At 40.3% G+C, this 72089-nt stretch overlaps 2 protein-coding genes across 7 annotated transcripts; both read right to left on the bottom strand.

Moving 5' to 3' along the window:
• Window positions 1-15191: 15191 nt before the first annotated feature.
• On the bottom strand, window positions 15192-22500 carry ISCA1 (iron-sulfur cluster assembly 1). Its single transcript, XM_009561632.2, has 4 exons — window positions 22345-22500; window positions 20142-20195; window positions 18318-18423; window positions 15192-15621 (listed from the first exon to the last, which is right to left on the bottom strand). The coding sequence occupies exons 1-4, from the start codon at window positions 22447-22449 to the stop codon at window positions 15473-15475; spliced, it is 414 nt and encodes a 137-aa protein (XP_009559927.2). The 5' UTR covers window positions 22450-22500; the 3' UTR covers window positions 15192-15472.
• A 3396-nt stretch (window positions 22501-25896) lies between these two features.
• TUT7 (terminal uridylyl transferase 7) lies at window positions 25897-58028 on the bottom strand. Of its 6 annotated transcripts, XM_054054104.1 has the most exons (29): window positions 57919-58028; window positions 55909-56435; window positions 52652-52827; window positions 51973-52089; window positions 50974-51151; window positions 50460-50548; window positions 49364-49415; window positions 47580-47649; window positions 46582-46708; window positions 45228-45347; window positions 44119-44244; window positions 43209-43389; window positions 41729-42858; window positions 41467-41617; window positions 40698-40784; window positions 39751-39851; window positions 39178-39235; window positions 38424-38527; window positions 37366-37455; window positions 37165-37278; window positions 36979-37056; window positions 36187-36364; window positions 35433-35480; window positions 35224-35315; window positions 34632-34747; window positions 30894-31219; window positions 28267-28343; window positions 28033-28096; window positions 25898-26901 (listed from the first exon to the last, which is right to left on the bottom strand). In XM_054054104.1, exons 2-29 carry the CDS (start codon window positions 56402-56404, stop codon window positions 26837-26839), a joined length of 4611 nt encoding a protein of 1536 aa, XP_053910079.1. In that variant the 5' UTR covers window positions 56405-56435; window positions 57919-58028; the 3' UTR covers window positions 25898-26836. The 6 variants fall into 6 exon arrangements, with proteins under 6 accessions (XP_053910077.1, XP_053910078.1, XP_053910079.1 ...); XM_054054102.1 differs by having other exon boundaries at window positions 25897-28096; XM_054054103.1 differs by having other exon boundaries at window positions 25897-28096; window positions 52652-52824.
• Window positions 58029-72089: the final 14061 nt, after the last annotated feature.

Below are 72089 nucleotides of genomic sequence, written 5' to 3'. Positions count from 1 at the left end.
CATCCAGGCAGAGTGCAGTGAGCCAGCTCCAACACCCTACGTGGAACAAAGCACTTCAGAATTAAGCTTCCAACACCATAACCATCACTAGAAGTTAGATTCTTACATCTTCTCATAAAGGTAACTATGTATGAGGGTAGTAACTCCATTTACCCCTCAAAAGTTGTAGCAAATACTGAAAGCTTGGAAAAATAGACTATATTTCTCCTACATAGCTTCCAGTTACTCCTTGTCAGCAACGTGTTAGATACTTTGTATCAAAGTCTACACTGTAAAAGCTACTACAGCAATAAAAGCACTGATACCAAACACAAGTTGGAGTGCCTTCCTCATTCTCATTTGTTTACCCTTCATGGACTTCTCCAAACACTCTTAAGCAATTTTACTTATTTTAGGTTTTCAGTGATTTTAACCATTGTAAGTAAAGACAGCCTAAGCTGACCTCCTGGGCATTATGCAATCTTCTTTTAATACTAGGACATCTGTCTTTCCTGCGAATTAGAGACAGTGAATGATTGTAATAGTGTTGCAATCAAAACAAAAGCACTAGTTTTCTTTTTGTTTTATAGGTACTTGCTCTAAGATCTATACAAGGTTTAATTTGTGTTAAGTATTCAACTCCAGAAGTATGAATTTGTCTAAATAGAGCTAGGATTCACATTCTGAGTGTTATTCTATGTGCAGAAGGAATCAGAGGTATAGATATAGTCTCTCACAACATGCTTTTATCTAAATTGGGGAAATACTAGTTTGGTGGGTGAACTGTTCAGTGGATGAGGAATTGGTTGGGTTGTCACATCCAATCAGGAACTCAGCATCCAAATGGAGATCAGTGATGAGTGGTGTCCTTCAGGGGTCTGTACTGGGACCAGTGCTGCTTAATATTTTCATCAATGATATTGACAATGAGATCAAGTGCACCCTTACCAAATTTGCAGATGACACCAAGCTGAGCGGTGCAATTGACACCCCTGAAGGATGCAAAGTCATCCAGAGGGACCTGAACAAGCTGGAGAAATGGGCCCATGTGAAATTCATGAGGTTCAACAAGTCCAAGTACAAGGTTTGCCACTTGGGTTGGTGCAATCCCCAGTTTCAATGCAGGCTAGGGGATGGTGTGATTGAGAGCAGCCCTGTGGAGAAGGCCATGGGGATACTGATGGACAAAAGCTGGACATGAGCCCAAAGTGTGCACTTGCAGCCCAGAAAGCCAGATGTATCCTGGACTGCATCAATAGAAGCGTGGCGAGCAGGTTGTCATGTCCCACTTAAAGTGAGCTCTTTGGAGTCACTGGCACAGAATCAGAGTGACACAAATCTCTCAGGAGTAGGGTATAAACAATATTTTCCTAACAAAGGTGCATGCCCTGAAACACTGGTTACAATCAATCAATCAGTCTGTAAGTAACAGAGCACTGACAAGAAACTGCAAAGGTCAGTGCTACTGCAACCTGGAAACACTGATAACACTGTATAACAACCAGGTTAGCAAACCCAAAAAACATAAGAAGAGCCAAAAATGCCTCTACCACCTACTGCAGCCACAGCGGTTACAAGGGAGAGGAAAAAAAAAAAAAAAAAAAGAGAAAGAAGACAGAGAGAGAGAAAGAGACAAAGGAGAGAGATAGTTTATGAGAGAGATTGTTTATGAGAGACATAGAAAAGATGAAAGATAATCACCACCTTCAAGGCTCTACATGTTATAGCACTTGTTTTCTTGGTCCTGCAGGTCCAAGAAGATGGTGGGTATCCACACGGTCACAAGTCTGTGCGTTGTTTTCTGAACTCTCTCCCCACCTCTCACCTGGGTCAGGTGGCAGGTCAGGTAAGAGGTTGAGACATGCCCTCCAGCACCATCTGCTCCTGTAAACATCCACTCGGCTGTGGGGCTCAAGGTCGGGTTTCAAAATCATCTGCTGTGAGATATTTTACCCCACACCATGCTGGGTCCATACACAGGTCAAGAGAGGCGATTCTGCCACTCTACTCAGCTCCTGTGAGATCTCACTTGGAGTACTGCATTCAGCTCTGGAGCACTCGGAGTAGGAACAACATGGAGCTGTTGTAGCGGGTCCAAAGGAGGGCTACAAAAATGATCCAAGAGTTGGAGCACCTCCCGTACGAGGACAGGCTGAGAGAGTTGGGGTTGTTCAGCCTGGAGAAAAGAAGGCTACAGGGACACCTTATAGCTACCTTCCAGTACCTAAAGGGGTCTTGTATAAAACATTGGGACAGACTTCATAGCAAGACATGTTGTGACAGGACAAGGAGTAATAGTTTTAAACTAAGGGAAGGTAGATTTAGACCGGATATAAAGAAGGTAGTTTTTACAATGAGGGTGGTGAAACACTGGAACAGGTTGCGCAGGGAAGTAGTGGAGGCCCAGCCCTGCAAACATTCAAAGTGAGGTTGTACGGGGCTCTGAGCGACCTGATCTAGTTAAATATGTGCCTGCCTCTGTGCCGGGGGAGGGTTGGACTAGGTTGGACTACGTCCCTTCCAACCCAAAGCAATCTATGATTCTATGGTTCTATGATTCTGCTTTATCATTCTGTAAATCATTCTGTGATGGACGGACGCTCTCCAATGTGACATCACTGTCAAGCTATGATACTAGAGTCTCTAGGAAGTAAGGCATGGTCTTGCCTTTGGGCAGCATTAAAACACCTCCTTTTTTTTTTAAAGGACTCATTTCTACAGAAAACTTACATTATCTTTTTTCAGCTAGAACCCTTCTGCAACACTGTTCTTCAGAGACAGTGCTTTCTCCCAACAGTATACAGGTGGGGATTCAAGCTATGTGTCCTTTCAAATGAAAACGCTAAAGAGGAGACAACTATTACCAGAAAGTAGCCAATACACTCACTGAAAAGTTATCTTAGGTCAGAAAAAATCCCCTTCATACTTTATGGTCCTAATCCAAAGTTCACTGAAGCCTGGAGGTTTTCATTAACTTTAATGGCTTTCAGATCATTTAAAACAAACAAACAGATCCCACAAAGTAATCTTTCACCGCCTAGGTGCAGGCCTCTGGTTGGGGATACAATTAAAGCTGGGCGAAGTAGAACCCATCTGAAGGTTTCAATCAGCTCTTTCCCACAAACTTCATGTACCTGAGAAGAATACTTTACAGCTTTAGAGTAAATCTCAAATTCTCATATAGTTCCCACCAAGGTGGATTTCTGAGAGAATTACTAGTGGTGGGTAGCAAAGGCAACTTCAACACTCTTTCCTCGGGCATCTTAATAAACACCATCTGGTGCAGCAGCACTGCACCTATGCTTAATAACTCATCCTTGAAGAAATGACAGTTTGCATCTGCTTTAGTAGTCACATGTGTCTTCAGGGAATAACTTATTTGCATGGTGAAGACAGAAAAAGAACACAGTTGCCAGGCAGCTACCAGCAATGGAGACCTCTGAATAGCTTGAAGAACATGCTTGTGGCTGTTCTGGGCACATGGAAAGGCAATACCACTGGATTAACTGATGAGCAATGAGAACCATTCGCAAAGGCAAGCCAAAGATTTTATAGACACTGGGAGACAGGGTTGTAGGTCTGGCAAAGTGTTCTCCTTTGCAATTAGAACTCAGGGAGTCGTGGCACAACACAGGAGAGTCTGATATTTCAAAGCAGAATGGAAGAGGGGGGAAGAGTACAACTGGGAAATTTACTCCTGAAACATAGCAGACTGAAAGAGGGATTGCTCCCTTGGCATTTGGAAGGCACTGCTTCATGATTGGCAAGTGCAGACTCCGAGAGAAAAGGTGATTGAAAAAACCAAAGGAAAGAGGGTACAATGGAGAATAATATCGCAAGAGATTGATATGCAAAAATAAGGAGAGAGAGAAGTAAAAAGATAAGAGAGGAAGAAGAACAGACTTGAGTTCCTTAGTCTGGGCTGGACATGACCTGGTTAGCTAAGTGGCCTGATTAACCTAGAACAGGCCTATTCTCAGGATCACATCTGCCTAAGGGATTTCTCAGACAGCAGTTAGCTAAACCAAGTTTTCTGGACTTGGAATTACATTAAACAGAGAAAGACATATCACTTGTTATATAAACATCAACTTACCATGTTCCCACAGAGACAAAGAAATACATATGCTTTTTTTTTTTTGTCTGAAAGCTTATGTTTTCATCCAGCTGCTCCACGAAGAACAGTAAAACATTTCTGTGACTCATGTTGGTTTTCTGCATTTGTACTGCATGAGAATGTTACGCTCCAGGCTCAATGTAAAGCTACCGGTACAGTCTGAAGAATAACTTAAAATAATGATAACTTTTCAAGTGCCTACAGCACTTAGATTTTTGTTTGCTTTCTCTGCTGAATTGTAGTCATTCCGATTTAAATTCATGAAGCAGGACAGGGTATGCAGGATAAACAGACGAAATTACTGAACTCTTAAAAGTCAAAGGGAGGACATAGCGTGCCTTCTGAGTTTTTCCCTCTAGTACCATGAAAGGACCATAATTTGTTTATTTCAAAAAATTTTGAATGACCCTTTGCTCCTCACTGTGCCTTTATACAATGTCCATTGCAGTCCCCTCAGATCACTTATGGTATTTCTGACACTGACGAAAAAGTGTGAGTTATGTTAACATGAATGCCATTTTCTCTAAAATAAGGGAGTGCACAGTAACAAGGCAGAACACTGACTTCTACCTGCTGTAATTTAAACTGACTTCCAGGACGCAGTCTTGCAGTGAGGTATTCACACTGATAAATACCTACATTGTTTGTTGTTCTTTTTTTTTTTTTTAAATAGGCCTAGCCCTTCTTCCACTGAGATGAGTAGAGATATTTTTACTGATTACAAAGTCAGGAGGAAAAATAATTCATATGTCATCATCACTGTTTGGCGCTCCTATTGCCTGTCTCAGTCGCTATGCCAAAAAAATGACCAGATGTCAACACTTAACAGCCAGACGCTCTGACAGATGTGGGTTCCTGGCAGATCAGAAAAGAGAGGTTTGTACTGATGCTGCCTGTGTTGCATCTGCTTTTTGAAGTAAAAAACCCCAGATCTTTACTTCAGCTTGTTTCATTCTGTCCCTGTATTACCTGACGACAGATAACCCTGAGGTTATCTATGACGTCCTTGGTCATCGAGGTATAGATTTTGTCATTGTTGGCCTCTGGGGAAGATCTTAGCAGAGACAGTATGAGAAACAATTGAAATGAACTGCCTAAAGGGTTGTCAGCTTCCCGAGGGCCATGAAGAAGTGGATGCTATCTCAGTCTTCAGGTGCAGACTCACCTACCCAGAAGTATTGTAACAGTGGAAAACATAAACCATCCAGCAGTTTGTTTCTTGGAGATTTGAGATTGTATTTGAGAATCCAGAAGCTATTAAAACTGATCTAGTTTTTCCCCAGTTATAGGGGAAGGCTGCTCAGAGCCATTAACTGGTGTTTCTCTTAGACGTGCATGCGCACACGCACACAAACACACAGAGCAGTATGTGAAAATTTCATATGAAGGCCTAAAGGACCTTGAAGTCACGAAGATGGGGAGGAGGGGAAAAATATTTGAAGGGTTGCTTTGGCACAGATTCTCCCTTCTGTTGTCCAAGTGGGATCAAAGATATTTTGGTGTGGTGTCGTCTCCACACAGAATGGTCACAGTGCATGCAAACCATTAGCTCTAGCAGATCCATAAAAAAGCTTGTTAATGCGCCTCAGAGCAGATGTAAAGTTAAAAAAAGCAAGGTGCTATTCATTTAAGAATCCACGGCTTTGCTCAAATGAGGAGAAAATTGATTATATGAATCCAGCTCCCATGGAAATCCAAGCCAATTTTCTCACTCAATTTTATCTCAGGAGCAACTAACAATCTTGTAGGAATTAACTACGTCTGTGCACAAAGGCCAGACATAACACATCATGGATTTGAGAGAGTTCCCAAATGCCTGTAATGATTTCATGTAGTTTTTTTGATATTTCTTGCTGGTTTTTGTGGAAATATAAAAGTTTGATGTAAAAACATGTAGCAGACTTCTTGCCCACTTTTGCTTTGACAAACATCTTTTTCCCTGTCCTAGATATTCATTCATCCATTATTTCAGAGTGTAATACCTAAGTTCTTATATTCAGGACCTGTCTTTGAAATCTCAATTATTTTCATTCTCTTAATTTTTGTTGTGATGTTTCTGCCTAATGCCATTTGTGCTACTCTGAGACATCCATAAATAATGATCAGTTCAGAGTGGTCATTGTTGGAAGTATGTAACGCAGGAATGGAGGAAGCCACCGATGCTGGCTGGAGCCTTTTCCGTTTCCTGGAATGTTGTTAGAACTTACTGCTGACTGTATGTACGGAAGAGAGAGACGTGTGCTTGCTCCGAAAGTGATGGCTACGTCTGCCATTCATTTTTAATACTTGCAAGGGATGACAGCAGTTCTGATACCTGAAAGATTATAAAATTTTTTCACATTAATAGCACAGGACTGTAAATATAAATTCTATGGATGACTATAAAGTTGTTGTTGTTGTTGTTATTATTATTATTATTATTATTATTATTATTTTTTAAAGACTAGATAAGAGTTTTGATAAGAGTCATGGTTTTGTAGCCATTGATCATTATAAAATACCAACAAATCATCCTTGCCACAAATATTTTACAATCTAAACATGGCGCAAAATTAGTCATGGGCTAGGTATGATAATAAAAGCAAGATGATTACATAAAGGTGATGAACCTTGTTCCTAGAACTCCACAATAAAGACAGAATATATTCCCTTTGGATTGATTTATAACATTATGCACATCTTTTATAATTTTTATAACAGATTCTATATGTCAGCTGTTCCATCAAAAAAATCCCTAATTTTCCAAATCAAGCCTTGACTAATAAAATTGTCCAAAACTGGCTTAAAAGTTTATTTTGTCTGGAGGGATGTGAAAGGGTACATATATAAAACAGATCACTGGTAGGGAGAAAGTGAACCTAAGCAAGCTGTAAGGTTGTGCTTATCTTATGTTCCACAGCCAGTGCCAGCCAATCTTAGTAGAAAGCTGCAAAGACAGTGCACCAAACCATGAGAAAGTTGTACTCTTTTTTTGCTGTTCTATACTATTAAGTACTGGATCCAAAAACATGTGCATTTTATTTTACTGAAGATGAGAATGTGAGATTTCTATACAGATGCAAGCAGCATTGCTTAGACTAGAAACTAGTCCAAGCATAATGCCTGTTGTTGGGATTGCAGTAGCTCTTTGGTTTATTAAAAAAAGCTTATGGAAGAAAGCAAGTGAGCTGTTTTCATTAAGGTAAATAACTGTTTAAGGGCACATAATCTAAATGATAATAATCATAATCAAATATCTGCCTTTTACTGATCTTCCAAGTGGCAGTTCCACTATACACACCAAAGAGGACTTTGAATGGATGAAAAGATTGGTAACTAGACCATCAGTCCATGAAAAAAATGAGACTAGAAGAAAGTAGATGACACAGAAAGCTGAGAAGCTGCTTTTACACTGTTACAGTACTTGATTTTAAGCCGGGATAGAATGAGTGTTTCTCCTGCTCTGTATGTTCTGGCAGCATATCTTTCCCATTTTGACCCACTGTGTCTTCATGCATTGTGCTGAAAGAGGGAAGGTAATTTTAATTAGTAATTAAAGGATGTGAAAATGACAGAGAAACAGGATTAAAAGGAGAAAAGATGAACGAGAAAAAGTACAAAGTCCAAGAAGGAGTCGGTCCCTTGTTCCCCAGTGTTTGGTGAGTTAACCATGATGCTTCTGTATTTGGCATCACAGTACTTTGCCCCTCAGAGTTTAAAACTTCCTCAAAGATCACAAGATTTCTCACTTTCCTTGTAAGATGATTGCCAGGGCAGGAGATTTCATCAGCAAGATCATCCTAAAGCACTAAATTTTCCTTACTTAGCACCATTATTTTTTTGCCCCTGGTTTCCTTTTTCCTGCTGTAGACAAATCCCTTGCTTGATTGCCACCTGCATGTCCTGGTAGACCAGCATTTTACTCTCCTTTGCTTACATTTTGCCAAGGCACAATGGTGCTTTCTAAGCTCACTTTGTGGGTTTCCCTAGCAGCCTTCCCACTGTTGCTGCACTCCCCATCACTCCCTTCACCCCGGAATTGATCTTCCACACACCAGGAAGGCAGAAGGAAAGTGGAGAAGGCCTTGAGGGGCTCCTGCTCCAGGAGGTACCAATGGGTTGTTGGCATCCTGGTGACAAACTGGGCCATTGGCAAGCATCCTTGTCGGCGCCACCATGATCCCAGTGAGATGAAGTTTGTTAAGAGGGAGGAAAATGAGGGCTAAACGAAGCACCTGCTGTCCCCTCACCCTGGTGCCTGGGGGAAGCTCCTGCCACAGGGAATGTCCATGGTCACCTGCCCACCCTCAGCAGCCCCACTGCAGGAGCGGGACAGGTCACGAGGAGCACAGGTGGGGTGGGGGCAGAGCCTGAGGTAGCCAACAGGGGCCACAGACACTGTTTGGGGTAAGCCAGAGGGCTCTGAGGAGCCATGGGGCAGTGGCGGCCAGGGTTGGGGAACATGGCTGAGACCTGCAGAGCCTTGGCTGCCCCACACAGCCTTTTCTCTGTTTGGATCCCCAGAAGATGTGAAGGAGGAGGCTTGGTCCTTCCCTCACAGCCAATAGGAAATGGAAATGCCCAGCTTTGGGACTGCAGTCCCTCGCTCTGGTTTAGCAGGCATAGTGGAGGGGAGGAATGGTGCCAGTCACAGGGTAACTCTCGGAGCCTCTGGGCCGTGAAAATGAGCAATTTCTTCCCTTGAGAGTGGTGAGGCACAGGCACAGGTTGCCCAGGGAAGCTGTGGCTGCCCCATCCCTGGAGGTGTTCAAGGCCAGGCTGCATGGGGCCTTGGGCAACCTGATCCAGTGGGAGGTGTCCCTGCCCATGGCAGGGGGGTTGGAACTCGATGATCTTTAAGGTCCCTTCCAACCCAAACTATTCTGATTCTATGATTCTATGATCAGTAAATTGCAGCTCAGGTTGGCATGAAGACAGATACAATACTTCAGGTATTGAACAGAAAGTTTATGTTTATGTGGCTAAATATTTTACCAAATATTTTACCCTAGGTGAAAAAAAATCCAGATTTTCTGCCTTTTTTCACTTTCCTCTCATCTCCTGCATGGAAGTCCACTTTCTTGAGTTAAAAGTACCACAGTCTGTGGCAGACTTGCTTTAAACAGTGTCTGACTACAAAGGAAGCTTCTTCAGCTGGCAGAGACAGAGGTACCAAGCAGAGCAGATACAACGACACAGCCTTTGCAGGGCACCAAAGCATCCTCAATGTAAAATTCAGTGCTGGCAGATTTGCACCAAAGTCTGTTTTCCAGGAAATATTTTTCCAGTTCATAATAAACTGTGCACATGCAAAAGCCTCTTTATTGCAGTATATGGGTCTAATTTTAACACAGGGCTGCTTTAACCAGTTTGAGTACGGCCCTGGAAGCACAAATTTCAGTGAGATGCAGGATAGTAAGCATGTAGATCTAACATAAATAATTTTGTTAGAAAGCACACAAACCTGGAGTTCAAAACCATTTTTCTGAGTCTTTTTATACTGCTTCACAGTTCCACAGTGGGCCATGTCCATGAAACAAGAACACCAAAGATCCATGTTGCATGTTTAACAGCGTTTGGGTTCAAAGTTGCAAGAGCATCTTAATGTATTTATTTGTAGAAACCAGAAGTTCTTCATGCAAACAATGTTGTGGGAGGCAACTTACAATACCCTTGCAGCAGGTGTTTTAGGCTCCCTAAGACACAGGCCAATGACCTCTTGTTCTTCTTGATAGGGTAATTTAAGTAAACTACACTCACAATATAACTGTGACTGTTTTCTCGCATTTCAGCAAGAGTAGACAGGCTGGAGCAACTAAGTGCACAGGGCAACGTATTAATGTAAATGTAAACTCACCCTCAACAGCTGAAGCTTATGCACTTGTTTCACAAATCTGCATAGGAGCAGCAATCTCAAAAAAGCAGATAAGTACAAAGGAACTTCCTAAAACCACTTAAGCTGGCGTGTATTTGGTTGAATCTCAGTTCATAGTTCAAACAGTAAAGGCAGAAATTCAGAAGATGTATGTCCAGGACAATCAATGTGATTTCTCTTCTCAATAAAGCTTCCAAACAGCAGTTTTACAATATAATTTTTATACCGAAGTATTGGATTTTTAATTTACTTATTTGGGGGAAGTATTCATTAGATATCCATGAGAAATAAATGTTGACTATACACTTCAGCTAGGTGTCACTTGCAAATTGGAGGACTGCACTCTGTTAATCTCTTGAGAAAATGGAGATTGACAGGCAGGACTGGTTTCTGTTCCCTACCACCTATGTGCTTCGTAAGATCCCACAACATTACACTCGTTACTACCTTGCCTTTTCTCCTTATTTGAATATTTGCTTGCATTTAGCTTCCTATGTGAAGCAAGCACAGGGAAGGAAATAATATAATTAAAAGCAAGGCAATCTAATTTAAACACAGTGTCACTATCTAGTGTTTAATCAGGAGGACTACTGCAATGAGGAATGGAAGGTCAATGTGAATGGCTGACTGTGAAAAAATTAATGATTAAAACATTTGGTTGAAAAAGGAAGTCACTGGTTGCAAATCCTTTGTTTGAACAGAGTTCTGCTAGTCAGGTTATTCCAAATTTTTCAAGGCTGTCTCGTTTCATGAGCTAGTAAAGGGAACTTATTCTTGCTGTTTGGACTTCAATTCAGTAAGCTACAGAAGGTATTTTTCATTAAAATGCTATATTATATATAATTATGCAATCAGTAGAAAAGCCAGATAAGTAAGGTGTGGCAATGACAGTGTTTCTGTTGTAAACAGAGATGATACTCCTGTGAGATTCTTCGCCCTGCTGGACTGTACCATCCCAGCAAGGAACTTGTGTTACCCTAGAGATCAAAGCAACCGTCAGATACAAATCTGCGATAATTTGGAGATGGACACAACATCAGTGGGGTACATTAGCACAATAGGGAAGAATGATGAAAAATACATTGCTTCAATAGCCATAACAACTTAGAAAGCTCTGCTCCGCTCCTCTGCTTCACTTTGCGTCAGTGATTTGTATGATCTGGCATTTTGCATTCCTGCAGTCATCTGCCTTCTGTTGGGAACAGGTAAAAAGCACAGAACAGAATACAAGTAGCAGAAACAGTCCAACCGAACAGTAGCTTTCATCACTATAAAAAAAAGTGCTACAGTACACAGGAAATGTAATAGGAAAATTGGAACACAGATAGGAGGAGAGGCAATTCTGCAACGCCTCGCCTGGAGATGTGCTGCCATCCAGTGTCACCAGGTATCTGTTCCCAAGAGCTGGCATCTTGAGCCGAGCATATGCAGGGAAGCAGGGGTGAGGACCCTGCCACTTCCCTGCTGAGACACAGCTGCCCACAGCCTCCATGGAGCGTGACTGCAAGGACCTCCGTGAAATCCAGCGGTTCATCTTCCCCCTCGTGTCTCTCTTTTAAGAAAGATGTGAGCCATTGTATGCAAAAACTGCTACTGAAATGCTGCTCAAACCCAAACCATGCGCAACTGCACTAATAGTGTGCATTGTTGATCACTGTGTTGGAGCACTGTATCTTTTAGACTAGACACAAGGAGGAATTTCTCCACCATGAGGGTGGTGAGGCACTGGCACAGGTTGCCCAAGGAAGCTGTGGCTGCCCCATCCCTGGAGGTGTTCAAGGCCAGGTTGGATGGGGCCTTGGGCAGCCTGATCCAGTGGGAGGTGTCCCTGCCCATGGCAGAGGGTTGGAACTGGATGATCTTTAATGTCCCTTCCAACCGAAAATATTCCATGATTCTATGATCTCAGGTGTCTTAGAAGTAAAGAACAAAACAGGCCCAGCTGCTCACTGCCTGGCAGATTCCTGTTTGGACAAAAAGACGTCACTGGTCATGACAAAAAGCAATTTTTCAAGCACTCTTTTGAGGATTCTTTTGGGACAAACACAGAGGTGCACACTCTGCCACGCCAGACAACTGTGGAATTCTCTGTCAGAAGAGACTGCAAAATTTTAGCATCATGAAAATTTTGTCTGATAAAGTGGCCAAGCACACAGTGAAGCACAACAGTTGTATAGTTGGGAGAATTTTTCTACTAGCAATGGCTCCGATTTAAATAAAAAGTTCGAATTTCACAGTCCCACCATGTGTATCTAATTTTTTATTTTGGAGTCCGAATTCATTTTGTCCCATCACCAGGATGAATTGCATATTGGACTGTTCAGTGTTTTCCTGAACAAGTTGCTCTGATTGACCAAAGAGAGCTACGAAAAGGGGTGGATGAGGAACACAGACTTGCTGGTTCAAGCAAGTGTCTTTTTACAAGCTCGGTAAGACTTCCAGCAGAAAGGTAACTGTTGCCTTGCCAAGCTCCAGACTGCCCGAATGATTCCTTTCTCTCTCTCCAGCATCATGAATATACGATTTTATCATTAATCTCTAACTTTTTTCCAAAATTTATTACTTCACGCTCTAAAATTCAGAATCTTCACATAACAGGAAAAGGAAACTTGGCTTTAGAGGTGGAAAGACTATATCCAAAAGAGAACCCAAAATGTATCATCAACATAGCACACCATGGCATATTGGTCCCACCACACCGCACTGAAGTTGAGTGGCTGGGGATGCCCACCGACTCTCACCCTCACACTGTCTAGCTGATTAAAAACCTTCTATGTGAACAGTTTCTTTGATCAAAATAATTACCTTGCATTAAAACACACCACAGTGACTTTCTGGCATGCAGAAGCCCTCAAAATAAACTTTTTGCCTGTTAGAATTATTAACCTGAGAATGGGAAGATTTGAGGTTTAATAAAAGTCTATGCATTAGCAGCCCACCCTTCCAGTATGCGTAAATATCTTCCTGTACAGAGTTAATTAATTTTTTATCATGTTTCTATGCTAGTGAAATGCCATTAATATTTGGAAATGTTTACTATTTCTTAGAAATATTAACTCAGGTAACAGTAATATTGTATCCCAGCATACAAACCTCTTCTCCCCCTGCCCTGAGCTTGCTTTTTATTGTAAACAGACTCATTCAGGATAGGAAAACTTCGTATTTGCCAACAAGCAATATTTATTACTATAACTGAGAACTCTACATACAGTATTGCACAAAATTATCATGAACCAATGAACAAAACTATGTTCCTATGCAACTGTAAACAGCAGTTTAACAGAAGTTTAACACATTGTGCCTAAGGTGTCTTCATAAAGTGAAATTTGGAGGATTATTTCATGTTAGTATGAAAATGCAAACTTTCATTCAAGGCATAGTCACAAAACACACGCAAAGGATTTCTATGCTTGCCACAGGTCTAAAAAACCTGAAAACAACTCCCCCATCCCCAAACACACCAAAACAAGTTAAAGAGTGCTAGTACTTGCTCTTTTAATAATCACGACTGCTGCCACATTCAAAGTCTTCGCCTCCTGCAAGAATCAGAGGAACACTGTCTGAAGAAATGCCCTTAGCTTTGAGTTTTAGACATATCACATTAACTGCATTTTTTTTGTTTGGCAATACTGAAATAATTATGGCACTACAAATGCACCTAGCCAGTGCATTACCAGCAATTCCTGAATTACTATAAATAGTTACTGCACACAAAACTTGACTGTTGAAGGAAATAGTGTTTTTACATCAAAAGGTCATAAAGTATACAACAAAAATTGAAGTTTTTAGTATTAAGCTATAGGTGTGAAAATGTCACTTTCTGTTCCTGTCCGCTACAGAAAACAGATCAAGATTTATTTTTTCCATTTGGGAAAAGATGTAGATCAAAGAATAAAAATGTAGCTGCAACCCAACGTCTTCAGCACATTACTACTCACTCCAAAGATCTTCACAGACATGTGCGCACGACTATCCAGATCAATGTGACCTCTGGATTTTCAACACCCATGCTTAATGCTCGTGGTTCTCTCCTATTTCAACACCTTCTTGTTGTCAACTGCAAGATCCCAGTCCCTGTTGTCCCATAACCTTCTTGCCAGCTGTTTGGATTAGTGACCCGGGCAGACATGTTAACTTCTCTTCTGCACAAGTCAGCAGCTTAGCTGTACAACGTCATCTTTGGACAACCAGGGGAACACAGAGATAAAATGATGGGACAGCACTTCTCTCACACCAGCTTTTGGGAAGGCCTGGAGAGACATTTGCACATCTACATGAGCACCAGCAGAAGTGCTGAAGGTTTAATAAGCTTGAAAAGCACCGGTTTATAAACCCAAAGTTCTGTTTAGGAGAAAGTAAATTTAAATTCTAAAGAAAAAACGGGCCTCTTCCAAAAATAGTGTTTTAATTACTGTGTAGAGTAATTTAAAATAATGATGAAATACTAGAATTTTTAGCATTATAAACGCGCATTCTCCTGTTTCCAAGTTAACCTCAAGACAGCAGTTAAATAGAAGCTACCATAACCTTTGCTGAAAATCCCTGGCAGCAACATAGCTACAAACCAGAGTTCGAGCTGTAATAAAATTAATGGCAGACATGACTGAAAAAAAAACCCAGAAAAGTGTGGGTTTTCCTCTCTCAGAAAAAGTTTTCATAGCTTTTGGTGCACAGACAGCACATTCTGTGAACATGGGAAGCAGAATCTAGAGGCAGTTTCACTGACTTTGCAATTTAAGTCAAGAATCAACAGAAATGTGAGAAACAAGGCCTGTATGTATCCTGCTTTAGTACTCCAGTGCCTGCATATTTCATGTTTTTCAAAGTTACTTTCTAAGTACAGCAGACTGTGCCTTCAACAAGAAAAGGAAATGAATTAGAATTGGGTTAGCCTATGTGAAGTACTTCTACAAGCAGTACTATGGCGGCCTACTACTGTACTAGCGCATGAACTTCTTTTTGGACATTCCTGGGTTTACAGGAAAACAAATCATCAGAAAACCTATGCATAAAAAGATGAGAACACCAGAAAACTACAAAACCAAAAGCAAACATCTACATAATTACAGTGAACTCTGAAGCTGAGGACTGTGCATATAAATCTTCACAAACACATACATTTAAATGGTTGGTGTTTGCTTCCCCATCCCCACAAAGCACAGCAGAACACACAGGCAATATATTTTTTCAAATGGATGGACAAGTGTGAATAGAGTGGACAAAGAAAATGACAAAGGAAAAGAACGTCAAGATTTTATTTCCTTGACTTGTTAAAGTACAGAGATGTTACTACAATTCTTGCTGTTCTTACCTTTTGGATCCCAACTCATCACACATTACAGCATATCTACATCAGTGGTGGAATTAACATACAATTTGCATTTTGAAAATAATTTGTCCTTACTTTTCCTAATAGCATCTACACTTTATGCAGCCTACAAACCAGAAGAGAATACATTTGCTTCCAAAAGTCACAACAGTAAGTGTTTTGGGCTGTTCAAAGTCAAAGTAGTCCTGAGATTTCAGATGTTAAAGCTTTCTCCACAGCCACATGTTCCTTTGATGTTTGGATTATTGAAGACAAATTCACTAGACAGTTTGTCTTCTACATAGTCCATTTCAGTTCCTAGAAGCGTCAGCTGTGCCTTCTTCTCAATAAACACTCTAACCCCTTGAAAGCAACAATGAAAAAAAACAATTACATACAGCAAAATCATCATTCACTTGAAAATTCTCTCAGTAAGTGACAAAAAATGGAAGCTAAATATGAAGACTATCAGTATAACTTGGTTTCCTTGGCCTGACATGAGGCACTTTCATCAGTGTTTTTACTCTACCTACAAAACTTTAGCTATAGTCTAGCACTGTTATTTGTGTATGCACATGAATGCATGTATTTTTCGGAGGGAGGGTAGGGCAGTGTTCAAAAACATGAAACTAGAGAAATAAGTTGTAGACCTTGGGAATGAATCTCAGCTTCAATACTTAACTCCCGTACATTCAGTCAGTAACCCATTTTATATCATTCTTAGCCTATACATCCAAGATGCCCCAAAATTTGAAAAAACAAACGTTTCTCTCTCAGAATGATTATATTTTGCTCTGCCAAACATATTAGGTCAAATTAACTATCAGCAATACTGAATCCTATAATAAGGCAAATGTGTGAACTTCCTAAGATATCACAACCTTTACGGATTAATAATCAGTAGTTCATCTTAGGATGAATTTTAAAACTGCAAATCTGACATAAGAGTGCTTTAGCTGCCTACAGACTAGGAAAAAATAAAAATGTAAAAATCAAATCAGTAAACAGCAACAAGAACTCATTAAGTTATGAGAGATTGCTGGAAAGCTGTTTCATTAAAGTAGACACCAAGATAAAACACTACTCACACAACTCAAGCTTGTGGGCAACTAAGTTGAATATACACATTTTTGGGGTCAATTTGGAGAGTAACTGACAGCAATGACTAAAACAAATGAAAGAGTTCATGGATCTGATTCCTGAGGCAGTCACTTACTACCTAAAAGCCAGAAAATCTGTGCTGAGATACGAAGCCACCAGCTCACTGAGCACAGAAGCAACCAAACCAAACCAGGAAGCATACAGGCATGTCAGAAATGTGGTTTGCCTTTGGAACTTAGGGTCCCTGGCCTGACTGAGGGAAATTGCTTTTCTTTTCCTTAAGATTCAAACTAGGAAATGCTGTCTGAAAAAACTTGTTTTCAGCCCTGCAAAGCTCGAGCAGGTCTGAATCAAGCAGAACAGGTGACTCCAGAAGCCAGCTGAATTTGAAATCAAGAGACATCTGCAGAATTAGGTGGCAGTTCTTATCTCACATAGTCTGGTTCAATTTAATAATTTGCTGAAGCTCTGACTAACTCTGTTTAAGAGAATAAAAATTATGAGTTGGTCATAGGTATTTTGAAGACAGCTGGAAGATTAGCTCTGCCTAGCACACAGCTTCTGTAAGAAAAGAATTGTTACATCCCACTTACATTCAAATCTCTTACTATGCCACCAAATTAAAAGTAATATTCCTGAACATAATATAATTGAGTTCAGTAACACCTAGAAAAAACCCTGTAAACCAACACCATAAAAGGAATTTCAGGAACTTTCAGAAAAAGAACAGAAACCAAACAGTATTATGCTTCTGTAAAAATCCATATTTGATAAAAAGACAGCTGCCAGAATTAAATACACAGAATTGAAAAATGTAGTATAGAACTGTGCTGGGTATGGCTGGGGTAGAGTTAAATTTTCTCACAGCAGCTGGTATAGGCCTACATTTAGGATTTGTGCTGGAAATAGTGTTGATAACACAGAGATGTCTTCATTACTGCTGAGTGTAGCTTACACAGAGACATAGGCCTTTACCGCTTCTAATGCTGCCCCACTAGCTAGAAGGATGGGGGTGCACAAGCTGGGAGTGGACACAGCCAGGACAGCTGACCCCAACTGACCAAAGGGATAGTCCACATCGTATGACATTATGGTCAGCATATAAAGCCTGGGGAGGAAAGAAGGAGTGTGCATTTGGAACGATGATGTTTACCTTCCCAAGTAACTGTTACATGTGACACAGCCCTGCTTTCCAGGTGATGGCTGAAAACTTGCTAGCCAATAGGAAGCAGTGAATGAATTCCTTGTTTTCCTTCACTTGTGTGCCCACCTTTCGCTTTACTCATTAAGCTGCCTTCATCTCAACCCATGAGTTTTATCACTTTTACTCCTCCGATTTTCTCCACCGTCCCACCAGAGGGGAGTGAGTGAGTGGCTGTGCAGTGATTAGTTGTGGGCTGGGTTTAAACCACAACAGGAACTTTAACAATAGACCTATCATGGGATCCTCACTGAAATTATTATACCTTAAATATCAACTTAAAAACAACTTTTAAAATACTCTTAGAACCCATTCCTACAAAGCAATGTAAAGGTCAAAAGCATGAAGAGGTTAAAAACAAATTATGAATCAAAGAAGAATAAGATTAGTTAGAGATGATAATGGGGAAAATTCCTTGCAAATAAAATCTTTACTCTGTCAAGTATTGTTTTAGGTATGCTGATAAAAGTATTCTTTTCTATACACACTGCTCTGTACTATTCTGTAAGTAAATGCTATGAGGCACCTCCAAAGACACCAGCAGTTTCCAACGCAGGGACTGCAAAGCTGCAGATTTTAATGAACTAGCTACTTCAAAACTTAAACTAAAGTGTCAATAGTTCCTATAACAGAACAGTAGGACCTCTTGCTACAATTCATTACTTTAAGTAAGTTCTAACCTGCACCTTGGCTAACCTGTAAGGGGCTATTCTTCCCCACCACCACAGAAGTTTGCTCTGCTGCATCAGAAACTCACCGTCTTGAACTACTTCTTCATCAGAGTCTCCTTTTGATTTTGTATATTCTAACGTGTAAGAAAGTCCATTGCATCCTCTTGTACGAACACCTACTTTCACACCTACCTGAAAAAAAAACCAAACACCATTGCATTCATGACTTTTTTAAAACCTATTCTGGAGCATCAAGATAAAAAAATACGCAGAACAGCAGAACACTGGCATTTATTATTCTCCACTGCCTCAAAGCAGAAGTGAATTAGCTTAATGGATTAAGAGGTTACATTTTTCTTTTTTTTTCCAAAATTGACTGCCAAGCTAAAAGCAAACATCATATGTTTGCTACTGTGGATCAAGCCCCAGAACATGTTAAAGCTTTGAAGTAATTAACTGCTGGCACTCCTGTAGGTGCCTGATCTCATAAATACAGTAAAGTTTCAATGACAGATATTTTTGTGACTTCAAATTAAAGCTTGCTCAGATGCTAATCCAGGCTCTCTCTCTTAAGATCGACAGTAATGTAATTATGAGGCTGTGAAGCCAAGACAAGGGCAGTTACTAGAGTTTCACTGAACTCTTGTAAATGACGTCAGAGGACTTACTTTAAACCAATGTTTTGAAAAAAGTACTTTGATTTCTTCCTTTCCTCTATTGCCAGTCTCACTTAAAGAGCAATGCCCGTTTATGTGCTTACTGTTTTCATTGACCTTAAAAGCTAACCTAGTCAATATATTTGTAATATTCACAGTATCTAACAAAGTGTTTTGACAAAAAGAGCATCTGTCAAAGTAAAGAACTAAGAAAAGGTTTTAAAGAAACAGAAAACTATTTGTGTACAATAATCTTTCAAAACTATCTGTACTACTTTCCATACACCAATGCTTCATAATTGAAGAAGAAAATTATACTGTCAAGCTCCGTATTCAATGTTACAATGAAAACATATCAAAACATAACGCTTGTCAAGAAGTGGGACCTCAGACAAACAGCTTTTAATCTTTTCAGACTAAATACCTTTCTCTACAGGAACTGCAACAAATAATGGGCTAGAGAACACAAACACCATTCATAGCAAGGAGATAACTGACCAACTAAGCTGCAGGCTTAGGGCTTCCTTAGGATGGTTTAAAACATTAGAATAAAGAGTCTAGTTAGTTGCAGATTTACAGGAAGCAACAGGAACAATGTGTCTTAAACAAAGTAAAAGAGAAAATATTATTCTTGAAGTAATACTTACTGTAAAGAGCCAAATCTAATACTTATTTTTCACAAAGGTTGGAAAGCAAGACTGTGTGTTTTTTTCACAAGGAAGAAAAGATGACAATCTCAATTAGTAATTTAGAGAAATGCCAACTACTTAAAAAAATACAAAGTCTGGCAAATTTCCTAAGAACGAAATGTTTTCTAATGGGTATGAATCTAAACTTTAACATTATATACTTAACAATGAGAACGCCTACAAGAACTGAATTGTGTTAATATCAACAGCTGAAGACCTCTTTCTGTACCAGAACTCGCTACTATACCACACTAAAAAGTTTTAGTAAAATATAGCTCAAAAATATTTCGAATCTCATTTTTAAACTTTATTAATCTCGTTTTTTTTTAATTCATTCTGACAGTGAAATGTCATTAGGCAGTTATTTCCTGCATTTCATTTTATAAAGAAATGAAGCTTGACATATAAACAGGCTTATGCTTTGCCCTCAAAAAAAAAAAGATGCCAACATCTCTAAACACGTCAGTGTTTATTTCAAACTTCCAAGTTAGCCAGAAATGTTTTGTAACCATGAGCTGTGCCAATACTTCAGCACAACCTACAGGTTGGCTCTGTTTATACTTACATGCTCAGGTTTATCTTTAAGAAGCTGTTTTATCTTCTGAACAGCTGATGGGGTCTGAAAAAAAAACCAACACGTATATCAATTCGAAGTGGGTTTTTTGCAGGGTTTACTTGCAGTAAGTGCCTGCACATAATGGAGAATGCAATGTACTCAGTTGTACTATAAAAGATTTCTATTTTAATACTGTGTGCTCAAATTTTCTTAGCACACATTTGTCTCCTATCTGCAAAGTCCACCTTAAGCATCAGCCACAAGTCAGTATTGACAAGCCTGTGTTCTACTTGAAACTGATGTCAGACCTGAAAGTTTGCACACTGCTGTAAAGCAGATGATTACTGAAACTAATCCATGCAGAACACAATACCTCTTTGGTCCCCTCCTCACCCATATGGCCACCAGATAGCTCAAGAACTACAATCCTCTATGCTGAGGCATTTGGTTTCTTTCTTTCCCCAGCAAAATCACTACCACAATGAAACTGTTGAAACTTTTGTCACATACACATTACAGACAAAACTCAATTTGGCACAGAACTGTTTATGGCCTACTTATGTCTTCCCCTTCCGGAGGGGATCTGTGGCTTTACAGTGGATAAATCCACTGTTCATGCAGATCTACTTGCTCCAGAAACACAAAAACGCAACACAAAGGAAGTTTTCCATCATGTCCTTAGAAATTTCTAAGACACCGAGAAAAGGAAAAGCACTAGTCACTTGAATTCTTACCACGAGCAGATTTCTAACACAGAAAGCAGCCTACAAGTAGAAAACCTTTCCTCATTAGAATCACAGAACCACTAGGTTAGAAAAGACCTTTGAGATCATCAACTCCAACCGCACCTGTCTACTACTAAGTCATGTCCCCAGGCATCGCTTTTTAAACACCTCCAGGGATGGCACTCAACCTGGGCAGCCTGTGCCAGTGCCTGATAACCCCTTCTCTGAAGAACATTTTAATGTCCAATCTAAACGTCCCCTGGCAGAGCTTTGGGCCACTTCCTCTTGTCCTATCACTTGTTACCTGTGAGAAGAGACCAACACCCACCTCTCTACAACCTCCTTTTAGGTAGCTGTAGAGAGCAATAAGGTGTCCCCTCACACCCTCATCTCCAGGCTCAACAACCTCCATCTCCTCAGCCGCTCCTCATAACCACTGTGCTCCAGACCATTTACCAGCTTCGTAACTGTTCTCTGGACACTCTCCAGCACCTCAGTGTCCTTGCAGTGAGGGGCCCAGAACTGAACACAGGATTCGAGGTGCAGCCTCACCAGTACAGAATACAAAGACAGAATCACTTCCCTGGTCCTGCTGGCCACGTTGTGTCTGATACAAGCCAAGATACTGCTGACCTTCTTGGCCACCTGGGCACACTTAGTTGCGGCTGATAACCCCCGTTCGGCACGAACCAGGGCTGTCAAGGCCGGCCCTGCTCCCGCCCCGCCCGCACTCCGCTCCTGCCGGGCACGGGCCGCCCTGCCCCCACGCAGCCCCCGCCCCGCCCCCGGCTACCGAAAACACGGGGCGTCTCCTCGTAAACAACCCGATCCACTGCAGATAACGCGTCCTCAGATGAGTTTTTTTTTTTTTTTCTTCTTCTCCCCGCTTAAACGCGCACCGCCCTGAACCCCCGCACCACCCTGAACCCCCGCACCGCCCCGAACCCCCGCACCGCCCACCACCCCGCGGCATCTCCGGGGGGAGACGAAGCCCCGCATCCCCGCAACAAGGGGAACCCCGGCAGCTGCCACGGGAGGAAGAGACCTCATATCCATCCCCCCTTTCCCGCACCTCCTTTGGCGGAGAAGACCCCGCAACCCCACACAAAGGGAACCCCAGAGCCCCCCACCTCCCGGGGGGGTAACGAGATCCCGCATCCCTCGACATCGAAGTGAACCCCGGTACCTCCCGCGGGGACGAGACTCCGCACCCCCACACCGAAAAGAACCCCGGGACCTCCCGGTGATATGAAACCTCGCACACCCCATCACCCGCCCTGGGAACTCGCGGGGTACCCCGCAGTATCCCACAGCGAAAGGAATCCCGGTATCTCCTGAAGGGACGAGACCCCGCACCATCCGCCTCCCAGGCACCCCCTGCGGGGGACGAATCCCCGCACCTCCTGGGGGCGACTACACCCCGCAACCCCCGCCCCCCCCAGCATGTCCTGCGAGGGACGAGACCCCGCCCTGCTCCCCGCACTGACCAGGGTGAGGGCTGCGCGCGTGGCCTGGATCTTGCGCTTGCTGACGGCACGCACCGTGGCCCGCACCACGGAGGAGGCCATGGCCGCCCCCGGGCCCTCTGCCATCCCCCGACGCCGGGCGCCGTGACGCCGCGGGGGCGGTGCGAGACGCTATTGGCCGCCTGAGGCCACGCCCCCTCCACCCCGGGGAGGGAAAGAGGGAGGGAGGGAGCGAGAGAGGCTCAGCCCTTCCTCGGGCGGCCTCGGCAGGAGACTGACCCCGTTACCGTACCCTTACCTTACTATTCAGTTTAAGCCAGAAGGAAAACCAGTGCCCGCTCATTTCACAGAATCATAGAGTGGTTTGGGTTGGAAGGGACCTTGAAGATCATCCAGTTCCACCCCCTGCCATGGGCAGGGACACCTCCCACCAGACCAGGCTGCTCAAAGCCTCATCAAGCCTGGCCTTGAACACCTCCACGGATGGGGCAGCCACAGCTTCCCTGGGCAACCTGTGCCAGTGCCTCACCACTCTCATGATGAAGAAATTGCTCCAACTGTCCAATCTGAATCTGTCCCTCTCCAGTTTATACGCATTACCCCTCATACTATCACCACAATAATAATGTTTATCCTTTCTCTCTGGAAAGCAGTTTCCTCTGTCAGCATCCTCAAGCATGCCAGATACTGCTTCATGCCCCCATTTATCTGTATCTACAAACTCCAGGCACAAGCAACAAGCCCACATCTCACTACCACAGCTCCTTGGGTACCTGGTTCTGGGCTTAACAGTCCTGAAGAACTTGATCGTAAAAGTACAATGTTTTTCTTTCTTACATACATAATTTTGCTGTTACCTTTTACCAAAGCTCAGTAGTTCTACTTCACCTGTAAAGACAGCAAGTCTAAATTGGAGTGATATGGATTTGATGGGTGGACTGTTCGGTGGATAAGAAACTGGTTGGATGGCCACATTCAGAGAGCAGTGGTCAATGGCTCAATGTCCAGATGGACAAATGGTGTCCCTCAGGGGTCTGTAGGGGACCTCAGGGGGACCAGTGCTGTTTAGTATCTTAACCAATGACACAGACTGCGAGATCAAGTACACCCTCAGCAAGTTTGCAGATGACACCAAGCTGAGTGGTGTAGTTGCCAAACTGAAAGGACGGGACGTCATCCAGAGGGACCTGGACAGTCTGCAGAAGTGGGTCTGTGTGAACCTCGTGAAGTTCAAGAGGTCCAAGCACAAGGTCCTACACCTGGGTTGGGGCAATCCCCGGATTCAATACAGGCTGGGAGATGATGTGGTTGAGAGCAGCCCTGCAGAGAAGAACTTTGGGGTGCTGGTTGATGAGAACCTTGACATGAACCAGCAATGTGTGCTCGCAGCCCAGGTGGCCAACCGTACCCTGGGCTGTATCAAAAGAAGAGTGGCCAGCAGGTCAAGGGAGGTGATTCTGCCCCTCTATTCCTCTCTTGTGAGATCTCATCTGGAGTATTGTGTCCAGTTCTGGAATGCTCAGCATAAGAAGGATATGAAGCTGTTGGAATGGGTCCAGAGGAGCACTACAAAGGCTGGAGCATCTTCTATACGAGGACAGGCTGAGAGAGTTGTGCTTGTTCAGCCTGAAGAAGAGAAGGCTCCAAGGAGATTATAGAGACCGTCCCTGTACCAGAAGGGGCTACAAGAAAGCTGTGGAGGGACTTTATGCAAAGGCTTGTAGTGATAGGACAAGGAGCAATGGGTATAAACTAGAGAGGGGCAGATTTAGACTAGACTTAAGGAATTTTTTCACAATGAGGGTGTGGTGAGGCACTGGCATAGGTTGCCCAGGGAAGCTGTGGCTGCCCCATCCCTGGAGGTGTTCAAGGCCAGGTTGGATGAGGCTTTGAGCAACCTGATCTAGTGGGAGGTGTCCCTGCCCATGGCAGTGGAGTTGGAACTAGATGATTTTTGAAGTCCCTTCCAACTCAAACTGTTCTATAATTCTATGTGTACTAAAAAAGACAGCTAAACAAAATGTGTCTTTTACACACCATTTGTGCAACTTGGGCATGCATCCTCAACTCACACTACCTCTTAGGGCTGGGAGGGGCTTAAATTAAACAACCGCCTGAGGTTGAAACCAGCAGCGTGTCTACTTGGAGAGGAGAAGGAAGCTCGCGTATGAATGCAATGAACACCTTCATCACTCACAGTCTCTCAATAAATACCTTCTTCCTCATAGTCTCTCATGCAGGCATGAAGGGCATTACCTTCTGGTACCTCCTTAGGACCCTTCCCATCATTACTCTCTGGTCACCTGTCTGCACAATAAATCTCAACATGAAAGACTGCGCATTTGATAGAAAAAGGGTGCTTTTCTAAGGTGCTTTTCATCTTCAGTACATTACTGAGAAAAGATAAAAGCAACAAGTCAGTACTAAAATCTAAATAGTTCAAGTGAATGACAAGAAATGTTATTGATAACTTTACTAGTATAGGAAAAAAGTATTTTCTTTGCTAGTAAGCTCCCATTTTAAGTAGCTATTTCAGGCCCTCAAAAAGTTGCGAAGGTCATTTTTGATGCAGCTTATGCAGTTCTTATAAAAACGTGATGAGGCTTATAAACGAAACCATTGTGTATTAAAAACATTTAAATAAAATTCTTAGTGGGTGAAGAACCAGTTTTAAATACAGGTGTGAAACAAAACTCAACAGAACAATTAAATGAGGGGAGATAGCTGCGTGTTAATCTAATAGTTATATAGCTCACTAAGTTGCCTGTTTAAGAGAGACATTGCATTGCATACCTGAAACACAATTTTGGCCTTTCTCTTTTTCCAGCGCTGAAAGAACTAACTAGGTATAGCACAAGGCATTTCCAAATTTGGAAACAGGGATGACAAAAGCATGTGAAATTCCTGTGAAATATGACAACAGCACTTTTTTTTCTTTTTTTTTTTTGTTTTTAACTAAAAAAGCAACACAAAGTGCTAACCACTTGGTGTCTCTTCATATCATTAGAGGGACCAAGTATTCAGGTCCTTTAAACTATTAGTTTATTAGCATATATTATTACATTTTATTAGTATGAATTGAGTTGTAATTGTTTTTTAGTTTATTACTATTAGTTTTCTTACCATTCTTTTTCTAGGAACTTTTTATTAGTGCAGTGTGTCCATTCAGAGTTTATCTTTATATGTGGAAAGTTCTTTCCTTGAGAACATACTCCCATAAGACAAGAAATTTCATATGATCAAATAAGCTATCGAAGACAAATAATTTTGTTTGCTGCCTGTTAATACATTGCTTAAGTAAAATGTTAAATAAAGAATACAAAACTCTTTTCTCATCAAACCTGCACATCTAGAAGTTTACAGATAGCTGACTACAGGTTAGGATCCCAGTCCCCAAATAGTACTTTGGCAATTTTAGTTTTCAACTTTAATAAAAATGAGATGGATAAGAAAAAAAAATTAAACATGACATTTCTACAAACAGATAATTCTAATAAGTTATCATTAATTTAAGTCAGGAAAACTATAATCTAAGAAGAAATACAGAAACTGAAGTTTGATTTTTAATTTTTTTTTTTAAAATTTATTTCAAAGTCATAAATAACAGTGGTTTCAATTTTACTGTGTAACTAATTCTTTTCTGAACAAGATAAGACAACACATTACCAGCTCTGGAAGGACTTCAAGTAAAGCTCAAGTTCTTACTACAAGTTAAATTCTTGGCTGGTACAAGGATCCCCTTCACATTTTACGAAAATGGACGTGTGTTTTCCCCAGCTGCCAAATATAATACCTCTATTCCTTAAAGCATTTTTGTCTGTATCCCCAAGGCCTTGAAAAAGGTTCTTAGCAGCATCAAACAGGACTGACCTGTTTCTTAGTCTTTCTTCTTGTATGCAAGCACAGCAGCAAATGAACCCCATAACATCACAGAAAAGAAAAAAAAAACCCAAGAAATCTCAATGGCACTGCTTGTCCAGAGATCATTTTATGAATGTTTACTAGTGTCTATGTTTTCAGTTCTCTACAGGGAAAAAACATAATGTAGCAGTTTACAAACATTTCAAACACTTTTACACAAGGATTCAGTAAACAATCAACATTAATAAATATTATTTGCTCCTTCAAAAAAAATCAATTTTTGAAGAAAATATAATGCATTTGGCTTGCACACAATTTTAGTGCATTTTAAAATGGTCAGGTGGAACAACAAAACCTTGAAAACAGTCCATTTTTAGTATCTGCCCTTTCCTAGATGACTTACCTAGTAAAGTAATACAAAACATCATGGCTTCCTATTGAAATGGTCAAACAATCTATTTAAGAGCAGGGGTCCATATTAAAATCCACAGTTGCTTGTACTAGCAATCTAAAGTTTAATGAAATATGGATGTTTTATTTAAGTCGATGGTTGTCTGTGCTGCTGTCCTATGAATCCATATGCTTCAACCAAACAATTTTTCAAATGAATGAAGAGCCTCTATTGCAATTTAACAGTACTTAATATCCCTCATCATTCCTGTTGGGTCCTCTTCTGTGAGGCTTTTCCCTGAGTCATGTATTTATTGGAAAGGCTGCCTAAGATAGGGGGGAAGAAAGCATCACACTTTAAAGGTTTAAAAAAAGAGAAGAAAAAAGACAAGACATAAAACAACTGAAACAGTCAGACAGGCAATAATTACTGTTAAGTCAAAATATAATAAAATCACACAGGGATCAACTTCACATCATTATCTGCTGGAGGAGAGTATGAAATATTAAAATACAAAATGGGAAGCTAGCATTTTTTTCAACTAAACACCTAATGACTAACCAGTTTGTGTTCAAAATGCCCAAAATTAGATTTGAAAAAGCCTTGAAATGATGAACCAAACCAGAAAATACGGTGTCTTCCCAACAAAACTTGAGAATTTAATTTGAGATACTTACTTGCGGTTTAGGTTTTCCAAGTCTGTAAAGACTACTTAGTTCCCCATTCATGTGCCCCAGAAAAGATTCATGTATTGTATTGAAGAAACCCAAGCTGCTAAAAGGTTTGCAGGGTTGCAAAAGAAACTCAAATAATTAAAAAAAGCAGTTGCTTTTAAAATCTTCATTTCACCTGTTAGCAAATGTGTGAAATTACTGTAACGAAGTTGCATTTGAAACTGTGCATCCAACACGAAACACCTCTGATCCAGAGAGGGTATATAAAGGCTTTTATATTACCATCTGACTATTAATTTTAAGTGTAATTTTAACTTCCTTGCATTTTGGCAGCTCAGACCAAGGACATTCTTTGATAGTATCTCCTAATTCAGCGGATCACATGGAAGTATAGACAATTACTTTGAGGAAGCCACTCAAGAAAGTGCTCCACATGTCATTCCTGGAGAAACACAAAACCCTGCGTATGCTGAAACAGGAGAGTGTGACAAAAGCCCACTCTTTCCTTCTGCAAAATAAATCTACCAGAGTTAAAGGAAAAAAAAAAAATCACAGAACTGATATGCTTAAGTTTTGCATCGAAAACAAAACTGAAAAAATTGCACTTTTCCCGTAAAAAACCACCCAACTAATGGCTTCACTTCAGAATTATCTAGCAATCTGTCCAGGCTGCTGCCGTGTTCAGCAAACTAGGCAGAGTTCCCATAAGGACTGATGGGGAAAGCAAGTTAAAAATACATGCTTTTACACAGAATTTCTGAATTGAAATGAAGATATACAAACCTGACTGAGGACTCAAAAATACTTTTCCTTTTTGTTTCTTTTGTTCTTCATGTATAAGCATTCCCTATAAAATACATATACACATTGATAAACCAACAAAATTGAATTATGGCCTTCCACAATAAAAAAAGGTTTTCCTTGAAAGCTTGAGTAAAGCTATTTTTAGTTACTCTATATAAACTTTAGACCACTTAAAGAGAAAAACATCTAAGAAAAGGGACACTCGATGTTTACCTGATTTAATCTACCAGCATGTTTGGCAGTGCTGGGTAAAGAAGGGGATCCACACAACACTTCTGGTTTTGAATCACCTGAAAAGATCATAATATAGCAAAGATTTGCTAATTTGAAACTAGTTTTCATTTCAGGCTTCATAAGATATAAAAATAACAAAATATTTGCAATCTACCTTCCTAGTACATACAAGGTAGGACATTGTTATATTCCTCAGTCTTATAATGTGGACAACATCAAACTGGGCAGGACTGTTGATCTGCTTGAGGGAAGGAAGGCTCTACAGAAGGATCTGGACAGGCTGGACTGATGGGCTGTGGCAAATTGTATGAGATTTAAGACAGACAGGTGGCGGATCCTGCACTTGGGTCACAACAGCCCCATGCAATGCCACAGGCTTGAGAAAGAGTGGCTGGAATGCTGCCTGGTGGAAAAGGACCTGGAGGTGCTGGCTGAACATGCGCTAGCAGTGTGCCCAGGTGGCCAAGGCCAACAGCATCCTGGCTTGTATCAGAAACAGTGTGACCAGCAGAGTAGGGAAGTGATTATGCCCTTGCACTGGTGAGGCTGCACCCTGGATACTGTGTTCAGTTTTGGGCCCCTCACTACAAGAAAGACACTGAGGTGCTGGAGCATGTCTTGAAGACAACAAAGCTGGTGAATGATCTGGAGCACAGGTGTTGCGAGGAGCAGCTGAGGGAACTGGGGATGTTCAGGCTGGAGAAAACGAGGCTGAGGGGACACCTTATTGATCCCTACAACTACCTGAAAGGAGGCTGCAGTGAGGCAAGTGTTCTGTCTCTTCTCCTGAGTAACAAGTGATCGGACAAGCGTGAATGCCCTCAAGCTGTGCCAGTGAAGGTTCAGATTGGACATTAGGAAAAACTTCTTCACTGAAAGGGTTGTTGAGCCACTGGCATAGGCTGCCCAGGGAGGCGATTGAGTCACTGTCCCTGGAGGTATTTAAAAGATGGGCAGATGAAGCGCTTAGGGATATGATTTAGTAGTGGACAGATACAGCTGGACTTTATGATCCCAAAGGTATTTTCCAACCTAGGGATTCTATGATTCTCTTCTGGGATTCCTGGACCTCTCTACCCTTCAGGACTGCCTCCTAAGGGACCCTGTCATCCAGTGTCCTGAACAGGCCAAGATCTGGAAATACAACACAGCAGTGAGAAATCCTGAAATCCATGGCAGTGGTTTTGCTGACCCTCCACCCTTCTTACTTCACCTAGAATCACAAACTGTATCATTTCACCGTCACTAAGACTAAGACAGCCTCTGACCACCACATCTCTCACCAGCCATTCTGTTTGTAAACCTCCCCTGTTAAGTTCCCTTACAAGTCATGTCATCTTCCACACACTCTAGAAACCTCCCAGACTGTTTCCTCACTGCTGCGTTGTATTTCCAGGAAATGTCCAGTAAGTTGAAGTCCCCCATGAAAACAAGGGGTAGTGACTGTAAGACTTCTGCCAGCTGCTTCTAGAATGCTTCATCTATCTCTTCATCCTGGTTGTGTGGTCTGCAGAAGACTCCCACCATATCTATCTTGTAGGCCTCCCCCTCACCATTACTCAAACATTCCACCTTATCATCACAATTGTTGAGCTCTATACAGTCAAACTCCTTCCCAACACACAGAGCCACTCCACTGCTCCTCCTTCTTAGCCTATCCCTTAGCTTATAGCCATCCATTGCAGCAATCCAGTCATGACAGTCATCCCATCATGTTTCTGTGATGATGACTGTCATAGCTATCCTGTTGCACAATGGCTCCTAGCTCCTCCTGTATGTTGCATGATAGTCCTAGGCTCATCTCTAATGAGCGTGGTTATATCCCCTTCCCCTTTTGAATCTAGTTTAAAGCTCTCTTGAAGAGGCTGGTTAACTCACGAGCAAGAATCTTTTCCTCCCTTTGAGATAGCTGAAATCCAATGTCACCAGTAGGCCTGGTGCCATCTAAACCTCTCCATGATCAAAAACCCAAAAATTCCACTGATTACACCAGTTTCTGAGCCATTTGTTCATGAGGTGAGTTTTCCTGTTCCTTTCGCTATTCTTCCCTGCTACTGATTGGATTGAGAAAAACACTACTTGAGCTCCTGATCCTTCAACCAACTGCCCAAGTGCCCTAAAGTTCCTTTTGATTGCTTTTGGACTTCTCTCTGCAATCTCATCACCACCACCCTGCATAACCATTAGCAGGAAATAATCAGAGGGCTGTAACAGATCAGGGAGTTTCCTGGTAATGTCTCTAACCTGGACTCCAAGAAGGCAGCAGATTTCCCTGTGGGATGGGTCTGATCAGCATATTGGGCCCTCCATTCCCCTCAGAAGGGAGCCACTGACGACAATTACCCTCCTTATCATATCCTTTCTATTACACATCTTACCTGCTAAGAGAAACCATGTCAAATCTCTTAGAATACAATAAAGTTCTGAAAGGTAAGTGACGATGAAGGGAAAACTGACTAAACATGACTACATTTCAAAAAGAAAAAAAAAAAGGACAGCATTTGTGTGATGCTATTCAAAGAAAAAACCTTACCATTTTGTCAATCCTGTTAAAAATACCAAAACCCATAAACTGTTTAAACTAATCAGTTTGACCAGTTTCTTACCTGCAACTCCTTTATACTGGGAGCATTCCTTTTTAATATGACCTTCTCTTCCACAGATAAAACAACGTTTTTCTCTTAACTCTCTGTCTTCTGGGCGCTTCCACTTCTCTGCTGATTGCTTGGGAGTCTTTTCTCTTCCAGTTTCCACTATTACCCTTGCTAATTTCTGCTTCTGAGGCGTACAGACATGCAGCATTTTCTCCTTGATTGAGCTCTCCTTCTCTATTGTTTTATTATGAGTTTCTTTGTCCTCTTTGCTTCTTTTCTCCTTGCTTTCTATGTACCTCTGGTTTTTGGCATCTTCGTAATCATGACGACGTCTTAGTCTGCAGGAGCAGAAAAGTGCTGCAGAGTTCATAGACCTTATATATATATACACAGAGTAAAAAAAACCCTGAGTCCCAAACCCAACTGCTGTCTACAGACAATATAGGTACTAAATGTATTTTTTTCATTAATGAACTAATGTACCCATCCCTTTGACTCTCCTATCAAAGTAGGATGTACACTGATGTACATATATTCTATTTTTTTTTCTTCTTGAACAAGTCAATCAGAACTCTCACTTCCTTCCTTTTCAAATTGTGTTTATTCACAGTACCTCTAAAAGTATTTTCTACTGGGAGAAGCACCTGACATTCTACAGGACTTAAGGCCTGGCAGTAGAGAAACAGCTACTCCTGTCTGACTGGTTTTGTCTAACTTCGTTATATATAACATAGAGGGGGAAAAAAAAAAAAAAAAAAAAAATCAGTGAAACCTCCAACTCTGAGGATGATACCAGGCTTCTTTGGTCAGTCAGATGCAGTACTCATGGCAAGCAACTTGAAAATACCTCACGAAAGTGAATGAGCAAAAAAATGGCAGATGAGCCTGAGGGTGAGCTTCCCCATTTTAAAAAAAGTGATCAAAGGAAGACCTAGTAAACTACAGGCTAGTCAGTCTCTCCTCTGTCTGACAAGATCATGGCGCAGATGCTCCTGGAAACTATGCTAAGGCACATGGAAAACAAAAAGGTGACTGGTCACAGCTAAGACGACTTCACTAATGGCAAACTGCCTGAAAAATTTGTTGGCGTTCTACAGTGGGGCTACAGCATCAGTAATTAAGGAAAGAATGACTGATGTCATCTACCTGGACTTGCACAAAGCATTTGATACTACCCTGTACAATATTCTCATCTCTGGAATGGAGAGACATAGATTTGAATTGACTAGATGGCCACACTCAGAGTTGTGGTCAACTGCTTGATGTCCAAGTGGAGATCAGTGATGAGTGGTGGCCTTCAGGGGCTGGTAATGGGACAAGTATTATTTAATGTTTTTGTTGGGAACATGGACAGTGGGATTGAGTACATCCTGAACAAGTCTGCACAGGACGTCAAGCCGAGTGGTGCAATTGATATTGTAGAAGAAAGGGATGTCATGCAGAAGGACCTTGACAGGCTTGAGAGGTGGGCCTGCGTGAATCTCATGAAGTGCAACAAGGCAAAGTGCAAAGTCCTGCACGTGAGTTCAGGCAATTTCAAACATGCATACAGGCCAGGCAAAGAATGAATTCAGAACAGTCCTGCAGAGCAGGAATTGGCTGCACTGGTGGATGAAAAACTGTATAAGAACCTGCAATGTGTGCTTGCAGACAAAGCCAGTCCTGGGCTGGATCAAAAGCAGCACGGCCTACTCTGTTTATGTGAGACTCCACACAGAGTACTGCATCCAGCTCTAGAGTCTTCAGCACAGGAAAGACATGGACCTGTTGGACTGCATGCAGAGGAGGGCCACAACGATGACTGGGGGCTGGAGTACCTCCTCTCTGAGTGCAGGCTGTGAGAGCTGGGATTGTTCTGCTTAAAGAAGGCTGACCTTACAGCAGCCTTCCAGTACAAAAAGGGGGCCTACAGGAAAGATAAGGAGGATCTCTTAATTAGTTAGTGTAGTGACAGGATGGATAAAACACTAAGAACATGACAGAAGACATAATTTTGTTGCTGCATAAAACCATGGTGTGCCTACATCCAAATGCTGTACATTAGTCTGGTTTCAATATTTTAAGAAGAAAGTCAGAGTGAAAGCCGGTACAGTGAAAGGCAGCTAAAATGAAGTCAAATGTTTAAGGAAGAGAAAGTAAACAGGCCATGACTCTCCAGCCTGCAGAAAAACTAGAGTGTAAACCATGATTATGTTCACTAACTCCTCAAGGCAGTATAATTTCTAAATAAATCCCACAAGGCTACACCTATAGAATGCTTATGAAACTAAAATGAAATTGTCTTTAAACAGATGAAAGAAAGTACTACTTCACACATCATTTAGCTGATGAGGGAACTGGTTGCCATAGAAAAATAAAGGAACAGGAGGTTCAGAAAAAAAATCAAAACAAAGGACAAAATAATTAACAACTGCAGTCAACAAATAGGCAGAGCAGGTATGTGCTCTAACATTGCTTTTCAGCAGCTGCAAATGCGGGGTGAAATGTATGAGAAGAGACTACAGGAAACAGCCAACTAGTGTGCTCCCCATAGCCAGCATCTCCTACTGCAATAGCTGGACAGGGGGCTCAGATGTATCAGCTGTCTTACCCTCTAAGGCATTTATGCTCTTACATGCAAAATTCCATTGACTGTCACTCTAATGTTGCGTAGAACATAGCTGTGTATGTGCAATGGACTGAGGTTTCACTCCAGACTGCAAGATTAAAAATCCATTGCTCTTGAGACAGCATTTTAGACACTGTGTAGACTTTCACATCACCTTCAGCCTGCCTTACTTTCAAACTATCATCAGCTACTGTACTTGCATTTGCTGAATTAAAATAAATTCCAAAATTAACAGTTTCAACAATATAAGTTCACTATACTTTATTGATCCAATGCAAATTGCTTTTAAGAGCACACAAAAATGCAAGTGATTTTTCATTACAGCTTTTAACAAACTCTAAACAAAGGTTAGATTTTTCCATTCACCTTACAAGTGAGCATAAAGGTTTCCAAGATTTCATCCTCCTGAATTTTTATTTGCTAATTTTCACTATTCTACAGACATGAAGTCTTTAAAGAGCTTTGTCTTAACTAGGAAAAATAATAAAAATCGATGGATCAGTTTTAAATTTAGACAGTTCATAACAAAGAGCAGGAAGACTAGTTTAGCATTCATTCAGTACAAGATGATAGGTGCTGAATTTTGGATGTCTGGTTACTCAGGATCAGGAAGCCTTCTCTTGAATGTAAAATAAAACATTGTTCTCATGTGTGTGCTTATGAAAAATAATGTAACATTCTTGTGTTGCTTTTTGACATGATTTGCACAATTCCTAACACAACAAGAATGTGTCTTGCTGGAAGCAGCAAGACTCTACAAGAAGAACTAGCTAAATGAAAATACATAAAACGCTTCCACGAGTGTTTTTCACAGCACGCTGAAATTCAGCTCTGCATTTAGATTCTCTGACTACTGCTTTCCTATACAATGAAGTGCAGAATCCGCATTACTATCTTAAGCTGATCAGTTTTGAGGCGTTCTATGAAAAGATGGTTAAAAAACAGATCTTGATGATGCTGGCAGAAGTTAGGTAGTGACTCAACACCATCCGCCACTGCCAAAACAGATATTGATATATTTTCACTTCAACTGTAAAGGAAATCTGCAGCATGTACAGGCTTTGCTTTAGCATTACTATCCTAATCTTTCATTGAACTAAATCTAAGGAAACGTTCCACACAGATGGCAAAATGATACTCACTTTCTTCTCATGGGACAATCTTTCATGAAATGGCCAATTTTACCACAAATTCTGCAGCATCTATCATTTGGTGCCAATTCTCCTTCCGTTAGCACCTCTGGATCAAAAAAGTACTCCTGAAGAAGAAATCACACATTTAAAATGCAAATCCATACACCTGGGAATCAAGACAGATAAGCAAGTGCTAAATTGCAATTAAGAGTCAGACAGAATAATAAACCCTGTGTGTGCTGAACTCCTGAAATGATGAGATTAACTGGCCACTGGCCTCTTTATGGCCAGTCTGCTTACCACTAGGGTCTGCAAGCTCTTTTTTCAAACTGCAGTTTTAAGATATGGCAAGCCAATTTTGATAGGGACTAAAACACGTAAGCCTGCACAACAAAGCTCTGACTGAATTAGTATTCTGCATGCCAATGCATTTTACGTGCAAAGAACATGAAAAGAGCATTCAGTAATAACTTCCCTGAAGACTTTTAGAGTACTGTTGAAATTTAAGACAGAAGAGCTTAAAGAGAGCATAACCATACTCCTGCAAATGGTAAGCTATGAACCTGAGAGTACACACATACTGCTCTTAGAAACAACTTACCATTTTCGATGGATATTCTTTAGGAAATACTTTTATAGGGGTACCAAATACCCTTCTGCCATTGATAAAAGCCTTCATTATAAAATTTGTCACTGATGAAGAAAAAAAAAAAGATGAGAAAACATCATCCAAACATCAAACAACCCTATAAAATAAGATCTAAGACAAGATCTTCACTTTGTACCCAGATTTCTTAACAGGATTCTTACTTTTTCTTGACAATCCAGCTCCAAGGTTGTGGTTCAAATCAAAGGGGTCTGTACAAAAAGCATTGCAGACATTAGTCAAGTCCAGGGCAAAATCAGCAGTGTATGCATACACATGAACAACCCACAGTAGCTATTCTAAATGCAGAATTAATATACTGAAATGGAAATGTTTGCAAACTTATTGAGAAGCAGTTAACCCCACAGACAAAAGATCACAGCTGTTCACCTCTGAACTGACTAAAGTATTACAAAAAAAGTAAGTTGAACGTGTAGGCAAGAGTAGAAATTCTTTCCGTTTGAGTCACATGGATCAGAAAGTGCTTTAGCAAACCCTTCTAAAACACATCACTTGATTTTCTTGATAGAGACCACAGCATCACTTAACAGTGTAATCATACACAGGGTTAAACTCATCATATAAATATGGACTCCACTAATCTTAGTATTTGTCAGAAAATATTAATTGCACTAAAACTAACAGCTTTTCCAAAGGATGTTTAAAATGTATTTTTCTGTGAATTACTGTCACCATGTAATGTATGAAGTCTGTTCCGCAGTTTCTTTTCAGCAGAGGGAAAAAACCTACGAATTTCTAGGACTACTGAAACTCACTGGGAATTTTGAAATGATTTATAAACATAAGTACATAATCACAATTTAGTAACAGAAAAATAAGCAAGCCTTGTGGAAAGACCAAATTTTTCATGTGGTCATTAAGAAGTTCCACATATTCACGTACTTCATGTGCTCTTACCTTCAATTACAATGTATTTGGAAGTCCACTGCTTCTTGAAAGTAGTAAGAAGATTTTTTCTCCTAATACAGATGACATGCTCTTTAAAATCAAATTCTTCTGTGTAGAAACGGAGAAGTCCCAGCCACAGTTGCCCAACAGATTCAGTGTTTTTGCCATACTCTGGCCAAACAACTGACTGAAAATGACAGTACTATTTTTACTTTCAGATACTTACATTGAGCAAAATAATATCCATAACTTGGAAACTCAAACAACCCAAGTCATCTTTTGTATACAAACACAACTGAACTACACCAGCATACTTCCCTTACTTTCACCATTGGAATTAATCCCATACTTATTTTAAAATAGCGGAGAATTAATAAAACTTCTAAATAAGGTTTTGCCTGAAATAAAAAAAGTTTATGAATTCACTCTATATGCCTATTTAGTACAAAGTTACGCAACAGGATTAACCAGCTGTGACTAGATCGGGAGCTGGTATTTGTAGGAGTTCTCAGTTATCTCCACCCAGTAATGGAACACAGTGCAATTAATCTTCATTAACACCTTAAAATTTTTTTTAAATCTTGTTTTTCATATATTTTTGGTTTATTTTTCCACTGATGAATTACAATCAATAATATACTTAAAGCTTTATAGCATGGGATTAGGATTTTCAAAGCAATAGCTACTCCACTTCCATTTCAATATTCCATCACCATATTTGAGGACAATGTTTCTTAAAAGAAACTCTTTTTCATTTGCAAAGCTACAGCTAAGAATTTCAAATTAACCTGATTTACTCACCAACTCTTCTATCTTATTAAAGAAATAAACATTCCATCCATCAACTAAAATTTCAGGCTTTTTTGTTTCTTTGTAGATCTGAAAGCAAATAATTAAACTAATTAGACAAGCCCTTCAGATTCAGCACTCACATTCATCTGGTCAATACTGTGTACAGATACTCATTTATCTCCTGATATACTGTACCTCTTGAAGAACAGGTATGACAGGTGGGTTTCTCTGTTGAAGAAAATAAAGCACCATAAGAGTATATGCGTAAGAAGAAAGGCTACCTCGAGATGCATCTCCAATGTCACATATCTAGGAAAAAAAATATTATTTGTATCTTTTATGGTTAGCAACTCTTGCTGCAGGCACTACTGCTTCTAGAGTGTCAAGTATACTTACCTTTGTAAAGACTTTCATTGTGTAACACAGATATTTTACTCTAGGATCAATGGCTGCATATGACGACAGAAGTCTTGTGTTATGCAAGGCCTATAAAAATAAGAAAGTGATACAGAAAATACAGCACCTCTGAAAAAATGAAGAAATAAAATGTTTTCATGTTTCCCGCTTAAATTGTGTGCTCAAGAAATGCAAATGCAAAGTCCTGCATAGTATAGTGTATATCAAGTAAGGAAGCATTCAACAATGAGGTTATCACCTGCTCTGTTAAAAAGCTGATGAACATCCCTAATCTGTGCAGAAGTGGTACAAAGCAGCATTCACAGAACAGTATTTCAGAAATGTAAGCATTTATTTAATACTACATTCTCAAAATATTTGGTAGAAGGCAAGTTCTTGAACTAAGAGATTTGAGCCCTGAACGTGAGAGCTATCAACTGACCCACATGGATGCAAAATTCCAAGAAGAAAACTTTCACACTCATTTGGACTCATTTTCCTGAAGACTCCCCTTGAGCTCATACAAAAACTTCAGGAAGTTTAATACTTGGCTTTAAAACTCACTTTCCTTTGATGTTTAAAGTAACTGACTTTTGAAAGTCAGAGACATTGAAAAACCCCAAAACTTTTAAAAAAAGAGTATTTGGCCAAGAAGTTACACGTTTATGTAACTTCTAACATGTTCCAGTTCAGGCAAGCTGGGTTCAAAACCATTATTTCAGGTTTCAAAGCCAAGCAAGAGACACAACTGGAAGTGAGGTGTAGGAAAGCAGAAGTTATGTTGTTTTGTCTTTCTTTTTACAGAAAAGACTTAAACACCTATACCACTACTTCTTATTATTATCAAAGAACTAATATTTTCTTAGTAAAACGACATGTCTAGAGTCACAATTGTGCAACTGACTCCACTCAGTCAAATAAAAAGAGGTTGTTTGGAAATCTAAAACTGCAATAGATAATTGCAAATAGTTGATTATTTAACCTCAATAATCACTTCAACCTCAAGGCACAGGCTCACATTTGTCTGTTAAAAAAATAAAATAAGGAGATAACCTTACCAGAGTATTATATAAACTGATGTCTACTTCAAGACCACTTCTGATATGGAAAAACTTGACAATTGGGACTTTAGCAGTTGTTATAGGCAAGACATTTCTTAAACCTAAGATGAAATGTTTAATTACTGTATGACTGCAAAACCCAAACAGTCGCAAAAGTACCTTGTGCTGTACAAATAATTCCAAACTATAGTGAAGAGACTACAAAACAAAATCTTAGGAGACATCAAAACTGTATTTCAGTTATACTTTGAATCCTTAAAGTATTAAACATTATGAATCTAATAAATGTTACAGAAAAACTTTAGAAATTACTGATAGTTCACTCCATTTGTATTAAATTCATGTGAGAGTCACCAAAACAAGCACTACAAAATACTTTCTTTAAAAAAAAAAAATCAAGAGTTCTCATTGCAAACTTGTATCACCCTACCTTTTACCACTAACATTAGGCACTCCACATACAAATACAACATAACTACTAACTTGAAGCCTCAAGCTTTAACTTCAGTTTTGTTCTTATGCACGTTGGCTATCAATGTCATCTGCCCAACTGAGATCTGGTCATACAACATTATAACCTTACGGACCTACATGTACAAACAAAAATAAATTCAAATATTCACAGCACAATCGCACTCTCACTAACATTAAGCTCTTTAATATAGTTTTATCAGAATAACTTTTATCTACAGTGCCCAAGACAAACCATCACATAAACAGAAATACTTATTTTAATTTTCAGCATAGTTACCTGACTGCTTCTTGAGAACTTTTGCTAAATCTTCAATGATCCTGATGCAATCAAGTCCCTAAGACATTAAGAAAACTGGTGAAAGTTGTATCTGCTACAAGTGTTCTAGGGAAACCTTTTATTACTTGCCATTACGCTTTAAGCTGCATAACTGAGTTTCATATTATGCAGGATTACGTGACTGCCAGAAATTGTTTCAAAATAGCACTTGTAAAATCAACAACAGATAGTACCCTAAGACAGGTTTATAAAAAGTTTATATCAGGCACAAAAGGGGACTAATGTTCTTTTTCACTCTCCCCTGCTCTGGTTGTTTAAGCTACAAAGTATGCTATTCATCTGCGCAGCTAATGCTAGAAGTAATGGTAGTGCAGAATTTGGAAGAAAACTGACTAGTGAGAGTAGTTCATAAACTAATGCCTAGACTGTCTGCAAAACCTCCTAAAATAATCTGCTTTCGTGGCACCAATTTGCATAATCTGAAAGGCTCTAACAAACTTATTGTTTTATAACACTATATACACAATATAGCCATAAAAATTGGCATTTATTAAAAAAAAAAAGTCCAACTACCTCAGCAGTTTCCAGCCCATCTATCGTCATACAGATATCCAGGTCACTTTGTTTGAAGCCAAAGCCATTTTTTGAGGAGCCAAACAAATTCAGCCTGGTTCCTGTAAGAGATGTGATAGGTTATGACCATATATCGACACAGAATCTTGGACTGTACAAAGCTTCAAACCACTGCTTAATACGGGCATGAAAACTTTACTATCTTTTCATGGTACATCAAAACTTGTTTTCCTATCAACTTTGCTGATGAGGAAAGAACCTCTACTTCTGTTTTTCAAATGAGCAGCCTGACAGAGAAAAAAACTTAAGTCTTCCAATAGTCAGCACGCAGGTCCGAGCTGGAATCTGGTAAAATATATAAGACATTTCCAAGATAATATCCACAGACATTTCCAAGATAAGGGACTTATGTATTCACATGCTAGGCTCCAGCCAAAAACCCAAGCCTTCTGTCAATTTTAAAAGACTATGAACTGAAGTCCAGGTGTTCCAGGTAAGAACTCCAGAAACAAACAAACAAAACTCAAATAGCCAAGTTCTGTGGATATGTCAGATGTTGTGCCTGTATTGTAAAATATTCCCAAACCAGTAAGTTTCAGTAGGAAGGACTACAAAAAGCCTGGTTTTTTTTTTTGCAAAACAAGAAGTCTGGCTAATGAATAAGGCTAAAATACCATTATAAATTAGTGCCGCTACTGCTTTGATTTTTATCTCCTTAACTTGACGTTGTTACTTCGTACTAATGTTGTATATATGACTAAGTAAAAAAAGATTCAAATCAAAGCCTTACAAGATTTAAAACAGAAAATAATGTAATGAAGAACAGAAATGCTGAGCAATAATATAGGTTAAGTGTCCAAAACTAAATTATTTGTTATATTTTCTTGGAAACTATTGTAATATGAACACACCAAAGTATAAGTACAAAGCTTGAACTGCCTAATTACCTGGGAACTCCTGTCTAATGAAGTTTTCCAAGTTTTGTCTTATATTTTCCCGAGCCTGATCCTCTACAATATTTGGAGCAAAATCATCTTAAAAAAAATAAAAGGCAACAATTCAGGCAAACTCATCTGTAGAAAGAGTCAGCAAAGATTCAAATGAAGAAAGTGAGGGGTTTACAGTGGGGGGGTGGGAGAGAAAAAGCAAGAGAGGATTCAAATTTGAAGGAAAGAAAGCAAGGATGAAGTAGAAGAGAAATACCTGTTCAAAGAAAAACATTTATTAGACAAATAATGCATTTTGTCTGGTCAGAAATGGCGAGAGAGAAAGGAGGAAAGTTGGATCACTCTGAAAAGAACAGAAGTGGAAAAGCGTTACAAAATAGTATTTTGACCCCATTTTTTTCTAGAACGTTGAAGTCTTTTAACAAAACCACAAGTTAAGGAACAGTAACACAATTCAAAGTAGAATGAAACACAAAAGCATCAGTCGAAAAATGTACCCAAAACTAAACTCTTAGAAATTATATTACGATGCCTAAGTGAGTAATCAGACTGTGTGGAAGTCAAACCTAAACATTTTGTATTTCTCCAGATAAAATCTACTCTGTAGTCACACTGAAGCCCTCACAAACCCTAGAATTTTATCTAAGGCACTTGTTTGCAGTGTGGTAAACAAAGCAGACACCTTTATAACACCAGTAGCCTGTGGTTATTTCATTGTTTTTTTTCAATTCTTTCCACTGCACAACAATATTCAAAGGAAAAAACTTACAGTAACATTGGACACAAACTTGATCAAGAATAACTGAAAATTTGGGTGTCAGCGCTGGCAGTGGATCAAGCTCAATTTTCTTGAAGTCTTCTGGACAATCTCTCTTAAAATGACCTTCCCGTTTGCACAAGCTACATACTATTGTGGGAGACTGCACGAACAAAAAGGAAGATTGGTTTTAAAAGCTGTAATGGCTTTACTGAATTTAAGCAACACTTTCATGTAATTGCAATATGCTTACTTTCTGATACAGCTAACTTACCTTGCCCTTTGTAAAAGCCGGTTTACTGAATTCATAGAAGAGTTCATATTCTAAACACTGTTCTGTTGCTGCGTTCTCTTCAAAAAGAATTCCCTTCTCAGCAAGATCCTCTTGACTCAACTTGATACACAGAGGTCCATCCACATTTTCTTCAAAATGTTTATCTTCATATTTATTGGGGATGGAAAAATCATCGTCTTCCTCTGACAGTGCATCATCCTCTCCAGATCCAGTGTATGTGTTATCTAGCTCATCTTCAGCTCTTAGAATACCACCAGACTCTCTCTGGTTTAAAAGACTTGGTTCTTGCTCCCCTTCCTCCTCATCATCTGAGTAAATAATCTGGGATATTTGACTCTGTGTTGAACACAGGAATTTTGCAGGGGATTCATCCAGGTCATCAGTACCTTCAGTGCTTTCCTCATCAATGTCAATTTTGTCATCCATTACAGCACTGCACTCTAAGCCAAACTCATCACTCTCTGTAAGTGCAGCATTTTGAAAACCTTCTAAGTCTGAAGTACTACATGTCTCTACATCACGTTCATTCGCTGTAACAGGGAGATCTCCACTATCACTGTCTTCGTCCAATCCCTGCTCATTAGTCAAGATATTATTCCATCTTCTTTTTTGTTGTTGTTCTCCCCCCTCTTCTTCATTTCCACTCTCTGTCTCGTCACAACTTGGTTTAAAATCCTCATTATCTCCAGAAATAACTTCCTCAATTATACAGTCCGAATCTTCATGGGCAATTTCCAAGTGACTTGTATCATCAGCAACTTCTTCTTCTGTGAAGCTTTCTGAGCCATCGCGCAGTTTTGAAGGATTAATTCCATGTGCCTGGCATGTACCCGTAGTCTCCGTCACACAATCTTCTGCTACAGCTATGTTTATTCTGCCATGCAAAGTTTGCAACTCAGAGTTTTCAGGCTTTATATCATCTTGCCCACGGTCCAACATTTGGGATTTCTCCTCACCAGCATCTCGAGACGATTTTTTGCTCAATTTTGCACTTTTTTTGTGAGGCACGGCGAAATACTTGTAAGTTGCTCTCAGGCAGTGAAGGATATACTCATACACTAGCTGGCTGTTCACAGTTCTTGCCACGTTCCTTTTGACTGAATATGGGTCTAGAGGAAAGAAGCAAGCCAGCAGTGCAGGAGTTAACTTTTTTTAGAAGAAAGAACACACTTACATCCTTATAAAATTTGAATATGCTACTGTTACTCTAAAACATTTTGTAGGACATAGGACCTATGAATTGTGCTGAAGGTAATTTTTTTAAGTCCACTTAATTACTTTTGATAGTATTGAAAAACTATTCAAGAGAAATAGTGTTTAAATGGATTTTTTCAAAACATATTTCTACTACATTATCGGGAATCATAGTCCAATATTGAAAAATTCTAAGTCAAAAGCCAAGACAGTAACAGTTACTGAAGATTAAAGTAACAGTTCTTTGAAGTTTGCTGATATATACCTTCCACAGCAATGCGCTTTTTAGGCCAGTCCTTTGATTCCCGAGACACTGTTTCTTTGAGTCGTATGCTAATAACCAAGTCAGCCATATTGAACTCCAATGCATAGAAACGAAGCAGTTCCACCCAGAGCTGACCAGTAGGTGCTGAACAGTGCTGTCCTGAACCATATACTAAGGGAACCTGTCAATTACAGAAAAGCCTAAATAATATTTAATGCACAAGTGTTTAGCTATTAAACTTCCTTGTATTTCATGTGTTATGTAAAAGTACAAAATTTGTAATTGCTTCTATACTCCTGCAATTGCAATAAAAACTGCAATTAAAAAAATTGGAAAAGATAGTATAAACTCAGGTTATAAAACTTCAAAATGAAAGACTGAAGCAATAGTAAAGAATAGCATCGATGATTAATAACAACTGCTTAGTTAAGTGTTTATGCCATGACTTATAAATTTTCAAGAATATATCACATCTAAATCTGACAGAATGGATTATACGGCCTATTTTTTAGCAAAGCCTAAGCTGTTAACTGCCATAACACTCAACCAGCTAGTGATACCATTTCTTGTGAAGCTGTTACAGAATAAGTAATTTGTAAGAATAGTTCAAAGCTAAGAGGAAATATTTTTTAATCTAATTCTGAATGAAAATTGCTTCAACACTACAAACTATATTCTCCCCTGACAGATTAAAACCCAGCATCTTAAAGAGTCTGAGATAACAGCTAGTTTCCTGCTAGCTTCTTAGCACCAAGAAGTAAGCATTGTAATCATGTTACAAGTGGTCATGCAATCTCTCAGTTCAGCTTGTGTTTTTTTAACAAAAAGAGCAACATCAGAAGATGGTTCTTTTTCTTGGGAAAAGCCATAACTGCTGGACTACTAAGGAAGTAAATTTAATGTTTCAGACCTTGCCCCTTCTCGGAGAAGTCTCTTGTGGCAAATCATCAGCAGGATTATACTCCCAGACCACACTATCATCCTCAACTTCTTTCAGGTGAAAATTAGACAATTTGTTTGATGAGAATCCTCCAATCTAAAAGGAAATTGGAAAAGAAACATACAGCTAAACATCATGTGAACTTCAAATCTTGCCCCTTCATGGTAATAAACTAAATTAAAACAGAATAGAGATTAAAAACAGCTATTCCAGGCCTAAAATATGCCCTAACCTGCTCCTCCCTTCTCCCTATGTTTCTCCACAAAAAGCTCTCAAGATTCAGAGCCTTTGGAAAGGTATCCATGTATCACAGAACTTTGCCTTTGCATATTACACAAGCATAAATGCGTATTTAAATTATATAGCCATATACTATAGGATTTCTCTCTCATTCAGTGCAGAGAGTGAAGAGGCTCTGGGAATGACACAGTCATGTGCTTAAGGAAACTGTTAATTGCAAGATCCATATAATTGGTTACAGAGACTGGAACACGCACACTAAATTAATGGGTGACTATCAAAACCAAAAACGGGTGCCATGAATATAACACTTAAATGAAGTCCTGGAGAACTGGATTATGGATTCGTGTGGATACTACAATTAGCTATATAAAGACGCATTTCAGTTTCTAAACACAAGAAATATAGCCTCTAAATCTCTAGTCTGATTCCTAGGGCAGATATCACACCAGTGTGCTCAACTGTGGTCTACATAGTTTTGAAGAATTGTATGTCAAAAGCCAAGCCATTGTTTTGGCATGTAGCTACTTGAATGCAGAGTTCTCAAGAGTCTAGAAGAAAGGCTGAACAATTGAGAAGGAGGTTGTTATGAAAAGCATTATTCAATGTCCAGGCCATCTTATTCAGAAAAGTGGTTACAGTGCACTTAATTCAGTGACTAGGATTGTGAATTACATCCTTACAACAAAAGCATTCAAAGGTTAGATATAGTCTGGCTGAATTAACATTTTTTCTGAATTCCTGCAGAAATGGCTGGCTTGCTCACAATAGCAAGAAGCTGACACATCACCCGTGACTAGCTCTCTCATTCATACTACCCAGTGTATTAATTCACATACCCATGATCCCAAATAGACAGGTAGAAAAGGCTCTTTCCTCTGTTGCAGAAAGAAAATAACCATTAAAGCGAACACATAAGGTGACAAGCCTCCCTCTTCAGGACGATCAACACAGCACAACTGTAAAAACAAATTGTGCAGTCATTAAAGTTTCAAGTGATACCATGAAAAGTATTTTTTTAACTACTGTTCATAACTCTGATACATTGAAAACTGACAGAAACTCAGACATCTTTGACCTCTACTAAGCTCAACTTTGTTCTCAAGGCCTGGGTTTTTACAGGAGTCACACCAGAAGGTCAGGGGAGGCGACTCTGCCAGTCTACTCTGTTGAAACCACACCCAGAACACGGCATCCAGCTCAGGAGTCCTCAGCACAGGAAAGACATGGACACACTGGAGTGGGCGCAGAGGAGGGCCATAAAAGCGACCAAAGGCCTGGAAAACCTCACCTACGAGGACAGGCTGAGAGCATTGGGGTTGTTGGGCCTGTAGAAAAGACACTTGAGACTTTATTGTGGCCTTTCAATAGTTGAAGGGAGCTTATAAGAAAGATGGGGAAAAACTTTTTAGCAGGGCCTGTTCCAATAGGACAAGGGGTAATAGTTTTAAACTAAAGGAGGAGAAGTTTAGGCTAGATATTAGCAAGAAATTTTCTTTGCTGAGGCTGGTGAAACACTGGAGCAGGTTGACCATTCAAGGTCAGGTTGGATGGGGCTCTGGGCAACTTGATCTAGTTGAAGATGTCCCTGCTCACTGCAGGTGAGCTAGACTATAGGACCTCCATGGTTCCTTCCAATCCAAACCATATTATTACCATAATATTTTCAGTGTAAGAGTCAGGATACAGACTGGCAAACCAGATAGCACACAGCACATTTGCATGTTTAATCTTCTGTAGATACAGTAAGTTTTTCAATGTTTTTCTTAAACCATATTTTAAATGCAAGCACAAAGTTTTGGAACAAGTTATTTTAATTCACAAGAAAGTTTTCATCTACAGATGAAAACAAGCAGCTTTTTTTTTTCCATGATGGATTAAGTTCATGGGAAACTGATAATTCCATTTCATATACACGCCTCTGACTTGTTTTGTAACAGAGCAGGATACTTACAGTCTGCATGCTACTGGTTGAAGCGTCTAATACCACTTTTGATATTTAGCAGAACATTACAACACACAAATCATACTTACACTATTTATAAAATGTACAATGTATAAGAAATTCAAATAGATTTTCCCCCAACTCTTTCTAAAGAAACAATTTCTCTAAACCATACCTAGTCTTCCCAGCATAATATAAATTTTAATTCAGTATTTCTTCACAGATGGGGGCATATAAGTGACACCTACCTTTGCCCAGTACCTAAAGGCAATCACTAAAGGTACGACAGTAGGTTCCAGTTTTCCAAGTGTAGCCAAATGATTTGTTGTCAGCCAAGCATTCTCATTCCCTGCACTCACTTTGCAAATAAGGCCACTAAAACCCAAAAGGAAACAAAGTAAGAGATCTTGGAAGTTTTCTAAGAACAGTCACATGCCAGATGACATCTCACAAAAAAGTATAGAAGGTGGCTGCAAGGAAAGACATAATAGCCCCTCGAAGACATCATATCTAACATTAAAAGAAGCATGAAAACACGATTTGATTTATGGTTAGCCTGAAAATATATGCATTACAACCTTTTGTAAATGTTTTTTCAAATACAATTTAAATTTAACTACCTGTTTCTAAAGATAATAATTCACTGAACTAAAAAAAAAATTACAGTCCTAATGTGTTTCATGAATCAAACACATCTACCTGTATCATACTCATCAGAAAACAGTTTATCTGCTGTTTTGACAGCATAAGAAACATTATAAGTCAGTGAAAGATCAAAGTAGCAGCAAATAACTGGTAATATTTTTATATCAATAGCTGTTTATAGAATGTTTCATGAATCTTAAGAGATATCCATTAAATGGGCAAAATGAAACATCTTTCATTTGTTCTCAATATACTAGTGAAGCTAAGCAAACTGATCTTGACCTTACAGAAATCTATAATTTAATACGGTATCCATATTGTCTATAAGTAAAGTTTCTGCTTGAGTAGTTATCCCAAATGGAAGGGTGAGGGTACATGCTGGAAGCCATAATGGTCAAAGGGGTTGGGAAATACACAGCTAAGGACAGAACAACCCTTACCCTCTTATTCTAGGCTAGGAATGACTTGCCCATGAGTGTTAGTTTGTGTTTCAAGATCCATGGAACTGTAATAATTTAGTACAGAAATGTCATTTTTCAGATGTTGGTACATATAATTTACAATTCTATATACTATTAGAACACAAAGTGACAACTGAAACCTTTGCTTTTCTCTGCACACCACCACTGGTACTCTAGCATGGAAATCTGCATCAACTTCCGTAAAAGATTCTAGAGGATAGAAAGAAAAAGAAGTCATGTTAAGCATCATGTTGACAAAAAAATATGTTGAACTAGATGCAACTAGGAGTAGAACTAGAACCCCAATTTTGAGGCAAATAACTCCGTACATCTAATAAATTGATCATGTCACTGTTCTAGAGCAGGTTTTTCGTATGTGAGGGTTAATACTCTCGTAAGTACTGTTAAGAAAATCCTCGAGAAAAAAAGAACTTTTCAAAATTAATATAGACAGTAGGTATAATTAAGCAGGTGTATTTTGGTGAAGTGCTGGTTTCAGTAATCCAGGTATACAGACCAATGACACCTGTAAAACAACACTAGTGTGAAGGATGAAAAATATACAGCATTGCATCAGTATTAGATAAAGAGATTACCAAGGGAAATAAACTTCAATAATCTAGAAATGCTCTACGGAAGTAAAGAACAAGCTTACTGACATGATGTACTGTCTTCTTGTTATGCTTAATTTTTAATTTCTTCTTATTCATTACATAGGTTTCCAAATACTATACAATTCAGCTACATTTTCATTTTAACACTAAAAAAGTAAAGATGCCTCTGCAGTTCTTTCTCCAAGTGGAGTTTATTGATCCAAAGTGGGCTTCTTTTTGATGCCTCATTGTTTCACTGGGCTAGGTAGGGAGAAAATCGTGAAACAATTTTAGATACTCGACTCAAAAATTCTAAAATGACAAGGTTTTCTTGATCTTACCTACCCACTGAGAGACCTGACTTCTTTGAAAAACATCTTGCTTTTGCCACTGCAGTACTTCAGATGCCTGATGCTCTGTCCCTGTGTCTTCCGACTCACTTAAAAAGGCTTTGCACTGGATATTAATGCAACTACTGTTTGCTTTCAAAGCACACTAGACATCCTAATTTCTTAAGAGATCTGCGTCTTCATTCCTCTTGTCTGGCTGAACAATAGTCCCATTCTCAGACTATAATGGTCATCTGACCAGACAAGAAGACGCATATACAACAGGGGATGGAGTGGCAATGTAAAAAAATCTAGGTCAGTAAATATATGCACATTTAATATATGTTTGGAACCATACAGCTTGATTTCCCAACCACGGGCATAAAGCAAGGCAAGAAAGCAGTAAAGCTACTTCTTGTGATCTCCATTTAAAAATATATTTTTTCCCACCTTTTCATTTTTTGCCTACATGTGCTTAAATTGGTTTAGATGCATTTTTTCTTTAAGATCTTAAACTTTACTTGCCTGTATTACGGCACAGGTTTGTATTCATTACCTGAAAAACATGTGTCTATGCAGCCATTCATACATGGCCTCGTAATTATAGGAAAAGAGACCACAATCTGGGAGTACGTTATTACGAAGTTTCTTACCAAATCAGAAGAGCTTAGGCTACTTTCTGTGCTACATATAGATAACAGAGCAGTCTGGGGAATGAAAGGCATCACAGTCACCTTAATGACATCCTCACTTCTAATGCAGAAGAAATCCTCCTACTAACTTCTCATATCAACACAAATAATGCGACTTCAATAAAGTAGTCATAAAACTGAATGTCAGACCAAAGTTATTTCTGCCAATATACTATTTCCTGTACTATTTTTCAGTCTCACTTTTTTTTTTAAAAGGGCATGTGATTTACCTATTAGTATAGGTGTATTTCAACGAAACTAAGTAGTAAAAGTTTAGCAAAAATGAGAAGGCAGTGATTTTTTTTCTTACCACTGTTCTGAAGCCTCTCTTGCACAAATAAGAGAACATCTGGTTGAGTCATCTGTCAATAAAATTAATAAATTTGTTTTCATATCAAAAACTTCTGTCAAAAAAGTAATTTCCCACAACTAAAAAAAAAATAAATTTAAAACATCACCCCTAGGTCACTTCTGGTTTTCTTCCAGAGAAGGTATCAAGAAGGAAACAAAACAGCAACTGAGAAAACTCTTAGTCTTTGGTTATTTAATAGGAACACAAACTGCTTGTTTTGAAGGGAAAAAAGATCCTGAAGTAATTGTAAGTGAAGCTATTTTTACCCCTATAATAGAGGGCTTGGTTGTGAGGAAAAAACAGTGTGCTTTCAGTGTGCTTAAATGATTGCTTTCAGTGTGCTTAAATGATTGCTTTCTGACATAGCATATCTACCTCACATCAAAGATTAAAAATATAGTTTTTTAAATAGATGGACTTTATGAACTTGGATCATTCTTTCTCCCTACAATATTTCCATCTCTCCTTCCTAGAGGTAATGCTGAATTTTAACTATGAGACTACAAATCAACTACAGCAGGAATAAGTTTAAGTATGGAATCAAAAGCTTTTCAGAGTCCTTAATTCCTTTTCAATTTTCAAGCACAAAGATATATTGAAACAACTAGCATGACAAACCAAGACTTAAAATTATTTCACATCTAAATGATGTAAGATGGTTTCACGGCTCAAAAATAATCTGGCAATCAAACTCTGACGTACGTCTATGAGTATAAAAACAACACCATGGAAGTGCCATTTGATCCAGCTGTAAGAGAAGGTAAATAATGATCCATGTCATAGGAATGCTAAAAATACAGATGGTTTAAGCGTTCTCAGTTTTTCAGAAAGAAGATTTGATAAAACAAAGGTGCATTATACTGCCTAACCACAATTGGTGTATGAAGCAAGGAATGTCACTTCAAGACCATCTTAATGTGGTAGCTTTGTTTTAACCAATGCATTTTCACAAAAAGTGCTATTATCACACTAAGTTATATTTAAACTATAACCTACATAAAGGTACGAACATTCAAAACCACTTAGACATACTTATTAAAATAGTCTTACTTACGCTGGCAGGAAACTGGATATCTATGTTTATGTCTGAAGTTTTGAAACCGAATCTGCTATAGGAGGAGCCATACAATCTTAATGAGCATTCTGCAATAAAAAGAATTTTACTGCATTTACTTTATACTTAATTCTAAGTCTGTATCTACTTTACGGTATTGTCCATAGATCATAAACCTACATCAGTTTTGGTAACCGCAGGAAACGCAGACAGGTCTTCCAACAGCAAAGAATTGTGTTAGTAAACCTTGTCTTCAATGCTGTTGCTAATGAGGTCTTATCATAAGGGTCAACTGCCCCCTCCACATCCTGTTCATCTTCATTTACTACAGGTCCAAGTCATAAGCACCACTGTAATTATACAAGGCTATACTGCCCCATCATGTCATTCAACAGACTAGTAACTAAAGATATCTTTCAGAATTTAGCTAGCCAAAGTTTTCCACTTATAAGCTACTGCCTGTTTGTTTTAATGTTGGCACTTCCAGAATTTAAAAATGTACTGCAAATGATACCTGGCAGTTTTTGACGCAGTAGATTTTCCATCACTGTTTTAATGTTGAGCCTTTCCTCTAGATCTTCGTTACTTAAGCCAAACTCCCGCACTACATTTTCAATAGCAATATCAATAGCTTTTATCTGGGAAGGCATTGGAGGAGGCAGAGCAGTCAGCAGCAGTTCTTCTTGCTTTTCCTTTAAAGTTAATACACACATTTTAAATTATTCTCTTCAGTTGCTTAATATGATATAATGAAAGCCTGCAACTTATGCCAACTAAGACCACTACACGTTTTCCAGATAATTGGGAGGTATTGGAAGCAAATATAGAAAGAAAAAAAAAGGGAAGAGAAAGCAGAAGAAAGAGAAGACATACATTTAAATAAAAAATATGAAGTAAATTGAGGCTATGCTAGAAATTATTTTGATATTTATGTCCAAAACAAACCTATTTCCTTTATTTAGAAACAAGTCTGTAACACTCTACAAATTCTTAACTTCACTGAAAGTATTTCTGAATTGAAATCTTCACCCTAATATATAGGTTATAATTTCCAATTCTGCCATACCAACTATATTTGCTTATAGTTATTTCTCATTGCTCTGGACTTGATCAAGACTCTTAATTGTTGAAATACGCCAATGAAATATAGTAAGAATAATACATAACTAGTCGACAAGAAGAGTTATAAAACATCAAAATAGTCAGCACAGCTTTTTCATTATACTTCAGTCAATAGTAGCGAAATATCACCAAGTTACACTTTACATAAGAACTTCCTTTAACGTGCATGAAAAAGTGCAGATTAAATTCCAAAGCTGAGGGCAGAAACAAATTCCAGATCCCAAATTTACTCTTTTTACCAGTATCACTACATAACGGTTTTTAAAAAGATTCAAACATGGTAAAAAATAAATGAGGAATGATTTTAGAAGCCGTGCAGTTTCACTTCATTAGTAGGGTAAAGACAGTTTCATTAGCCTGCATTTTATACTTTTTCTCATCCTTAACTCACCTTTAGGCTTTTCTTGTGTCTTTTCTCTTTAATATGCTTATGAGCAAAAGCCACTGATTCAATCAAAACATCACACAATTTGCAGGTATATTTTGCTAACGGATAGCTGCGAGGTTGCTAAAATAAGGATAGTAAAAAATCTTGAAAAATACAGAAAGATATTACCTTCATTCATTCAATACCGTTGCTAAGCTGAATGACTGTAACTCTGATGATCAGAAACACTCACTTTGGCTTTCTTAACTCTATCTTTACAGTCAGAAGGTTTGCATATCAAATACAATGCCAGAAGAACAGTCATACTGGGTCAGTCAAGCCAAATCCCTTGTCTTTTACAGTGGCAAATAGCCAGTGCCCGTGGAAGAATATGTTAAACAAATAAACATAAAACAAAACTTTTCTGGTCCACCGCCCAAACACCTGGTGATCTGATGTTAATTAACGAACTAAAGCAACAGCAATTTTTCTGCTTAAACTGCTGCCCAATCTAGATTTATTATAGAAAAAAACAAAGGATAACCTGCTTTCTCTTGACAATTCATTAACTGCACCTTTTGTAAGTTGTATCAATCCTAATATAACTAGACTTCTAGACACAGCCAGAAAAATGACTTGTGTACCTTCTATACTGTATTTACAGAAAAAATAAATAACAGGAGGACTATACAAGTAAAGACACCTTCTTCAGTCTATAAACGTAGTCTCGCTTCAATCGTTCTTCAGCTTGCTGCAGTCCTAGAAGTTCTTTTGCCGACAGCACAGATTCATCTACAACTGGATCATCAACTTCACCTTGATCATACTCTTCTTTTCTAGTTCTTCTTGATCTTCTTTGTTTCCTAAGCTGCTTCACTTCTTACAAAGAAATAAGAGAGCAAATATGTCAAATAACTTCAGAATACCACACAGCATTTAATTTTTTTCTTTAATTACCATTCCACTTATCTGCGAGTCAAAGTAAATACAAATCATCTACCCTGCATGGTATTGTGATCCATGCTGTCCAAGTCTATAATAGCAACAGTGTGTATTTATGTCATAACCTCTAACACCTTTGTTCTAAGATACTGAACAACACAAATTTATCCCTTTGAAGTCACCAGCCTTATTTAGGAAGCTTTGTTAAAACTGGCAAGCTCCTCACCTCCAATGCAATCCATTTCACTGCATAGTAGAGGCATACCTGTATGTCATAATGAAAAGGTAGAACATATCCAAAGATTTCAGGATGCGCGGTCAGGCTTAGGTAGATGAACAAGTTAGAAAGCAAAATGACCCATAGACCACTACAGAAATCACAGAATTATTGAGTGTAGGCCAGTCTAAATGATTTTTAAGAGCTAAGAACTATAGTATAACACTGCCATGGCTTCACTGACATACAACAATTTATCACCACCAGTAATAACTGCCTGTTAGTGTAATTTGCCTATCAATTAAACCAGCATATGGTGTAGTAATGCCTTCACAGAAAAATGAAAAAAAAAAATCCCTATTGGTTACGTAAGTAAAAAAAAAAAAAAAAAAAAAAAAGAACTTGCTACATATTTGTATATGGTGCTTAATAAAGGCATACAACCAGCAGAATAAACATGCTTAGAAAGCTTTTTATTTACAGCAAAAGTTCGAGAACAAATTAATGCAAATATCACTTCTACTTTTAAGCAAAGTTTGTCATAGTTTTGAAACACATTTTGAAGTAGGAATTGCTACTAGTCCAAAGAATATCTATAAAAATAATATATATTTTATATATTATATAAATTTAATTCGTTCCTATTTAATATAGGAATGAATATATACAGGCCAGATTTTCACACATGACTTCAGATTTGACTTTAGATCACATCTTACTTGTCACTTGAATAGCTATGCAGGGTGTCCAGATGCATGGAATTTCTAAGCTACCCTGTTTCTGAGAAAGTTTGAGACTTTCTTAGACCCTGTAAAATGGCATAACTTGTAATAATAGGAAAAAAAAAAAGATAAACCAAAACTGCTCTACCAAATACATCCACGAAGTTTCTTTACTGCCATCACAATTTTTATCTCCAATAACTGGCAAAAGGGAAACAACATGGTTGTGTGTTTTCAACCAGTTGTTTGATTCAGTTCACTAAGTAGTGTGTATGTGCTAATGTTGTAAACAGGAACAGCAGACAAATGCCATTATTTCTTTCAGCAGCAGCGCAAGCTTATGCTGGAATAAACAGAACTAAAGTTTAATGGGCTGCAGGAACAGTACGCCAAAAGAAGCTCCAAGGAGCAGGAACTGAGGGCTGACTCAGGTCTAAGTCTCTGAACTTTATAGATACCTTCCATTTTCCATGCTGATTAGTGTATTAAAGTGTAAAAAATGTAAAAAGTGTATTAAAGGAATGCCACTGCAGAAAAGTATGTGACAAACACCTGCTTGCCAATTATTTTTGTATCCACTAAGTAACTTAAAAAAATTGCAAAGTAAAGAAATACATCTAACATTTTGTAGTTACAGTAGTGACAATCTACTTATAGGTCAATGACTAAATAAGTACTTAAACGCAAGTTGAAATTAAAGTCCGTACAGAAAAATTAGTGTCTCAGATATGGCAAACTCCTTCCTTATGAGCTATTGCACAAAGGCATAAAAGTAAAGGAAAGTGACAACTGCAATAAAAGATTTCAAGTAAAAGAAAACACTAAAAGAAACATTTTTTAGTGATCATTTGGTACTTGACTTTATTAGAGCTTTTGAAGGGACCTCAAGAGATTAGCTATGCCATGCCTGTGCTTTGCAGCAGGAAGAAATGAACTTTGCCAATCCTGAGAAATGCTCACCCAACCTGTTCTTAAACGCCTCGAGGTACACACACTATGAGCTGTTCAGACAACCTCTCCAGTACTTCACTAGCTTTACCATTAACAAATTACCCATTATTCCTTCCCTGAAGTTTTCTTGCTCAATTTAAGACCCATTGCTTTGTATCTCATCTGTTGTAAAGATGCAAGCCAGATTACCACATCAGATTTTTAATACCTTTCTAGACAGCTTACAACCACTACCATGCCTCTCTAGCCTTTCCTTTTGCAGAAAGATTGGGGATTGTTACAGTTGTTTTCTATGTGCCCTGGCATTCTTCTTGCTCTTCTCTGCCTCACAACACCATGACAGACTACTCATTATCATCTTCTGATTCAGCACAATTTCATATAAAACCCACTTCCTAATAAATTTTCCTCCTTTTCTTCTGCAGTTGACATTCCTAGTTAAAGTAACAGCAATCATCTTTCTGCTTTGATCTACTCACACTTCCTTCCAGTACTCAGATTCAATGAAGATCTCATGATATTGATCAGTTTACCCTCCCTTAGCCTGTTCTTTCTTGCATTTCAGCACTTTGGGCTTGCAGAATCATAGAATAGTTAGGGTTGGAAGGGACCTTAAAGATCATCTTCTTCCAAGCTCCCTGCCATTGTATTCTCATTATTAGAGCCAACTGTCTACAGAGAAGTTCAATATGCATGGAGAATTAGTTGTGTCATTGCTATATTACTGTTGCTAAGTATTAAGTTCTCAAAAGATCTATGAGGCAGTGTTTTCAATTTTCATTAGGATTTGTTGCTAACAGACCTCACTGGTAGCTTCAAAACTCTTACTCTGTATCAGCTTAACTGAAACATCCCCTACCAGCCTTGAGAGATTGAATCAAATTGTAGCCAGAAAACTGCAAACAGGGATGCTCACAGACATTTCAATCTACTTACTTCTAGATCTTACCAACTAACTTACAAAGACAACACAATTCAATAAAAAATTCTGCATCAACAGTTTGCAATAGATGTCAAGGAAAAAAAGATCTTTTTGTTTAACAGTGAATATTGAAATTTTACTTTACAGTAAAACACACAAAAAGCTACTTCACTGGACAGCTACATGAAAACAAACATGGTGATTACCAGAGCCTCCTTTCTGCGTATCTGGCACATCTTCACTCATAAAGCTTTCCTGAATTTGTCGTCTTACGTTTCTGTTTCCAGTACCTTCAACCTCGCGAAAAGAGTCCTTTCTTGTCCTGCTATGTGCAGGAATCCAGGCAACAGATCTGTAGGCTCTCCAGTTCTCCGAACTACCATGGTGGTCATTAGGGACCCACTTCTTCATCTGGTCTCTTTGGGTGTCATTTAACTTTGACCCTGGACTGTAAGCTGTATTTTTAAGAGAATCTGGGCTACTCAAAACCATGCGTGGCCCTTGCCTGGGACTGCTGCCGTAATGACCTGGTCTTCCCTTTTTCTTTTGCAGGCTGGTATCAATTTTATTGCTATGGCCATTTCCATATTCATCCATGGCTCCGTAGCCTTTTTGTAACGGACTCCCTTTTAACTCTTCTTGACATAAAGTTTCCTGTTCCTTATTCTGTGTGGCAAAGCAAAGTCTTGCAGCATCTCCCATGGTTACTGCTATTCAACTCAGTGATCCTCACCTAGAAGTTAAAAAAAGAGTGTTTATCACTTGATTAATTTTAAAGTACAACTTCTAATTTTTTAACATATAATAATAGGTTACAAGATGTTACAGAAATCTCAACAAAGCCCTGGCTTTGCAATTCCAAGAAGGCAAGCAAGTCTTGGTGGAAAGCAAAATTGGTGCCTGCCAAACAAAAGGCAGCTCAAAACTCAGCTAGGTTTCTCCTCCTCTTAAAAAGTCTAACACCTATGGGTGGTTCTGAAAATACAGAAATAGCCTATAACTTTTTCAGACTTTAAGGTCTAGACACCTTTAGAACAGAAAGCCACTTTTAAGAGTAGGCATCAGAGTGTCAGCTCAGTACAGGAAAACTTTTAAAGAATGACTGAGGGAACTTCGCAGCAAGTAGAATATGTAGATGGCAATAACGAGAATGGACTCAAAGCCATCCTGCATCATCTGAATATCCCTCCTTCCCCACAACAGACACCGTTCACCTTGTTAAAAATGAAAATTGCAATCAGAGGAGATGTAAATGTTGCGTAGCAATCGATCTGTCAGGCAAAGCTGACACAATGATTAAGAAACAATGCTGCTGATTTTCTTAAACCTTTTTTTTTTTCTAAAGTTCTGCAGGCCAAAAATGCAGCCCTAGGCATCTCAATGTCTGCCTCTATAGGCTTGAGGCTTTTACTGTTTGTCCCCCTCTTAAACAGAAATAGTGTTTTGCGCTCACAGGGGTGACAAAACAAACAGGATTCCTGTCCTAAAGACCTGAATTCATGGCTAGCTACGTATGACCGTGGAGACACAGACATTCGAGCCAAGAGTTGAAAAAAGTTTCAAACTCAGAGCGAACTCCATTCCCATTTTAAGACAAAACCTGACATCAAATCCAAGTTTCAGAGTGACTTAAACCCAGCTTGTTTCAGAGCAAGAAGCAACGGCCACACCAGCCGCCAAGCTGGATGATGACACAGTCCCTGCGCTGGAAGGGAGCACAGAGTCAGAGTTCACACTCATCTCTGGCTTCCGATCACGACGTGACGGGCTGACCCGGCCGTGGCTGGGCAGCTGCCGCGGAGGGCGAGCTGCAAAGCAGCCGGGGGACGAGGCGACTCCGCGCGGAGCCAGAAGCGACGGGCAGCGCCGGCCAAGCCGCCGACGGGACCCGGGCAGGGGGAGACGGTCCCGGCTCCGTCACCACCGCGCCGCGAACACGGTACGCGGGCGCAACTCCACGCGGCGGCCCTTCCCTTCCTGCCCACCCCGGGGCCGCTGTAGTTCCTCAGCTTCTCCTGCCTCCTCGTCACCCGCAAACACCGGAGGCCCGGGAACGCGCGGGGGCGCAGCCAGTGTAAGGCGGCGGCCCGCCTCAGCCGGGCACCCGCGGCCCAGGGACTGGAGGCCCAGAGGCGGCCGAGAGCGCGCCGAGGAACGCCGCCCGCCGCTGGGGAACGCCTGGCCCGGCCACCGCTAACCGAGAGACAGCCACTCACCGGCCGCAGAGCTATCCCCAGCTACAGCCACACCGCCATTGTGCCTCGCCGGAAGCTACGCCGCTCCCTCCTGCGGCCCCTCGACATGGACTTCCGGCAGCCAGACCACGCCTCCATGGGTGCGTGATCGGGTGAGGAGGCGTGACCAGCAAGGGCGTGGCCAACGAGGGCGTGGCATTGCCAGAATTGCGGCCGCGGAGCGGCCGGGGGCGTGGCCGAGTCGGGAAGGGGCGTGGTCATAATGGGGCGTGACCAAGCACGAATGCGTAGTCAATCAAGGCGGAGTGGCCAATCAACAAAAGGGGCGTGGCCAACCGAGTGAATGTGGCCAGCACTATGTGGGCGTGGCCTGGGGGCGTGGCCTAGGGCATGGCGTGAGCGACTTCTCGTGGGCTGCGGGGTCTGGGGCGGTGCCCGAGGATGTGGCTTCTCTCCCCCGGAGACCCTTCCCTCTCGGTCACCCCTCCCACAGTGGATCGGGGGTTGGTCGGCGAAGAAGGCGTAACTCGTAGTAGCACCCGTGGGTGGGAGCGGGGATTGGCACGAGCGGTCATGGGGACAGTATCCTATAAGCCATGGCTGCAGAAGAGCCCCCGGATGTGTCCGTGTCCATTACGGGGGGGGTGGAACTGCATGATTTTTAAGGTCCAAAACAACCTATTCTATGAATTATAGAATTGTTTGTGTTGAACCTTAAAAATCATTCCCGGACACAGAATCATAGAATGGTTTGGGTTGGAAGGGACCTTAAAGATCATCCAGTTCCAACCCCCCTGCCATGGGCAGGTACACCTCCCACTAGATCAGGCTGCCCAAGGCCCCATCCAACCTGGCCTTGAACACCTCCAGGGATGACGCATCCACAGCTTCCCTGGGCAACCTGTGCCTCATGGTGAAGAAATTCCTCCTTATGTCCAGTCTAAATCTGCCCCTCTCCAGTTTATACCTGTTCCCCCTTGTCCTATCCCCACAAGCCTTTATGAATAGCTCCTCTCCAGCTTCCCTGTAGCCCCTTCAGGTACTGGAAGGTCACTATAGGTTCTCCTCTGATCCTTCTCTTCTCCAGGCTGAACAAGCCCAAATCTCTCAGCCTGTGCTTGTATGGGAGGTGCTCCAGCCCTTGGATCATCTTTGTAGCTCTCCTCCGGACCCTTTCCAACAGTTCCGTATCTTTATTATGTTGGGGATTGCAGAACCGGACACAGTACTCCAGATGAGGTCTCAAATACTCCGGATTGGTGTACTCCAGTTGGGCATGTTGCCACTCTGCCTATACCAAACCCAGCCCCATACAGTCTGTGTGTCCCATCAAACTGACCACAGCAGTCAAAGTAGCTGTTGTTCAAATAAAAGTACTCATGAGAAACAGAAACACAAAATACAGGAAGCAGAAAAACCTGTGGCAGCTGGAGAAGAGGATATGTGCCAGGTTTCCTGTAGAAGAAAAAATTCTATTTCCCTCATCAACATATTGCGTTTCTTGATGAATTAAGAGACCAGTGTATTTTGTGTTTTTTTCCTCTGATCAATGGGTCAAACAATGTTTGTTCTTACAGGAGTTCCTCTCTAGGGCATCCATGCAACACTGTCTCAAGATCTGGGCATTGTTATGTAACTAAAGTTCCTGTTCTTACAAAGAAATAAGAGAGCAAATAGGTCGAATAACTTCATAATACCATACAGTATTCATTTTTTTTTTCTTTATTTACCATTCCACTTATCTGCAAGTCAAAGAAAATACAAATCATCTACCCTGCATGGTATCGTGATCCATGCTGTCCAAGTCGATAATAGCAAGGGTGTATATTTACGTCATAACCTCTAACACCTTTGTTCTAAGATACTGAACAACACCGATTTATCCCTTCGAAGTCACCAGCCTTATTTAAGAAGCTTTGTTAATACTGGTGAGCTCCTCACCTCCAATGCAATCTATTCCATTCTGTAGGAGACATACCTGAAATGTATATTTTCATAATGAAAACGTATGTCATACCCAAAAATTTCAGGATGCGTGGTCAGGCTTAGGTAGATGAACAAGCTAGAAAGCAAACTGACCCATAGACTGCTACAAAAATCACAGAATTACTGAGTGTAGGCCAATCTTTTTATGAAACTTACAGACTGTGTTTTAGATTTCAATTAGACTAATAACGATACACTGTAAACTTAGTGTATTGAATGCAATTATACTGAAATGGGAAAGAGCATCTGGTCTCAGAGAAATCAGAGAAATTTAGCAGGTCTTACTAAATTTACCTGGAGTAGAAAAAAACTAAAGAGATAAATTGAAAAACATGAGAAGTCCACAACTCACTAAATCAAGATGAGCCAGATGCAAATAAATGATATGATTGAACTTAAAGAACAAGTCATGGTATTAGGCGTCACAGAATCATATTTTTGAAGAGATGTAATCTCTGAAATTTCTTGATCTTGAATCTGCTACAGACTTTCTGTTCCAGCTTAAGGAAGGCATTACGTTTCCAATTTGTCTGCAATTACATTTACTTAGCTTGAACAACTATTTGGTATGTTTTTAAAACAGTAGTGGTGGGGTTGTTTTTTTTTGTTTGTTTGTTTGTTTGCTTGCTTGCTTCTTTGTTTGTTTTGTATAGTGTGAAAGATACTCTTTTCCTTTAGGAAAACTTGCCCACCAAGAAAAAATAAAATTGAAGTTTTCTGTGGTGTTGTGTGATAAACTGGGCCAACTGGGGATCAGAAACCTGCCATACTGGTACTGAGGAGGTGGGGTTGCTCTGGCACAGCAGTGGTAGAGAGCAGAGGTGGAGTGCCTGTTTTGACTCTGACTCAGAGATTTCTTGGTTGCCGTTGTTGTTACCTTAGCGTTTCACTGTTGCAGCACTCTCCAGCTTTCAGCTGCTAAGGTGTATTGAAAATGTTACTGCTTGTCTACATCAGTGGAAGATTGCACCACTTGCAGGTAAGACAGAAGATCTTTCAGCCAGCTATTTTACAGTGAGATTTTCCTGAAGAAGGTGGAGCCGACACATTTACACCAGAAAAGAACATGACCTAATGTTGTGTCCCCTCCCAGCTTCCTGTGCATCCCCAGGATGCTAATTGGTGGGGTATTGCGAGAAGCAGAAAAGTGCTTGACACTGTGTAAGCACTGCTCGGCAGTAACTAAAATATCCCTGTGTTGTCAACTATGTTGAAGGAAGGAATAAATAATTATGTTAAGGGAATGAATTTGTTTAAGCAGTAATAATAATAATAATGTTTTGGCCAGCTTGTGGTTAGAAAGAATGTGGTTGTAACAGGAGTTTAGCTTGTTTACTAGTTGAAACAAGCAACAAATCAAGTATTGTGTGTCTTTAAGAAACTTATCCCTGACTGACGTGGTGAAGGAGATAAAGACCACCATAGTCTTCTGAAGACACAGAGGAACTGTGATGTACATATGAGAGTGTGTGATAAACTATGATGGTAAGTTCTTAGAAAAATAATGAATATGTAATGTGTTTCCTGGAATCTATATGGATAAGTATGTTTAATCAATATTTCCCATAATCTAACCGGTATTTCCTGGAATCTATATGAATAGGTATGTTTAACCAGTGTTTCCTGGAATCTATAAGAATATGTATGTTCAACCAGTATAAAAGTCATGTGACCAGCCTCAATAGTTGGACACATTAGGTGGAATTATCCTGTGTGTACCCCAGCACTGTTTAATAAAAATACCTGCTTAATAATCAAATTGGCATTGATTATTGAGTTTGGCTTTTTTATGGCATCAATTTCCACCACAAATCCAAAACGTAGTCTCATACCACCTAATGTGAAGAAATGTAACTCTATCTCAGCCAAACACAGTACATTTTTTCATCCTTTCTTCCATACTACCTACATGCTCATGTACCACCTTGAAATGGTGATTTGTAAATGGTGAGATGGAGTGTCAACTGCAATGTGTTGAAACAACAAGATCAATGACTAAGATAACGATAACCACCCTTATCTTCTTGTCACCCTGCTCAGGTGTGGCCAAGCTTTAATGGCTCTGGATGAAATTATTTTTAACCCCCTAGATATACAACGAGATTCCAGGAATAAGGTATGTGGTGATGAAGGAAATGCAGAACTCGAAGTTTTACTCTAAGTCTATTCTTTAATCAGCATGGCATATAGAAGCAAAATTAGGAAAGTGTGCTATCTCCTCTTTTTCAAGCAAATCTATACAGCTCTCCGCTTCCCAAACTATGAAGCCAAACAGGATATTTAGCATGGCTGTCTTTCACACCCACACTTATGACTGTCTTCAATCACATTCTCACTCCACACATTCCCAGGCGGGTTTTCCCAGCCTGACTTTCTCAGATACTCAAGATTCATTATCCTCTGTGTCTTATTTGGAACACCTAGTTGTTTCATCATGTTTATTTTGATATGCTTGGTATCAGCTTCATATTTTTATCTTAGTCCTAATTAATCTTCCATACACTTGGCATTGCTCCCACAAAGGTGTGCTTGTCATTTCATGGAAAAACTATGAATATGAAGACACCTCTGTGTATATAAAGTTCTCCGAAATCACTGTTGGGTAGAAGCACACTGAGGACAAGTCCCAGTGCTTCTCTAGCGCTGAATAAAGAATACCTGCCTTAATAGTTAAATTAACTGTTGAGTGTAAATTTGTTTCACACCCTATTGCAATACATCCTAATTAACCACCCTTTTCCTTCTAAAATATTTGGGAAATGTCCATAAATATCCACAAAATGTTTTTTGAGTTCATTTGTTCTATCACTGTGTGCTTCACTGTTATGGTATTCACTCAGGACAGGAGAGATGGTGTGCTGCAAGGAGTTACTGACAACCAAAGGCAGCTCAAGTTGGGTCAAGGCTGCACTTGCACTACTTGTGAGGTTCATCCTTCTTTGGTTCAGGTGGTTTCTGCTGTAGTATTTCCTGTAAAATGCGACTCAAATCATGGGTTACAAGAATTTAAAAGTATATCCATTAGATCTTTTTTTCCATCCGTGGTCCTTTGGACTAGGGTATGTTTTATTGCAACAAATTCCTCATCTTGCCTGTAGCTTGATTAACAGCAAGAGGGTCCTGCTGTAATACCTTTGATATATGGCACCCACAGTAGTGGTGGCACACAGCAGCATGTAACACTGCCATCATACAACTCACAGGATGGATTATTTTCACCCAGTATTAACTCACCTTAAGGTACACATTGAACTTCCCCATCCTGTGTACACACAGGTCCTTGAGCAAAAATGATCCCATGAATAGATTTGACACCCCTCCCTCCCCCAAAAGGAATGATCCAGACTGTTTCTTACATCCATTGGCTTATCACAATATCCATCTTGCCATTTTATTCCTAAAAACTGGATTTCCTGTGCAGATCCTTTGACCTTAATTTGTTTTATATTAAAAAAAATCTGGATTATTTTTGTCTCCTTCTTAAACACTTCCTCCACTGTGTTACGTCACACAATGCAGGTGTTCTGGAAATGTTTACACACAGTACTGCAGCTGTTTAGGAGTGTCACTCTGATATAGTGCAGTCTTTATTAACCCATAACAAATGGTAGGGCTGTATCTCCACCCCTGGGGCAGTAGGTTCCAGGTGTTACTCCTCCAGGTGAAAGCAAACTATCACCTGCACTCAGCTGGTAAAGGAACTGAAAAAGACATTAGTGATATCACTGGCTGCGTATCACTTGGTGGCCTTTGACTCCACTTCATATTGGAGTTCTACCATTTCTGGTACAGCAGCACTGAGCAGTGGTGTGACATCACTCAAGGCCATGATAATCCACTGTTGGCTGCCACTCCGCATTAGATTTTTGCACTGGCCATATGGGGCTGTTAAAGGGTCTTACTGATCACTCCTTGACCCTGTGGTCACCGGATCAGCTTATGGATGGGAGACAAGGCGTCTTGATTGTTGCAATATTTTCAACAGTGCACTGACATGGTACCTGCTGTTCTTTAACCTGCAGCAAGCCTGCAATAGAAAGATCCACTGAGAGACCAGGCAAGCTAGACCGCTTTTATTCTTCTCCATACTCAAGGCAACTATACCAACAGCTCACTGGTACCCTTTTGGGTACCCTCTCCTGAGGTAGTCTGTGCCAAGGATACATGGCGTCTCCGGACTGGAGAAGTCGTGATAGGATGTTATTGCTACTCATTCCCAATTAGTCTTAACTCAGCCCCCAACACAGGTAGGTCTTGGGACCCTCCTGTCACTCCAGAAATACAGATGGATTCTTCCTCTTTGTAATATGCCTGTATTAGAGTACACTGTGCTCCAGTGCCACTACAGCTTTATACTCCTGTGGGGCATCTGTGTCAGGCCATTGAATCCATACAGTCCAGCTGTCTCTTTCTTCCACCTCGCTAAAGGCAGGGCACCTCTTTTCCTGGTTGGAGTCTTCATTACTTGATTTTTGTAACTACAAAACCTAAGTCCCTTCGTCAGGGTCAAAAGTAGAAACAGTTCTTCTCTTCTGCCCAACAGACGCTGGAGCAGTAATGATAGAATCATGGAATCTTAGAGTGGTTTGAGTTGGAAGGGATCTTAAAAATCATGTAGTTCCAACACCCCTGCCATGGGCAGGGACACCTCCCACTAGATCAGGCTGCCCAAGGCCCCATCCAACCTGACCACCTTCAGGGATGGGGCAGCCACAGCTTCCCTGGGCAACCAGTGCCAGTGTCTCATCACTCTCATAGTCGTTTTGTGGAATCAAATCCTATAACCCAAAATGAGTTATAAAGCAAGTATGTTTATTACCAGAGCTGGGGTGCAAGGGAGTTCTCCTCCTAGCTTGCACACCGTATAACATAACAAGGAGCTACTTATAGTGTAAAGATATGCATAGTTATAAGTGCTTCCTACATACTCATAACCTTTCTCTGCTTCGTATTATAATTAGTTCTGGAAAGTTTGCTCCAGTCTTGCGCCTGCGTAGTGCCTCTTGGTGGTCGTGGGCCGGGGTGTTAGGGATGAAATAAGAAGCCTTCTTCAGGATGAAGAAAAGTTTTTTCCCCTTGAACTGTGTACAGACAGTCTCTTCTGTTTGTTTTCCAGCCTTCTGCATTCCAATGCCCACTTATCGGTAAACTTCTGCTAGCTGTCTCTTTCATTATCAACTTCCAAGGTCTTCAAGACGAGCAGCAGTGAACATATTCAACCTCCCCTGTCTGCTTTTGCTCATCATAGTGAAGAATTTCTTGCTTATGTGTAGCCTAAATCTGCCCCTCTCCATTTTGTAGCCATTGCCCCTAGTCCTATCAACTACAAGCCTTTGTAAAAAGTCCCTCCCCCGCTTTCCTGTAGCACCTTTCAGGTACCAGAAGGATGCCTCTTGGCTGTTGCTTTTCCTTGCAATTCCCGTACCTGTTCTTCTAGTCTCTGGGTAGGTTCACCATCCAACTTCCTTATGTCTTCCCTCTCATCATACGGGAAGAATATGCACAGGGTTACACATCCTGTGTGCCACTAGTACCCTCTCCTTTGAACAGAACTAGGCTGACTCTTAATAGCTAAAGCAATCATTGGTGCGGGTTAGGGAGACCAATCCTCAGATTACTCAGACAATTTTGGGGTCAGTTCCTTCATAGCTGACACAGAGGCCTGAAGTGAGATGATTTGTGTTGTTTGGAGTTGTTTGGCCAATCCATCCATAGTTGGTTCCTCTGTGTCTGTCTTATTATTGGCAGGATGTTAGTCAGTGCTCTTCATATAAACTTTTGCCACATGGACCATGTGCACTGGATTCATCTTTGGATCTTTGGGCACCACTCTCAACGGCAGTCCATTTGCTTTGGAATCTGCAGGTTTTTTCTTGAAAGGATACTGTTCCTTCACACTTGAGAGGAGTTACCACCAAAGACTGAGGACTCCTGCCCTCTTTCTAACCCCTTTATCAATGGCCTTATTCTTAGCAAGGGATCCCAGCTGCCAGACTTACTTACCCTCTAATTCCTGACTGTTGGCTCTAATATCGCAGGATTGAGTAACCAGCTAAGAATTTGATTTCCTTGTTGATGGCTAAAATATTTTTGCGTATCTTGCAGCTCACTTACTGATATGGATTGGTTGTTTTCTGTCTCATTCATAACCTCAGTCTCTTCCTCCTTCTGTTCTTGTGACCGGTCTGCTGCTGAACAGGCTGCCTGTTCTGACTCTTTTCTTCTCTCTTAGAAGAAGCTTCTTCATCCCTTACTAAATGAGTTAACTTCCACTTCCATTGTTTCTTTTTAATTATACAGGTTACTAATACAGTCTCTGGTTTAGCCACAGTATCCATTGTTATGTTTTCGGATCCAGAGACATTCCCTTCTCCTTTGGGGTGCTACAAAATATCAGGCAGTGTTTGGTAGGTGCTTGCCAGGCATCAGCATAGTGCGTTAAGTTGTGCCTCTTTGGAATAACTAGGGCTTTTATTTTTTTTCAAACTTTCTATTACTTCGTCAGGATCCTGCACTCACTTGGGGATAAATCCAGACCATTAGAGGTGAGATTTTTTCTAGATATGTACTCCTTTTCTCCTACATGCCTTGCCACCCACGTTCACAATGTGACAGGGCCTGGATCATATTCCTAAGTGGCTTCTCAACCTTAGAAAAAGCTGGGGCAATATTCCTAAGAAATACTAATAGAAGAATTTTGACCACCCAAGGATGTTCAAGATACTGAAAAGTTATTTTAACAAGGGTGAAAAAGAAGAAGGTGGTGAAGGTGCTATTCTGTATTTCCTACACAAAAAACCTCTCAATAGAATAAGTGTAATTTTTAATTGTCTGCATGAGATGGTACTTGAAATACAGATGAAGCTCAAGGCCAGTGATTTAATAATAAATCTCCCTGGCAAAACGTCAGGAAGCACTACAGAGCACAGAAAACTGCAAAAGGCAACATCCATTTTCAACATGTACAGCAAAAAGAAGAGCATGGCACAGATCAGATTCAGAGTTTGACCAATGCTCAGTTGGTGCCTGAGTAGCAGCTTTATTGGTGGACGTGATGTCATATGGTGTGGGATATCTCTTTGGTCAGTTGGGGTCATCTGTCCTGGCTGTGTCCCCGCCCGGCTTCTTGTACCTACTTACTGGTGGGGTGGTGTGAGAAGCAGGAAAAGCCTCGATTCTGTGTAAGCACTAAAGCATCCCTGTTATCAATACTGTTTTCAGCACAAATCTAAAACACTGCCCCCTGCCACTACTGTGAAGAAATTAAATTCCCTGGCAAAACCAGCACACTCAGCCAAAATCCTGGATTTTCACACCTTTTTGATTGAATGTTCAAATATGTATTTATTAGTAGAGAGCAATCTAATGAAAATCTCCAGGTGTTAAAAATGAAGTGCTTTAGAATTACCCAGAGAGGGTATAAGGTGTAAGAGAGCAAAGGCCTTATATCAATTATATCTTTACATCTGGGAGCCTGCAGGGGAAACGCATGCAAGCTCTACCGTAAACTGTACCTTGATATGCAGGGAGAGCAGAACAAAATCCCGCCTGTCTTAGAAGATAAAAAACACTGTTGTCTGCAAAACCCCTTCACTTCAGCTTGATTTCTGCTCACTAGATGGCAGCAGATTCAAAAGAATTGCTCAAAACCTGTAGCTCCAACTGCCGTGAAAACAGAGTTTAAAGGCATGCTTATGCAGTGAACTAAAGGTGCGATAATAAAGTGTGATTGAAAATTTAGCTAGTCTGGGTAAGGACTAATGGGGTGTGTGTTTGTGAGGGAGTGGGAGGAAATGGCTGCAACCTGGTCTGGCAAGTAGAGCCTCTGCTACAGCTTCCATAAAACTTGAGCTTTGCCTGCCCTTCTAGGCTCATGGGATTTAAGCTAGCATGCCTGTTCCTCCCTGTGCCACATTCAAGTACTCATTATCTGTGTCAATAACATCTAAGACGATATTTCAGAATAGGTTCCCACTCTGTGAAAGACTTTCTTATACTAACATGCTGTCACTTGAATACTTTCTTTGCCCTGAAACAAAGAAGAGGTTGTAAAAGAGAGGGAAGTGTATATTTAGCTAACTATGATCATTGTCTTAAAGAGCTCTAGGTGACCACCACCTCTATCTTTTCTTGAGAAGAGATTCTGTTGCCTCAGACACACAACAGACCCATACCTGCTATAAAATTGATAACTTGAGAAATAAAGGACCCGAGGAAAAATTTCATAAATGGAAAAGGTAGCACCTTCTACTGGCATGGATGGAGTTAGAAGAGATGTTAGTCCAGGGACATGGATCTGTAAACTTCCTTCCTGTTCCCAAAGGTTTGTCGATACCATTGTTGCCAAATCACAGAATGGCTGAGGTTGGAAGGGACCTCCTGAGATTGTCTACTATATCGGCTTCTCTCAAGCAGGGTCAACTGGAGCAAGTTACCTAGGACCATGTCCAGTTGGGTTTTGAAGTGTCTTGAAGCACGGAGATGCATGCATTTATGCCTGGGGCTGTTGCTTGCCAGGGGCAGGACTTTATACTTCCATTTACTGAGAACCTCATGAGGTTTCTCTGGGCCAATTTCTCCAGCCTGTTAGGACACTCTGGTGTATGAGCCACTCTTCCCAGTTTTGTGGTGTTTGCAGACTTGGTGAGGATGTACTCTGTACCAGTGTCGAGGTCATTCATGACAGTGTTGAACAGCAGTGGCCCCAGTATCAGCCCTTGGGGCACACCACTAGGAACAAGCCTCCAACTGGATTTTGTGCCACTAGTCACAACCCCAGAGCTAAAAAGTGAAAGGCAGATACGCAGGTAACCCCCCCTAGCAGGTTTTTTAGCAAACATATGATGCAATGTAAACAGCAAAATAGTCCACTTGCTGGTATAGCTTGTAGTCGTCTCCCACACGGACTAAATGATACTGGCAAGGGGACTTTATAATCTGTGGGACTGTGTCTACAACAAGGCTTTTGCTGGCATAAGCCAAAAGTGTGATTTTTCCATGGCAATGTGAAGTGTAAACCAGGTTTACTGTGTGAAGGGGTAATGAAGCCTGGTTGTGACGCCATCTCATGGCAGACATTCCAGGATATGTGCTCACCCCATAAAATGGATGTCTCCTACTCTCAGAGCAACCAGGGGATTTTGACAAGATTGCTGATGTTACGGAAAATATTAAGCAATAATCCCTTACATCCACCTAATTTCCAGCTCCTCAGCCAGCTAAAAATGTTGTAAGTCTTCTATTAAGGTAGATGGTTTTACAACCCCCACATGTTTTTTTGTTCCCATGTTGATGGATTTTTTGAATATGTTATAATAAATTAGAGGTTTGGAACATGACAAGTTGCTCATTGTGAGAGCATTCATTGTATTGGAGAAAGTATATAGATAGCATTGACTTCTCTAATATGCTGTTTATAAGAAGCATTAATTTGTAAATAGGATTACATTGAATACAACCTATGTACACACAGAAGTACGTTTGTGCATACATGAATATGTAAATAAGAGCAGTCAGATACCGAGTTCACTTGAACTGATGTGTTTCTATTGATCTCAAAACCAGAAAATAACCACAATTCAGGAGATGGTATTGACCAAAGATCCTCTTATACCAACATTTTTTCAAGGTGACTGCATATAGCAACTGGGCCGTGAAATTCAAAATTGTGCACTGAATATAATTAGAATCATAGAATCATGGAGTTATAGAATCATAGAATGGTTTGGGTTGGAAGGGACCTTAAAGATCATCCAGCTCCAACCCCCTGCCGTAGGCAGGGACACCTCCCACCAGACCAGACTGCCCAAGGCCCCATCCAACCTGGCCTTGAACGCCTCCAGGGATGGGGCAGCCTCAGCTTCCCTGGGCAACCTGTGCCAGTGCCTCACCACCCTCATGGCGAGGAAATTCTTCCTGATGTCTGGCTTAAATCTGCCCCTCTCCAGTTTATACACCTTCCCCCTCGTTCTATCACTACAAGCCTTTGTGAACAGAAATACTCACCTGTTCCTCATTCAGTTCTTCCTGCATTCAGTAGTGGTGCTAAGTATCTCTAAAAATCAGGCCAGCTATGTAAGACCCACAAGTTGTCTTTAGGTATTTAAATTGAAAATGTTTGTTTATATTCTAAAGTGAAGTTTTGCTATGGCAGGCAGGTGAAGAGGAATAAAACTTTGTAATATTGTTTATTTTTGAGGATGATTCCCATGTTTTTCCTCCAAAACCCACTTTTGAAGTGCTAACAATCTACAGTTACACAGCAGGACAAGACCTGCACAGTTATTCAGCCCTGAACAGTGAGTGTGTCATGCAGCAGTACAGCACAGGTGCAGGTGAACAGAGCTGCATTGGAAGTGGTCCCTGTGTGCTCACACGAGGACCTGTGCTTCATCCTGCTCTTCATTCTGTGGTATTGTTGCCGGTGGTGGGACAGCATGTTCTCTGTGCCCCTGCAGCTGCATCTCCTGTCTCTGGCACTCTGGATACACAGGGAAAGACAGGCTTTCCACTGCAAGTGTACAGGAGGCTGGATGCCTGATGCTGGGTTTGTTCCTCAGGGACGAGGAGGGTTTTCACATGTCCATTGGGAACAAGCGCTGCCTCTCTGCTGACGTTTTCTTATGCCTGAAAATATAATGTAAACACCCAAAGTCTCCCAAATCTTCCCAGAAAAGATTTCAGGCTGGAAAAGAGGACATAGCTGAGACAATCAAAGAGCAGCTCTGTCTGAGGTAACAAAAAGGAAAAAAAAGAACTACTAAATAAGGTAAATTTTTTGAACTATAATATTTTTCCCTTGCAAGTCTATGAATTCTTAAAAAGGCAGCTGACATGAGAAAATGTAGGTCTAGGTCCAGTTATCTTTAACTACACATTCAAGGTAGCATTGTTATGGGTTGGTTTTCCAAGCAGTGGAGACAGATTTTCTCCATGTGGAAAAGGTCTGCCTTCCTCCTAAGTCAAGAAGGACAATAATTATGCACAAAAGACAAAGAAATTCTACTGTGGTTCTTGTATTCCTATCAAAATATACCTCATAGAACATCTACCATTACCAATATGTTGTGGTATATTTTCACGTGCATCAAGTTATTTTCATTTAGGAAAGCTTAGCCCTGTGAGTATATGAGGGTTGGAAAAAGACATAAATATTTCTGAAGTGGGGAAACTGGGAAAGCGTATAGTCTGAAGCCAAAAGCTTTAGACTGCCTTTCTGAAGTTGAGTCATTAGATATGTGGATTAGAGGATTATTTGGAAAAAAACAGTGAAGGCATATTGAACTATGTTGTTATTTATAGTTTCCAAGAAAGCGTGTAGGCAGTTTGGTTGCCAAAGTCGGGGGTGCAAGTTGTTACACAAAACACTGCCAAGTTTTTTTAATATATATATACTAGTACATTTGCCCTTAGTCTGGAGCAAATCAGTTCTGCCTCTAACAGTTCTTTTGTTATAAGTAGCAGTGAGCCAACCTTATAAATAAACTCAAGAGTGATTCAAGGCTTCTTCATAGCAAAGGCAAAATTGAATTTTTCTTCCCTATGAGTGAGAGCAAGATAGGTCTTTGGGAGTAGAGAAGTGTGATTTTGTGGAGGTGGTAGAACTGTTGTTGGGGAGGTGGATGCAGGTGGGGGAAGAAAGTTGGGAGGGATTAGTTTGAGGTAGGAGAAAGGAACACAGAGGAGTCCCCGGCAGTCTCAGGGAGCTGTCGGAGGGGAAGGAGTGATGAGTGGCATTTCAGGATTTTTTTTTTTGATGAATATAGCCAAAGCTGCACAGAGTTATGTCTGGGTGAGGTAAATGATACCTGAGGCCCTGCAATGACAGGCATTCAGGTAGTAGGAAAGATTTGAAGCTGTCACACTCCCCTCCATTTAGCAAAGGTGAGCATGGTCACAGCTAGTTCAGGCAGCTGGGTGATGGTGAAGGTAAGGCTGCAACAAGAAGCCTTTTTGTCTGGATTTAGCCTCCCTCATACTCCTCCAAATCCACATGTTGCTGTTCTTTATGGCTTCAGGTGTTGCACTGGTCGCTTTGCCCAGCTGTTGCTTCATATATCTTCAACCCTTCAATGTCTGCTGGGGATCTGTAGTAGTAGTGGGAGCAGCTGGAGGGAGACAACACTGCTTAGGCTCCTCTGAAGCACCTTGCCCACAGGACCTGAAGGAGCATAGCTTTCTTACCTCACCTCTCAGTGCTTAGATGG

This window comes from Cuculus canorus, chromosome Z, assembly GCF_017976375.1.
Source record: "Cuculus canorus isolate bCucCan1 chromosome Z, bCucCan1.pri, whole genome shotgun sequence".
Classification (NCBI taxonomy): domain Eukaryota; kingdom Metazoa; phylum Chordata; class Aves; order Cuculiformes; family Cuculidae; genus Cuculus; species Cuculus canorus.
This window is presented reverse-complemented; position numbering and strand designations above follow the sequence as displayed.

What these genes read in the sequence shown, in the direction of transcription:
- TUT7 (XM_054054102.1), bottom strand. Translation starts at nt 56,404, where the DNA reads ATGGGAGATGCTGCAAGACTTTGCTTTGCCACACAGAATAAGGAACAG. An exon ending in ACGTTTATAGACTGAAGAAG is followed by an intron (nt 52,090 to 52,651) that starts GTGTCTTTACTT and finishes TCCTTATTTTAG; the next exon opens with CAACCTCGCAGCTATCCGTT. An exon ending in AAAGCGCATTGCTGTGGAAG is followed by an intron (nt 42,859 to 43,208) that starts GTATATATCAGC and finishes TCTTTCCTCTAG; the next exon opens with ACCCATATTCAGTCAAAAGG.
- ISCA1 (XM_009561632.2), bottom strand. Translation starts at nt 22,449, where the DNA reads ATGGCAGAGGGCCCGGGGGCGGCCATGGCCTCCTCCGTGGTGCGGGCC. An exon ending in CGCGCGCAGCCCTCACCCTG is followed by an intron (nt 20,196 to 22,344) that starts GTCAGTGCGGGG and finishes TTTTTTTTTCAG; the next exon opens with ACCCCATCAGCTGTTCAGAA. An exon ending in TGAAGAAGTAGTTCAAGACG is followed by an intron (nt 15,622 to 18,317) that starts GTGAGTTTCTGA and finishes GTTGCTTTCAAG; the next exon opens with GGGTTAGAGTGTTTATTGAG.